Source organism: Lampetra planeri, chromosome 32 (assembly GCF_965212315.1).
Source record: "Lampetra planeri chromosome 32, kcLamPlan1.2.h2, whole genome shotgun sequence".
In the NCBI taxonomy this organism is placed as follows: domain Eukaryota; kingdom Metazoa; phylum Chordata; class Hyperoartia; order Petromyzontiformes; family Petromyzontidae; genus Lampetra; species Lampetra planeri.
In genome coordinates this window covers 11799367-11869509 of record NC_136138.1, presented here as the reverse complement: position 1 = coordinate 11869509, position 70143 = coordinate 11799367, and the positions used below count along the sequence as shown (strand labels likewise).

Below are 70143 nucleotides of genomic sequence, written 5' to 3'. Positions count from 1 at the left end.
CCAAGAAGACGAATCCCTGCAGTCACGAAAGCTTTAAATCGAAAAATAACATTTATCTCAAAGTTAACAAATTGTCTCAGGCCACACAGCAACATCGCCCCTCCCTCCCCGGCTGTGCGGCTACTGACAAGACGCTGCTGCTCCACGTCAAACGCAGCGCCCTTCGCGACGGCCTTGCGCCGATAGCATGGCGCGGATACCAAGTGCACTAATTATTTTATTCGATAGATTGATTGTGTCGTCTGCCGCGATGTGAATCATTGCAGTCACGAAAGCTTCAAATCTAGAATGAAGGAGGTTCTGCTGTAATACAACACAAGGCCGCCCATTAATGTTGCCAATGCTAGATAATTTCAGTCCTGCAGTACACAATGCGTAACACCAAAGGGAGATCATGTTATGTATGCTATTTAAATTAAGATACTGGCTTTAATGTTCGGAGTTCTTTGAAGCTGTAGCTTACAATGGCTCATGGTACCCGCTAATACTGTAGAGTGCCGGCACTTGACAACTAAAATTCAAAACACACGTAGGGAGAAACTACCTCCAGCAGGTCATATACTGGCTGACTTTGAAATCCTTTGTGAAACCAAACAAAAGCTAAAGATTGCTCCCACCGTCTGCATGGGCAGTATTCATTGAGACTTCCAGAATATGGTCGAGGCTCTTCGAAGCTCACCGGACGTTGTCAAGGTAAAAATGGTGCTCGCTGACAGCTTGGCCCCAAAATGTGTGAAGTCTATATGGGGGATCTTTGTCTTCGTTGCACTGCAAGGACATCGACTAAAACAAAACTCAGGAGTGACTTCTGCTCACGTGAGCATTGAGGCATTGGTGCTCACCTCCCGTTGGCAGCCCTGAGCCAGTTGGTGGAAATTCCACATTCCTTTCGCGGAGGACGAGTCCCACCATGTGACAACAGCAAAGCGGTGCTTATTATTTTATTATTAATTTATCAACCCCCCCCCCCCCCCCAAAGGGACGATGGGCTGAGTCAACTTCCAACCAGGAATTGAACTCGTAAGCCTTCCACTCGCTCCACCGCTGAGCCTCCTGACTGGTAAAAAACAATGACATTACAGAGCAATTGGCTTCATATGATGGGTCAGTAGAATGACATAGAAAGAAGGCATCACGCACTGTGTCACTTCAGTAGTTAAACTGAAATTCCACATTGATGAAGGGGTGAGTGTTTCCTGCGTGGACTCCGTGGCATTGGCCACTTCCGCGGCAAGGCACCAAGCGCCGTGGAGGCGACTATACGGGCAAGCGCAAGCCTCAGAGTGACCGCGCTCCTCTCCACGTGCTCGCGCCTGTCTCTGCGACGATGAAAGAGCTCCCCACCCCCCGTAGCTCCGTTGCGAGTCACGAGTGTCGATTACTCCCGGCCGCCCCGTTTTGGAAGTCGCGGCTCCCTATTTAGCCGTCCCCTCGGGGCCTGGCAGTGTAGGGTTTGTGTAACACGACGACCGAGAGAAGATGATGAGCGCAGCGTGGAGCGGTGACGGGCTGCGCTCGCTCTGCCGTCTTGCAGCCCCCCCCCCCCACCTGCCCCCCACCCCCCCTAGCCATGGCTGCCCCCCCCCCCCCACCTGCCCCCCACCCCAGCCATGGCTGCCCTCCCCGACAAGGAAGCAGGCGGCCGGAGAGGAACAGTCTCTCGCAGGCCTCATCCTGCCCACTTCCCGTGCACACCGAGAGGAAGGGGCAGCTGTGATGGTGGCGACAGGGCGCAGCGGTATCACTGCAGAGGTTCGAATCCGGCAGGCCGCCGTGGTTATCACTGTGGTGTATTGACCGGAAGAATTTGCACCGTCTGCTTTTGCAGTGGAGCTTAAGCATCCCCTGGCATCATTTCGTTGCGAGAAGGCTATTGTGGGCCAGTGTCACGGTCCAAATTTACGTGGACTCCATAGCATTTAAATAAAACAAATTCCGAGAGTGAATCATTTGGCATTGCGCATAACAATCATGGCAATTACAGCAATTACAGCAATCGCAGCAATCACAGCCTGACTAATGCCCGTTGTCAGGCCAGGTGCTGAGTCACCATGTGCTGCACAGGGACAGCTGCCATTGGCGGTGCCCCTTTCGCACGTTTGAGATGAGCAGTAAGTCAGTCATCGCGTGTAAAGCTCTCTTGAGATGGCGCGGTAGGAAGGACGCTCGGACAAAAACATAAAAAAGCAAATCATTCTTGTTTAGATTTGCACTTCCGCTATATTTAATTAAGCGTATGGAGGGAAGGAGCAATGGCGCAGTGGTTAAACCGTTGCATTGTGGACCTTGTGACATAAATTAAATTCCCCACGTATGGTTAACATCAGTGGCGGGCTATGCCTAATCGGGTTCTGCGTGCCTTTCCCTCCACCAACCAGCACTTACCGGCATGGTGAAGTATGGTCAGACGGCCCCCATGACTGATGCAGCATGAACAGGCGTTCATCCAGTTGTGGATTCACAAAGGCCTCTGATGTTGTAGTATTTTTAATCATTGGGCTATTTCACGGTAGTAGAATTACAAAAAAATTGGAGGAATATTTAGCACAGCGATTAATTGGGTGTTGCATCAGCCTGGTGTGTATGAATAGTGAGAATAAATTAAAGCCTCGGTGATGCTGTTAAATGTTTATGATGCTGTAATACCCTTACCGTGGACTTGCGCACATGCACAATACTAACGCCATGCAACTCAGCTAAGAGGGGTTACATCCTGTGACGAACAATAATACCATCATGGGTGATTCATTAACATAGTCTCTGTTTTACGTTTTTACTTGGCATGTAACGATTCACCTCGGCAGCGATGCAAAAATATCGTCGCAATTCAGGATCACAATGAAATTGACGAAATTAATTCTATGTTATGTCTTGTTTATTTATACTGTCTTGTTCGTGTTGTTTTTCAATAAAACATTTAGACTGCTTTTTATAATTCTAGTCACTGCAATCGCACCAATGTTGACATCAGGATATTATTTTCACGCGGTCAATCGTATCACAACCTTTCTCAATTAATGGAACTCTTTGGCCATTCCACCTTAAAGAACACTGTCGCTTGAAGCCTGTCACTCGGCATCTCGGGCAACTCTAATTCTTGTTTAATGCCCCGGGTCTTAGAAGAGGAGGAGAGACTGCATGCTTGCAGAAGGAACGGCTTCAAGCAGTGGCTCTTCTTATCCTGGGGGGCACCCTGCACCCCCTGGGGGGGCGAGATGCCCTTGCTGGGGGTAAGAGACATGGCCAAAATATTTTTAGAAGGTAAATCATCGAAACACAAATTAAGCACGGGCATGTAAGCACAACTACTTTGTTTCACATAACATATTAACATTATGTACACCTTTTTTACGATTGAGAGCCAAAGGGGTGCAAGGCTGCAGTAAAGGTTGCGAATCCCTGGCTTAAAGGGTTGAGGATTGATGGAGGCCATTATTGTCAACATCCGAGTCGGGTTAACAAGGTTGACCTAAAAACCCACGCACATTTCGTCCCAACCCGGTCACCATTGCCGACTAAAAAAAACATTTTTTTTAGTATTTGCCTGCTGCTGCTGCTGCTAATAGTCTCCACGTGACGATGATAAGCCACTCTGTGGTAGCCCAAGTCGCTTCTGAAAACGAGCTATGTAGCTCAGTGGGGCCTTACCTGGTAAAAAAATAAAATAGATGATAGTTTGTAATCGTTTGTTCCCTTTAGTTAATAAATCCCAGCTCGTGGAAGTAAAGAGTGGTTTTCTGGCCGTGTGTGACGAACACTCGCAGAGCGAAGACAAATTGTGCCCCAAGTGTGGATGCAGAGGCCCTACTACTGAAGTTCTTCTTTGGCTCTTTAGTGCACCGAGTTCCAAACAGAAATGTCTTTGTCAAATCGGCACGACCATCCACAAAGCAGACGCAATCGGCGGCTGCGAGGCGACATTGTGGGCAGCAGAGAGCAGCACAGTAGTACACTGTTGGACTGCACTTCTGTGCTCCCACGTCCATATCCCCCCACTTTTAACCTGCGCTCGCCAGCGTGGTGAAGTATGGTCGAATAACCCCCGCTAGCTACCCGCACGGTGTGGGGAGGCCTTTGTCCGTCAGTGGATTGACAATGTGCTGCCCTGCCCACGTTGGAGGAGGCGGCTCAACTGGTGCCGTGTGTTAAAACGTTGCTGAATAAAATACATATATACATTGAATAAAAATGGTAGGGTTGGGGGTGGGGGCTGGAATTGAATGTTTTAAAGGCAGCACCCATCTGATCACTTGATATGAACACATTCTCAATGATCGTCTCGTATTCAGCAGCTCGTGAACGGCACGCTGAGCTACCAAGCAGTGGAAGTTGCAATGACAACAACAACAACAAGGATAGATTGGACCACGTTCTTGAAAGACACGGAGCTTGTCATAGGTAACGGTTACCCTTGCTGGTGCCAATGTTGTGAGCTTGGACCCTTCCCGATAGGGATCCTCGATTAAATGTGATGAAGCGGTGTGTCTCTCCCTCACTCTTTCATCATTTTAATCATTGTGCAGTTGTAAGTATCAGTGTGTGCGTATGTGTTATGGCCTCAGGCTGGGCTCTGTACGGCAGGGCTACTAACAGTGGAAGCCGTTGAAGAACCATTGCCAAACACCGTAGCTCTCATTCGTAATTACTTTCTTTGGGGTTAAATAGTAATAATGTTTCTTATTAACATTTCTAACGCGCATTTCATACGCCATGTATGGAAAGCAGGAAGGAAATAGAACCTGCAGGGTCAGTGACCAGAACGAGTGTGGTGTATAGGGTGGTTTAAAGAGGTGAGTTGTCTGGAAGGACTTAAATCGTGTCGCTATGTCACTTGGTTAACGATAACCACCCAGCACCCGACAGAGCCAATCAATTCGAGTTGTCACATGGGCAGTAGTGCCAACTGGTTTGGTTTATGGGTACAATCTGGAATCTTGCAAAGCAGGCATTAGTGACACTCGGTCAAAAATGGGATGTTAGTCGGCCATGACCGATCCACTGCTGGATGAAGGCGTCACCCCGAGGTGCCGCTGCCTCTCGCGAGGCTGCAATGAGGCCCTGCCGGGAGAGGTGTGGGAGAGGTGTGGGAGAGGTGTGGGAGAGGTGTGGGAGAGCTGTGGGAGAGGTGTGGGAGAGGTGTGGGAGAGGTGCCGGGAGAGGTGTGGGAGAGGTGTGGGAGAGGTGTGGGAGAGGTGTGGGAGAGGTGTGGGAGAGGTGTGGGAGAGGTGCCGGGAGAGGTGTGGGAGAGGTGTGGGAGAGGTGTGGGAGAGGTGTGGGAGAGGTGCCGGGAGAGGTGCCGGGAGAGGTGCCGGGAGAGGTGTGGGAGAGGTGTGGGAGAGGTGTGGGAGAGGTGTGGGAGAGGTGCCGGGAGAGGTGTGGGAGAGGTGTGGGAGAGGTGTGGGAGAGGTGTGGGAGAGCTGTGGGAGAGGGGTGGGAGAGGTGTGGGAGAGGTGTGGGAGAGGTGTGGGAGAGGTGTGGGAAAGCTGTGGGAGAGCTGTGGGAGAGGTGTTGGAGAGGTGTGGGAGAGGTGGGGGAGAGGTGTGGGAAAGCTGTGGGAGAGCTGTGGGAGAGGTGTTGGAGAGGTGTGGGAGAGGTGGGGGAGAGGTGTGGGAGAGGTGTGGGAGAGGTGTTGGAGAGGTGTGGGAGAGGTGTGGGAGAGGTGGGGGAGAGGTGTGGGAGAGGTGTGGGAGAGGTGTGGGAGAGGTGTGGGAGAGGTGTGGGAGAGGTGTGGGAGAGCTGTGGGAGAGGTGTGGGAGAGGTGTGGGAGAGGTGTGGGAGAGGTGTGGGAGAGCTGTGGGAGAGGTGTGGGAGAGGTGTGGGAGAGGTGTGGGAGAGGTGTGGGAGAGGTGTGGGAAAGCTGTGGGAGAGCTGTGGGAGAGGTGTTGGAGAGGTGTGGGAGAGGTGGGGGAGAGGTGTGGGAGAGGTGTGGGAGAGGTGTTGGAGAGGTGTGGGAGAGGTGTGGGAGAGGTGGGGGAGAGGTGTGGGAGAGGTGTGGGAGAGGTGTGGGAGAGGTGTGGGAGAGGTGTGGGAGAGGTGTGGGAGAGGTGTGGGAGAGGTGTGGGAGAGGTGTGGGAGAGCTGTGGGAGAGGTGTGGGAGAGGTGGGGGAGAGGTGTGGGAGAGGTGTGGGAGAGGTGTGGGAGAGGTGTGGGAGAGGTGTGGGAGAGGTGTGGGAGAGGTGTGGGAGAGGTGTTGGAGAGGTGTGGGAGAGGTGTGGGAGAGGTGTGGGAGAGGTGGGGGAGAGGTGGGGGAGAGCTGTGGGAGAGGGAAGGTGCTGACTCATTTCAGTGACATGGCAGCAACAAAAACCTACGACATACGAATGCGTCGTCATCATCAGAGCGAAGAACATAATGCAGTTTTGTTTGAAACTCCCTGCTCTTTTCGTTGAACAATGTGCTCCTGCCTTCGGCAGTTCTACAATTTGGGCAACCTCACAAGTCAAAATACCAAAGAAAAACTCTAAATTATCCTAATAATGATGGGGTGTTATTTTTAAAGGTAATTATGTATCTCGCGTTTTCGAAAATAGTGATATTCACAGTATGAAGTCAATGGTATGGCAACATGCACATCGTTGAATTCGCCACCTTAATCTCGGCACGGAGGAAGAAGTAATGTCGAGTGCGTCCAACGCGAGGGTATTCCCTGCACCTTTGTCCATCATCCAGAAAGGTGGTCATTATTTCCATCTTAATTACAGTGCAATTTGGTTGACGTATTCCCAAGTATAAAAAAGCCACTTCACGATTACACGAACGATTACCCACATCTTTAAAGCATCTGAAACGTGCATTGTAAATCGTGGAAATGCCCCCAACTGCAGCTATGGAATGTGGAGGTTTCTGGTTGCACGGTGGACGCGGCGTCTCCGAGTCCTCCGCACCGAGTCTGCGAGCCCCATTCCGTAGACTTCGTCCGGTGCTCGCTGAGCTGCATTCGATTATTGTTTGCTGGACGAATACGTTATCAGGTCGCACTCATCACACTTATAGTGCTTGCCACAAATGAACCACAACACCTTGCTGATCTTGTCAAGGAGCATAAACCATCACGAATTTGGGTCATCCTTGCAGCAGCGGCTTCTGGCAAACCACGCTTTCAGATGCACCTTCTGCAGCCATCTGGAACGCTCTTCCTTCCGGTACTATGGATCCACTGGAGCTATGCACTTTTAAAGAATCGAGATTTAAAACGCATTTCTTTGGAACTGCTTTTTGTGTTTAGTTTCTTGCCCTTCCCCACGCACCTCCGATTTGCACGGTTGGCCACGTATGGCGAGAAAGAAGTTCGATGCACATACGTACTCAGCTCGGTTGGAAGAGGGAGCGTTTGCCCTTGGCAAGCATTCATAAAGTGGGACAATAATCGAGTCGCTTGGTAATTGGGGGCAAGTCTTTCCATTTGGCCGGAGTGTCAGCACACAGAGGCTTACTGCTGCTGCTACTGTGAGCGAGGAGGCCACGTGGCCTCTCACGGACACGGAGGAGAGGTCACGGTGCCAGCACACAGACACCGAGAGAGGAGGGGGACGGGCAGGAGGAGGTCCGGGTTGGACGTGGACCAGAAAAACCCTGCACTGGTGGGGGGGGGGGTGGGGCGAGTGAACCAAGTTCATGGCCAGCCAAATAGATTAAGTTATTATTTTTTAAAGAAGCTTAACAAAGCTTATGTTCATGTTGTGTCTGCAAGGTTTCTAGATGAAATAACATTGACTAAATTCAGCCCCTTTCGTCAATTCATTGCTGGATAAAGCTCCCCCCCCCCAGTCCATATTGGTCAGGTGAGATTGGCCATACTTCTTCCTGCTGGTCAGCGTAGCTTTCTGTGATTGGTTAGTACCCACGCCAAGACATCTGTGCACCGTGGAAGAGTCGGACAAAACAAACTCTCGAGGGGAGAACTATAGAGCTCCCCGACTGGACATCTCTGTATAAATAAATATTTCTGATTCTATAGTTGGAGGGCCCTTCCATGAGGAGCAGCGGCGTGAGCGGGAAATTGCAGGGCCCGCACCATTGCCGCTTACGCGAGGAGTGCGCCGCTGCAGCGCTCGTGGGGGTCGCGAGTTGCGGTTGAGTGGCGAAGCGCTCCCACCCTCCCGGCCTCCCACCCCTGGATGTTCGCGTCTGGACAGATGGGAAATTCGCCAATTCACACGGAAGTGTCAGCCGTGCTGTGCGGTATTCCTGCGGAGCTACAAAATCTGCGCGGATTTTTGCTGGGGATTTTAAATAACGCTTCCCGCCCCCCACACTCGACCATGTCATTTCAAAGCGCTTCATACTTCTGCAAGAGCATATGATTTGATGTGCGGCTTAAGGAACAAAGTGTGCTTACATGTTGGCAACCATTGCGATTAATGATTTAACATCCCCCAAGTCTTTTTTCCAAGAATTGTGTGGGAAAGTCCTGTCCGTTTTTACAAAAATTCGTGGGCATAATCTTGTAAGTTTTAATTGTATTATATATTTATATTTTTTTATAAGCAGTCTGATAGTTGGTAGCTATTATTTTAAGATAATATTTGACAGTCGTGTGCTTTATTGTCCATAAACTGATGGGCAATACAGGTTTTTTTTTCATTCCACCACGGAGGACTGCATGTTTTAAAATGGAGGGTGGAACATTGGTCATCGTCGGTCGTGGTGTGTCGCCAGGTCGCTTGATGCACTCCGCTTCCTGCCCACGGTAGCCTCTCCCTCCCGTCTCTCTCCTCTTCCTCATCTTCAGCCTTCACCTCGCCTCTCTCTTCCATGTGCTTCCTGAAGATGCCACTCTGCGTGTTTCTGGAAGGCCCCTGCAGCTGTCTTGACGTGTTTCTTCTCAATTCGCTTTTGGGCCTCTCCGTTTTTCATCCTTTTTGGGCGTCCACACCATTTCAATCTTACTCTTATATTTTTTTAGGATTTCATCAACTTCCAAACTCTTCCCTTAAGTCAATGGATTTTTTTTACTCAGTCTTATGAGGGTTTTTTCCACAATAATTCTTAAAAGCCTAATTTATATTTATGCTAGCCTACAGGTTGATCCCCCCCCTCCCCATGTTTAACAGTCCAGTCTCAACTTCTATGGCCTCTCAAGAAGGAGGGTCGTTGCCCGAAACGTCACCTATCATAGAGTTCGTGTTAAGTTTTAGTTGTTATTCGGCTTATGCACCACTGCCATCGCAGCAGCCTCACCAAAATCTGAGGACGTTCATCTTCTTTAACTTAAATATTGCGAGTCTTATTTTATGTTCAACTTGTGCGCTTTACACATTCACCGTTCATTGGAATTAACGTCTCGATGGACATTGGCGTAGAACGTCGTCCGTAACGTCGAGCACTCTCCCGGCACCTCGTTCCACACGGGGCCTGTTACACCGTGGGCGGTGTCACCGCCGCACTATATATATTGTATCCACTTGCGTATTTTGCCGTCCTGTTTAAAGCAGTTTTCACCTCACACCCGAGGTTAAATGAAGCTCTCAGACCTCTTAAGTTTTACACTTGTGTTGGTTTTAACTTATCTTTCTGTTTACAATTGTCTCTAGCTCGCCTTCACTAATTGTCATTGCATCATAATCAATGTATTTGACATATCCAGTTGTGTCGACATTTATCCATCTCGGCCCACGTCATGGGCAACGCCCATGAACCTCCCCCTCTCCCCCTTTACCAAACCACACGAACCAGCGTGGTGAAGTATGGTCAAACAGCCCTCGGGATTCGCACGACATGAGCGGTCTTCACCCTGCAGTAAATTGCTGAGCGACCGTTATATATGTGTCACGAATTGCCTAAAAAGTTTTTTTAAACACATTCCTGCGGAGGGAGCTGGTAGGAACGTTGGGTTGCTCGGTCAATGGCCAGGGTCAACGGCGGCGTGGTGTATTCGGCAAATATGGCCGACTGTGAGGGCGGGCACAAGCCGGCGTGAGTAGGTTAAACGTTGAGTTTTATAAGGGCACCACGGGGTGACCAGCCCCTCCCCACCCTCCCCACCCAGCCCCTCCCCACCCTCCCCTCTCCACCCAGCCCCACCCCTCCCATTTTCGGATGCACGACGGACGGACGGACACAATAATCCCCTGTGGGCTGATGTAACCAGGAGGCTCCTACCAGTAACACATCTTACTGTGCTCCAGTCAGATTGGCGATGCTTTGCGTTGCACCGCACGGGCGTGTTCTGTTTTGTGCTCGTCCCTGCTTGAGTGGCCCGGACTCGCGCGTGATCACATTTGAATGTTTTGAAAAGGTGCGAGGCAGCGCGGTGGGCTTAGAGCTTTCGTCGTGTGCCGTTGAGGCTTTCTCAAATGCCCTTTCCGCTTCGGAGAATGTCAGCCGTGTGTGTCCGAACCCCCCGAGAGCCTTGAGGAGAGTTGACTTTAGTTTTTATGTAACCCATAAAACCACAAGGTCACGATGACCGCACGCCTTCGTGTTTGCACTTCGTTCCTGCAACGTGCATTGCCGTTGCAATTGCCGAATTGCTCCAGAATGAAAAGGCTCGCGTTGCGCGCGCGTGTTCCCCGCACAAAGCGGCCACAGTTCTCCGCCTTGAGTTCACGTTCCCTTTCCCATCTCCCTGCAGCGTCCCGAAGGGAGAGCATCACCCCAAGTGACGCGGCCTTGGGCCCCGCGCTCTGATCAGGTACGCTGCCGTGAATCGGCCGTCTGTCTCCTCGCGGGTGGGGGCACATATTCGTGCTTATTCATCAAAATTGCACAAATAGCAGGAAAAAAATCAACACATTCGTCATTAACACTGGCCTGAAGGGACGAAATATGAATATATATAAATACACTACTGTAAGCAAGAGCACAGCAATGAGTTTGAGTTTTTTTCATTTCTTACACGTGTAGAGAAGCTCCTACGGACACACTCGGAGACGAAGGTAAGTTCAGGGCTTTCGCCAGGGTTTATTAAAGACTTCACAAACACACACAAGGGTACACAACTCCCAGGGGCTAGGGCTCCTACTCTGAGTCCGGGTCCCTGCCGGCTAGCTCCGGTCTGTCTCTCTCTCGTGTCGGATCGTGGACTCTGCCGACTCCACCGAGCGGAGAGAGAAGCACCTCTACGGCTACCACCGGCTTCTCCCCAGACTCACCACTCGATCCCTCTCTCTACCCCTGGTTCCCTCTTCACCCTTCTCACTCTACCCCTTCCCACAGTCACCCCGCTTACGTCACGGGGTCTCCCTTAAGTACCCTAGGAGACGTGACGTCATCGCACTGAACGGCACACATGACGTCACGTCCCCATTTTACTCCTCTACACACGGATGATCCCACTTAGCCAGTTGCCTGGCGACACGTCTTTCGCAAGGGAGCTCCGTGGTGCGTGAGCGTGGCAGCAACAACTGAAGGAAGGCGTCAACGTCGGCGACATTGCAGCGAACGAGTACACGGCCACTAAGGAATATTGGACAACTGACAGACGAGGTGTTTAAATGTCATAAACGAAACACAACGCAAATTAAACAAACTCATTTAAGAGCAAGATGTACCGGTAAATCGCTCGTTGCAGGTGCAAGTAAGCTCCTCGATATGTATTTAGCCCTTCCTCGTCGCTCTCTTTCTGGTGACAATGTGGCCAGTGGTCCTTCTCTATCGCACAAAAGCTCTTGGCTGAAACGTCGTCATTATATATTTATTTACTTCCCTTTTCGGGACGTATGATTGACAGAGTTTTTGCCACGTGTGTGTGTGCTTGCACTCCACTGCACTATACAACCCGAAGTCGAAGTTTCAGAACAGAAACCTGCCTAATTTGTTTTAAACAAATATGAAGCTGGGGTTGGTTAGGGATAAAGTTTGGTTCTGCCGCCAGAAACCTCCTCCTCCTCCCCCTTTGCCTCAACCTCCTCCTCCCCCTCCTCCTCTCCCTCCTCCTCCCCCCTCCTCACGTCTCAGACCGCAGCGAGGGTCGTTACTGTCACAGTCGGAGCTCATCGCCTGCTCTCCAGAATCGCGTTTTGCACCTTTTCCACGCCCATTGTTGTTGCTTCAGAATGGTGACTAAGAACGCTCACTCTACTCTACGGACCGCAACGACGTATACATGTAAAATTGAGTTTAGTGCTTTCAAGAATTCTGCACAATCTTTTCAGCAGACGGGATTTGATACACAGAGGCGGTACAGAGCGGGACTGAACGTAATGCCTCTATTCAGGCGCTGTCGGATAAAACATTCAGCAGATGTCTCAACGATCCAAACATAGCCGCATTTATTCGTAGAAGGTATACTTGGAGAGCTGGTCACGATTATATGAAGTTTATATTTAAATTTACGTAACAGCGTTGCCTTGCGATTCTTGGCAACATACCCAGGGTCTGGCCACGGTGTGCTTGGAGTGGAAGTGTTGTTGTTGTTGTGGTTGTTGTGGTTGTTGTTGTTGTTGCTGTGGTTGTTGTGGTTGTTGTTGTGGTTGTTGTGGTTGTTGGGATTCTCGTCCACCGCTGCAAGATCCCCCCCCCCCACCGCCCCGATGTGTTTTCTGGCCGTGGCCACGTGGTGCCGAGCACGACGCCCTTCGACGACGTTGCGCTCCGCGTGCCGGGGAGCTTCGAACGACGCGCGTCGCAGCTCACGAGCCCTTCGCAGGGCTAATGCGGCAGAACCGTGAAGCCCTGCGCGGTGGCGGCGGTGGGCATTAGCGCCGCGGGTGATTTATAACCGTCGGCTTCGTGCGTTTTTCCTGCGCCGCCATTGATCTCCCGGCTCCGCGGGTCTTGCTCCCACAGCGCGATTACCCTCCCACAACGGGGAGTCACGCGCCGCGCGCCGCCGTCTGACCCACCTCGACGCTCGCTCAGCAATCGGAACAAAAGCGTGGGGACGGCAGAAGAGCGGAGGGGGGGTAGCCACCGTAATGTGCTGTCCTCTGGCCACCCGCCTCTAAATCCGTGCGGAGCGGTGCAACAAGCCCAGCTGCTCCAGAATTCCGGACCGTCTGGGTTAAAAAACACTCCAGATATGATTGGCGCAACATCAAAAACCGCCCGTTTTTTGCGCTTAATCCCACTAATTCTTACCCTTTCATAGCAATATCCAGACATGGAGCTCAGAGTTGTCCGGCTCTCGTCTAGACTATTGTTAGTTTAGAGTTGTATTGTAGTGGGTGGAACTTGAATAAACTGTTTACTGGCTCCGTGAGCTTATTCGAAATGATCAAACAATATTTTTTCAGCGCCAATCCCTTGTTTGGAATCTAAATGTGTCTCAGCGAGGCGTGTATTGTGAGCCACTTCCGAAATGCGGTGTATCAAACGTCGATGTTTGGTTGTCCTTCTGCCAAAATCCTAGAAACCCAGACTCCCTTTCTTTCCCCCCCTGCGTACAAAAGAATTGGACGGCATTCCCCCGCTACAGCAATTAATCGATTGCGTCTGCTGTATTCATCAAATCTTGCAGATGTTCAGCACGAATGAAAGCTCAAATTGACCCCATATTTAGCAGAGGTGTGGACTCGAGTCATGCGACTTGGACTCGAGTCAGACTCGAGTCATGATTTTGATGACTTCAGACTCGACTTGGACTTGCCTCATCTTTGACTCGACTTGACTCGGGACTCGAGAGCAAAGACTTGAGACTTACTTGTGACTTGCACAACAATGACTTTGTCCCACCTCAGAGGTGTGGACTCGAGTCATGCGACTTGGACTCGAGTCAGACTCGAGTCATGATTTTGATGACTTCAGACTCGACTTGGACTTGCCTCATCTTTGACTCGACTTGACTCGGGACTCGAGAGCAAAGACTTGAGACTTACTTGTGACTTGCATAACAATGACTTTGTCCCACCTCTGATATTTAGTATTCTGCATCCTACCTTTTTTTGCAATTGGCACTTATTACAGACATATACATATATAATTTTTTATTGTGTACGAAGATATATTCGTGTGAAATGTGTGCGTACTTTGTTTAATGTTTTTTAATGAAGAAAAAACGGTTGTGTGTGGCCATGGCCACAAGAGCATCGTGTTGCTGCTCAACTCCATAGGCGGGAAAACATTTTTGCTGAAGTTGATTCTAGAAAAGACGCTCACGTGCATGCATGCAGACAGACACGTGCACGGGCATTGTCAACAGACAGGTGGGAGATCAAGAGGATGCAGACAGATGACACACCCAGACGGAGACAGGACAGAGGCAAGGCCGTGCAGGCAGCCATGCAGACACACGCACAGACACGCACAGAGGGACATAGAACATGCGCACATTCATATAGCCAGGTACACACGCACAGAGAAGCACATTGGGTGGAGAGAGATTGTGCGTGCACTCTTACAGCCAGACCGTTACAAAGACAAAGATTCCCTTGTAGCCTTTAACAGGCTGTTGGGGCAAGTGCTGTTAGAGAGCGGCACCTATGAAGGGGGGGGGGACCGGCACACAAGAGGCTGGGGTGGCCAACGTCACCCACAGACGCACACGCAACGGAGGAAGACGACGCACGCACCACGTAGTCGGATGCAGGCAGACAGGAGGGAGAGGAGGGATCGTGCGTATGGCCAGACGAGACGGGCAGATTTGCAGGCTACAGAGTTGCAGAGGTACAGCCCGAGTGGAATGCGCAGTCGTGGCTCAAAGCCAGAGTGTTGGTGCACTGGCGACGGGTCGACGTGCCCCGCCACCCAGCCGCGGTGCCTCTGCTCGGTCCCTTCCGCCTGCTCGCTTCCCGCCGTTCTCACCGTTCTCACCGTTTCCACCTTTCCCATCGTTCCCGCTGTTCCCGCTGGCCTGGCTCCATCGTCATAAACTAAAACCTCGCGCCAGTCACGCGAGTTGAGAAACCCCAGTGAGGACAAGCACACCGAGACAGTTTGTGAATTATGAAAGAAAAGAGGAACACACTTCATTAAGTATTTTTGGGGAGTTATTTCAATGGTGGAGGTTTATTTTTTTACGAAACGCATTTAAAAACAAGCTTGGCGATGCGGTATCAGTGACGGGCCGTTATGCGGAATAGAAATGGTATCGGCAAAACGAAGCGTCCATTCCGCACCGTTGAACAGCTTTAATTCTAAGGCTTGTTTTTGCTTCTGTGCTTAATTTTATTGCAGTAAATGTGCATTTACACACACACTATTTACATGTGTGTGTGTGTCATTGCGGTTAGCGTAATGGTTAGCGCACTACCCTATGACCCCAGCGAGTCCATTGCTAACACAACGACTGGAACTGGTACCGACCCTAGGTCGACTCAGCCTTAAACGAGTACCTGGGGCAATGTGTGGAAACATCAGCACTGGGGAGGTATCGGCCGTGGTGCTGGCCACCCACCCCTTCGTGTGCCGTGCCGGCCTTCATAGCAGCACGCTAACAGCACTTGCCCCAACAGCTTGTTATGGCTATACGGGGGATCTTTGTATACGGGGTAATCGCTGCGTCGACTGTTCAAGTGCTGTGAGCGAGCGCCTCTGAAGGCCGCCACGCTGCTTTGGCTGCATAGCGATGGTCTTCGTCTCTGTGAAGGGAGGCACGCGGTGCAGGAACAATGGTGACCTGAGGTGGATTCCTGGTCATGGATAACAACATTACTCGAGTAGCAAGTGATATCCGAACCTGCCCGGGGCCTCACCTCGGTAAACGTATTTGTTTTGATGAGTACCAGGTGCAGTGTGTAAACATCAGCGCCGGACAAACGTCACCGTGGGAGAACCCAAGGTGGGCGCACGGCGTGCCTGGCAGCGGTGCGCGATGACCAGCGGTTGTCACGGCAGCGCCACGCGGCGCTCGCGGAGCCGTGCGAGGAGCCGCGGACACCGGCACGGCTCGTCCGCGACGCCGCGTCTCCGGCGAGCGCGTCACAAAGCCGCCAACTCGGAGCGCCGAGCACGCAGAGGGACACAGAGGGCCGCCTGTCGAGCTTGCCGTGGCCGTGAACTGTGTGCAGTGTGTGCAAGTCCTGCAACAAACGTCCGCGAGTTTTACAAAACAGAGAGAAAATTGTGGCACGGGGGGGTGGGGGGGGGGTGTTTTTTTTCTGGCAGCGAGAGAGAGAGAGGGGGGGGGTGCCGTACAAGTTGTGCCCCAGCGTCTGGCTCCATCCCAGCAGAGCGCAACCTGAACTGACACCGCAGTTAGCGCCGTTTCACCCCCCCCCCCCCATCGGTCTGTGTGTGCCACTTTGTGGCACTTTGTGCTTGGGCCACGGCAGGGGCCAAGTTGTCCCTTGGAAAAGAAAAAACAGAGGCCCCATTTAAAGCCGGTGACAAAATCTCCCAACGTGACGCACGCGCGTTGCTTGTGAGTCGCCAGCCGCCATGGATTGACGGGCCTCTGGAATGCTGATAACGCGATGCACGTGAAGCAAAAAGTAAATAAGCAAGCGTGGCCTTTGCCTGGCGACAGCTCTGGCTTTGTAAACACAAACGCAAAGGGGGCTGTGGACCACGTGCCGCTGCGTGTGTTGTCGTCACCGCTGCGAGATGTTCCCGTAAAGCAGCTAATTTTACAGCCGTGTCCTCCGCATTAACTGACCCTGCACTGACCTTTTGACTCGCGTCGAGCTTTAAAAACCGCAGTTGAGTGTGGAACCTAATCCGCACGATCGAGAACGGATGACGGATTTGGCATCGACCTTCATCACTTTATACCTCGGTACGTTTCCGTTTATCTAGATTATCTTTAATTGCGGCACTTTTCTCACTCTAGCTCGATAGATATCACGAGGCATCTACGGTCCCCTGTGCCGCCCTCCCAACCTACCCCCAGCCGCGTCCTCTTTGCCCTCTGAGGGCTCCCACCCCACCTCCCGGTACTTTTCCGACAGAAGAAGGAGGAGGAGGATCGCTTACAAAAAAAACCCCACTGCCTGCACGTTCCATTCATTCGTAGCGGAGGAGGGGGGCGGAGAGGGAGCTTGGTGATCGGGTGTCCCCGTCAACGCAGGCCGTTGTTACGCGGAGGCCCGCGGAGGGCTTGCGGGTCCACGTGACACGCGCCCGCAGCCCACTGAACCCTCCCGACCTCTCCACATCGACGCGTGGGCGGTGGTCACAGAGGGCCCTTAACCCGCATTCCCGCGCCCCATTTATCTCTCGCCTCCTCGCTTATCGAACTCGGCACGCGCCGCCGTCTCGTCCGCCCCGGCTCTTGGCCCCCCGCGGCGCCGCCGCCGCCGCCGCAGCCGCGGCCCCCTGGGCCGCCTCGCACGTCCCAGGAGGAAGGCCGCCGCGGCTCCGCTCGCTCGCCCGGCGTGCGTGCCGCTCTCGCCGGGGTCGTTCGCATCGCCGGGGGCGGCTCGAGGCGTCGTCCCGGGGTTGGCCAGGAGCGTGCCCGTGAGAGCCGGAGCTCGCCGTGTCGAGGGCTGCTCTGATGAGCCCCGACTGCGTCGCCGCTCGGCCGGGAAGGGGGGGGGGGTCATCATTAGAGCGGAGGTCTAATGACGCAACCGCGAGGCGGCCAACGCTCACCGCTGTGCACCGTCGGTCTGCGTTTTAACCGCGGTCGATTTAAAACACACCTGTGTGTACATATATACACTACGTATATTAACACACGTGTGTAGCGCTCTCTGTGTCCATGCTGCGTCTTTATTTATGCGACAACCGCATTTCGTATGCGTGCGATTATTCCGAAATCAGGTTTATGTACCACTGTCAGAATTCCTGAAGTGCAAATTTTCTACCAATATACATGAAAGTTTCTCTAATGTACCCAAATGCACAGGTTGGTTTATTGCTGTGTTCAGAAAATCACCGAATGGTGGAGGCGACGCGTATCGATGTGGGTCCGGGCAGGGCAGGGTGGCGGTGCGGCGGTTAGCGCACTCTGCTCTGAACCCGGTGACCCGAGTTCGATTCCCGGCCGCGTCTAAGATCAGTGGCGAGTGATATCTGAATCGATTGGTCGCGCCCTCCCTCCACCAGCCCGCCCTGAACAGCCTGGTGAAGTATGGTCAAACATCCACCATGGCCCACAAGGCGCCAGGAGGCTTGCATCCAGCAGCGGATTGAAAATGGGCCGATAAATATAATTTCAGGTACAACCATTAGTTTAGCGGGAACAGATTGGGGATTTTAACTGACACTTGGCTTTGTGATAGACGTGGCTTAGTTTAAAATATATATGTTCTTGGGTTATTGATTTTACCATGTATGTCATGAAAAAAAGGCAAAGACTCCCCGTATAGCCTGTAGCAGACTGTTGGGGCAAGTGCTCTTAGCGAGCACCTTGAAAGGCCAGAACAGCACCACCACGCCCGGCCGCCTTTGTCTCCCCAGTGGCGATGTTTACACACCGCACCAGGTACTCATTTGAGGCGGAGTCGTCCTAGGGGAGGCCCAGGACCGGTTCAGATAATCGTCACTGGTGTTGACCGTGAGCAGGAATTGAACTCGCGCAGCGCGCTGACCGTTATGCTACCGCTCCCCATGTATATAGCCCACACGCACGCACACACATACGCGCGGACACACACAGATCCAGACGAAGGCGTCCTCACAACACAAGCGTGCGAGATTGTAATAGCACAGGACACAAAACGTAAATGAAAATTGCCACACGCCATGTACGCACATCGTAAACGATGGAGCTCTTTCTGGCTATGTATTTCTCTCTTCACTTGACCCTGCAACCTGCAGGTTTTTGGCGATATCGACGCTACATTTATGCCCCCCTCCGTGTTGATTATGTTTGTGTGCTCTCCGTCGTCGGTGTGACTGCACCGCGCTGCCAGGCAGCGGGACTCGTAGCGAGCTCCCGCTTCACCCCGCGTCGCTGGGCTTACGCTCGCGTCCTCGTCATCTTCTCCGTGATATTTCACGACGGTGACGCCGATGCGTGTGTATTTGTCTTACGATGTATACCGGTCGTTAACATTTACATTAGTCACTGAACCGTTCGTAAAGGGTGGCAAATTTGACTAATTAAAGATCCGTTCACTTTTTATACCAATTTGGTAAAAATGGAAAGTACTCAATCGGTTCGTATTAGCTGCTATGACATTTGGTAAAGTAACACGGACTCACAAAGAACGTCGAACAAACGCTGAAAAGTGCCACGAAGATGCATGCTCAGAGTTCCATTGAGAGACACAGAGGAACACTTTGATCGGAGAGCAAACACAATTTTGCACGCTCGCGAGAGGATGACCACTGTGGAGATGGAGGGACAATATCAGCTCGTGTGCAGGAGCAAGATGGATTGTGAGATTTGGTGGCGACGTGGGAGGGCGTCATCCAGCTGTGGATAGAGAATGGCCTATAATAACGGTGTGTGTTCAAAGCCTGCATAAATGTAAGGAAAAACTGATAAATTAGACATATACCCCCACGAGTATGCGCACTGCGGAGATGAAGATATTGAGATGGGCCTCTGTGTAAAAAGATTAAATGGACTGTGGCATCGGGGGTCTGAGAGAGATGGCAATTGATTCTGGGAAGTCTTCATCCAGCGGTGGATAGATCATGGCTGCTGATAATCATGACGCTGATTCTTCGCCACGAGAGTTTCCGTAAGCCAATCGATCGATGCCGTGAGATGAAGCCCCGACAATGCGTTTGATTAGTTTACAAGGCCCATTTGGTGGAGGTCTGTGACTGCTGATCGACGCACTCTTCCCACCAGAGATCTTCACGGCTGGGTCTCAAGTGGCAGCAATGGCGCACGGTGTTGAGCACTGCCTCCTCCCGTGTCGACCGAGGTTCTCTTTCAGACGTCCATGCTGACGAGCAGCAGATCAACAATTGCGTCGCTTCAAAATGAAAATCCGTGTCTTGACATCTTCTACTCCTCTTCGTCATCCACTTCTTCTTCTCCCTGGAATGCGCCCCGCTCACCCGGGGGTCTGCCTGGTCCCTGTCGCCACTCCGTCGCTGTCATGAGCCGTTCTCTCCACGGCGACTGCACCGTGCGTCGTGACCGATGTCACCGTGAGGTAGCTGCTGTGGTCACTGCTGTGGTCACAACAGCAAGGTAGCTGCTGCGGTCACTGAACTGTGCTTGGCGTTGAATAGACAATGCCTCAATCGTTTTGGCACATATTCTACAATAACAAGATGGCGATTATCAGGACACTATTACATTAACTAATCGCCATCCTAAATACTCAGTGGGTGAAAATGTTTAAAAACGGGGAGGCTTTTTAGTTACTGTAAGTCTTCTTAAAAAGTGTGATGTCCATGAATTCACTTCCCTAAAATTGAGCACAGCATTGAATGTGGCTGCACATATTGCAGCATTTCCTTCAAATAAATCATCATCATCATCTGCTTGTCATGATCCGCTGATCCTTGCACCGTCTGCGGTGAGACATAAATTCTCAAACATCGTGCAGAATGATCTGATGATTGCAATCTGCTTTGAGCGTTCAACATTTGTAAACAATAACTGTATCCATGGATTCTTATGATGTGGCCAAGTGTATGTCAAGATAAAAACCAGTTGAGTAAAGGAAGGTTTTGGCAGAATGTAGGCGTTTCAGAATATTAGACGTGATCGGAATCGTACGAATTACAACAAATCTTGCAAATTACCGAAAATGTTTTTGCTCACGTTACGTTCGGGCCCATGGAGCAAACAAAATTGTGCAAACAAAACATATCCCAACAGAGAGGGTAGCAACGGGGACGAAATGTAATTGAAGCTCGAATCGCAAATCCGAATCGTGACTATTCATGAAATCGCAGCGGGGGAGGAGAGTGGGGTGGAGAACAGTTCGAGGCGCGTGGCATTTTCGTCGATCGGTGCGAGAAGAAGGAACTCTTCGTTGTCGTTATTAGATTGGGTACGTGCGCGTTCACAGAAGTGAGATAAGAGTCTCTTATCTCCGACGGTTCCATTTTAGTAACATGCACCATAATCCAGGGGTTAAAGGGGCTACAACCTCGTGGTATCTGTCACAACAGATTGAATTACCCACCACTCTTCAATTACCCAGGTTGCCTTGCAAGCGCAATATAGCTTCATTATCTTCACCGGCCAAACGAACGTCCACATTTATGACCATTCGCATGGCATGTCAACGTTGTCATTGGTTAATGCTGCGATTGTTACGGGTTTATTTTACATTGTGGTAATAAGTAATTTTCGTGATAGTGGTGTTTTACTACTTTGTTCTTGGCATGATTGATAAGTAATTTTACATTGCCTTTATTTTATGATTACTGTTATATGGCGGCAGACAGGCTTAGTGGCCTTGGCAGAGTTACAGGACTTTTTTATTGTTGCATCGGAACTTCCTGTTCACACAATAACATTAAAGGAATCAAATTGATACTAAGTGGGTCTCCGTCCGTGAATTACGGTCACGCGTCTAGGGGCGCTTTAGTCCTGCGCACGTGTGACGAATGTTGACCCACGGTCACTCACGACAAGCTTTCACGCACGTGACTCAAGCCGTGTCCGATGCTTTGGACATTCAATGTGGACAAAGTGTGTGTCATTGTCGTGATTACTGGCACGGGGGACCTGGCGTGACACCGAACTACTTGGACACGTTGCAAATTAATACATTTAACTGCCAAGGGAAACCCTCCTGTTCATGTAGATGTGTCAAATTGAGTCAAATATAAGGGAAAGAGAATAATTTATTTGGGTTTATTTTTTATTTTGCAGTGTTCGGTTTGTTTCCTGATCATTTCAAGATGTGCAATTCTTGTTGCATAAACCACAGATGAGAAGTTGTAGTTATTGCTTTGAATTTTTGTTGACGTAGAGATTTCACGCAAGCTTCGTACAAATGATTACAACGGTTTCCCATTCATTGTGTAAATCATAAAATACTCAACAGTATACATCTACACACAACCGTTCCCCCCATGACAAACTCGACTCGAGAAAATAAATGCGAGTACTGCCGTGGATGTAGGCATAAATCTCGCCAAAGTGACACCCACCATACCCTCCACAAATACCAACCCATTTTTATCATCATCTCTACGTACATTGTTCCTCTGTACCGTCAGTCTGAGGCCGGCTCACATTCGTGTCTAAATCCAGTCTGGACTGCTGGATTGTATCGCACAGCTGGGGCAGACCTGGACACTTTTTTATTGTTGTTCCTGAAATGAGGGATTCATGTCGGACACGTGGTCTATACTTGCAGGTCATTTTGGGTCACCAACTTAATCCCGAGCGACAAGACGATCTTAGCGAGTAGCGTCCAGCGTTGGAGGGGAGACGGCGCTGTCCGCACGGTTAGCGTTACCACCCACAGCACGAGGTGGCCGCTCCAGGTAGCTTTGTGACAACACCGCCGCGTTCACCTGGACTCCGCGAGTGACGCTTTACGAGGTGGGCGGTGATACAATAACAGAGCGGACCGCACGCGCGAGTTTTTCCACTCGCCCTGACTCCACTCACCTTTGACGTTGATAATGGGCTGAAATCCTCACGTGTGAATTAACCATTTAACTATGACCCCACTCCACCCCGCCGCCCCCTCCACCACGTGTTTCGATGAATTGCCACGAATCAATGTCACGATTTGATTAAGTAATCTATTCTACGTCAAGGTCACGGTGAATGCAGCAGCCTTTGGTGGCAACAGGGGTCAGCGTCAACACATCGGGATCGGCAGTCACTGATGCTCGCTCACGATTCCACCTGTTTTCGTGATCATAAGACTCGCTTTGAACCGAAGAATCGGCGCATGATCGTAATATTAGCGGACATCCTCGCCACCTTCTTGCATGTCGAGCGTGAGTTTTGATGCCACCCTCGTTTTTCTGACTCTGGTTCGAAATGGCGACCAAGTCACATTGACCAAATCTGTGGAAACGCAGCAGCGCTGTGCTGGCAACCCGAGTTCGCCCTCGGATTATTATTATTATGATGTGGCTCATGGAACACGCGACGAGATTATTCACGACAACGATCCCCTCCAAGTGGTCAATTCAATATTTTCGTGAGATCTTGCAGGCGATTTGTTTTTTCCAAATGACACAAATACAATAAACCTCAGCGACCAGGAAACATGTCAAAGAGACATCTTCCAGTCCCCACGTCAACACACACAAGATGCTCCTGTCATGGGAACGGTGCGTGAACCTGATAATGCGCCTTGCGTTCGATTAACATCAAGGGGGCGCTGGAGCAGGAGGCAAGCACCATCGCTGTAACTGGAGCTCTCCCCCCCCACCTCACTCCAACACGGGATCATCAGTCCGTGACGGGGCATGGAACGTTACAGCGGAGCCCCGTAAGCCAGCCCCACCGCACGGCGTCCGCCCTCCACGTTGCCGAGAGGCGCGGCGAGCGCACACCCCGCCGCGTCTCGTGACTTCACGGCCACCCGACCCGCTTCGTGCGTACGGCCTCATCCTGTGGCCCCCGTCACGTGGCGTCTATAAATAGCCCGCCGGGCTTGGCGCTGGCGAGGATCGCGGCGCGGCGTCTGTTTGACGCAGCGTCGCCAGCGATGGGCTACGGGCGGCGAGGCCGTTGTTATTAAAGCTGCACCGGCGTAAGTTGCGAGGGGTTGAACGGGACGGCCGGACCAGTGGGGTTGCGGGAGATACGCACCAGATGCCGTGGGTCACCGTGCAGCCGCTCCTCCGTGGCTGGGCCTTCGCCCCCTTCCCCCCCATCTGTGTCCTCACCACTTACGTGGATGTCCCGCCCCAGTCTACGCCACCCCGTGCAAGAGCCTAAAATGAAAGTGGTGCATTCACCCTTTCTGGTTTGAACCTCGGGTGACAGCTCCTTCGCTTTATTATAGCCTCCTGTTCCGCAGAAGAGACCCATGATTTAATTGCAATGCGCATTGTATTAGCACCTTTGTACGAACACAACTTAATACACTAATGCGATTTTAATGATACATGACTACCTCGTGATTAATTTGGGTTTTTTAAAAATAATGTAATTGAGTTTTAATTGGAAGCTGTTTACATTTGTAGTGATTTTGGCAAAAATGTTGGCCATGATGTGGCCAGGTGGCTGCCTCCCAGGCGGTCCGATCGCTTGAGTCGGCACTGCTGAGATCCAGGGTTCACTTCCAGGGTTCACTTCCAGGGTTCACTTCCAGGGTTCACTGCCAGGGTTCACTTGCAGAGTTCACTTCCAGGGTTCACTTACTTGCAGGGTTCACTGCCAGGGTTCACTGCCAGGGTTCACTGCCAGGGGTCACTGCCAGGGTTCACTTACTTGCAGGGTTCACTGCCAGGGGTCACTGCCAGGGTTCACTTACTTGCAGGGTTCACTGCCAGGGTTCACATCCAGGGTTCACTTACTTGCAGGGTTCACTTACTTCCAGGGTTCACTTACTTGCAGGGTTCACTTACCTGCAGGGTTCACTTACTTGCAGGGTTCACTTACCTGCAGGGTTCACTTACTTGCAGGGTTCACTGCCAGGGTTCACTTACTTGCAGGGTTCACTTACTTGCAGGGTTCACTTACTTGCAGGGTTCACTTACTTCCAGGGTTCACTTACTTGCAGGGTTCACTACCAGATTCCAGCCATCCATGATTAATCCGGATTCTTAATTGTAGCAAGTGAATGGTATTAAGATCGGAATGCCCCCCCACCCCTAGCAGTCATTCATATTTTGGTTGTTAACTTAATGAGGAAAAATTGTCACTGAAAATTACGAGTCTCGGTTTGATAGCCACGGGGTCAACATCTCTATAGCAAGGTATAGGAGACATTGCAGCTCTCCACCCCTCTCCCAGTGTGGATGATAAGAGGTCACTTGAAGAGATCTCAAACGTAGTTCTGTGTTATCTCCTTCTGCAGACCACGGGAATTGGCCCACAGATCAATGATCTGTGCAGTCAGAGTAAAGGCATTTGATAGTACAATTTTATTAAAATTGGTAAAAATATTTTTCTTTACTTTAAAATATTTACAAAAAATGGCAATTTTACACAGCGCCACACACATTGCATGCTCAACGCAATGGCTACGTATGACCAAATCATCGTGAATGTGTCCCATCTCCTCAGAGTTTGAAAGCTAAGCAGATCTGAACCTGGTTAGTACTTGGGTGGAAGACTACCTAGTGCCAGGTGTTGTAGGCTTTTGCTGCCAAGGTGGCAAAAACAAGGACGTACAGCTATAGATTCTTGAATCCATCTGTGCAGAGCTTTGACTGTTATCCCCTCGTATGCGTGCGGTTTTTTGTGAGTACTCCGACTTCTTTCCATGAGCCAAACAAAAATCAACGACATAGGCCAAACATCCCAATGCAGAATCCTCCTGAATAAAGCCTTGAGACTCATGACGGAATGCCAGGGTAAATAAACAGCATTCTTACAGTTGTTTAACTCGAGCCTGAACGAGATATCTGGCTTTATTTATTATTTTGATATAAAATAAAAATGTGAATGTTTAAAAATGTTTCCACGTTAGTATTGGCCTTCTCTCAAAATCCTTTCTCTAACACGCTTAATTTATCTAAGCTCGGCTCCAGTAATAGCTATTTAGAGCTCTTCAATCCTTAAACATGATATCTATTGCATAGAGTGAGACCAGAGAACGACAGAGATGCCTAGCCACGCGGAGGCTCACCATTGGCAAATAAATTACTCTTACGGTGATTAAATCTGACAATAAAATTGCGTGTTCCATAAAGGGCTTCACACCGACACCACGACGCCCTTCGGTGTTGTTTGCTTTAACAATTGCATACTTTTGTCGGTCATGAATCTGGTTGAGGATAACGTGTTGTTCGATCGTGGTTTGTTTTTCAACTCGGCCAAGAACATTATATTCGTAGCCCATCTGGCTCACTCTTTCTCGTTATTAATGCCTCATTGCGTGCTTCTTTTTTTAGCAGCAATTGCAGCCGTGAAGGTGTTGAACATCTCGCACTGACTAACTGCCACCTTCCCACACGCGCTTTCCTCTGCTCTCAACATCTCCAAGCATGCCCCACTCTTCAATTCACAGTCTCGCGCTGGAATAGCGTGTACAGCGTTAGAATTGCACGTGTGAATTCTGACGCTGGACACGCTTAGCTGTGTACATGCGCTTGGGCGCCTCTGTAATCCATGTGCTCTGATTGTGCTCCATCCCGTTTGTGACATTTGCACGGAGAGTTGACAGACCTGTGGGGGTACGCGGACAGGTGATAGCCCGATCGGGGTACACGCAGAGGTGATGTGATAGGTCTGATAGCAGTGTACGGACAGTCGATAGCGCTGGTAGCAGTAAGCACGACAAGGAAAGTGTTGGGCATCACTACTCTGCGATGATTTTGCAGCAAAAGAAAAGCAGTTTTCCGCCAGTAAAAAATAATGTGTACCTTGCAGGGCTGTTTATTTCACAACGCACAAAGAGGTGCATGGCGCGCAGGGAAGCTCTCGGCCTCAATCAGACCACTGACTCCGAAGAAGTGCTGCGTGTGGCCGCGTCGCGGACGAGGCCACGTTGCTGTGTGCAGGGTTCAGCTGCTGCAGAACAGTTTTGGAAATCCAAACTTTTACTTTCCCTGCAGGGCTTCAGCCTCGTCAGTGATTACTCAAAAACACATTGGACCCTCTTACATCAAGGCCCGTTTGATCACAACTATCCGTGCTATAATTACTGTGCAGATCTAGTTTTCCTTCAACTCTGACCAATGACAATACATTATTTGGTAAATGGAGGGTTTTTGTTTTCATTCATTAAATACTCTAGAGTGTGTGTGTGTGTGTTTCACGGTGCCACTACGCAGTTCTTTCGCTGTTTGGAACACTGGAGCACAATTCAATTTGGGTTTGGGCAGAGGCACACGAGAAGGTCTTACGCCTGTATCTGAAGAGGCGGGGGGAATCTGCAATGCTTATTTAGAAAACAGGCAAGTTGCTTAGCTTGCAGCTGGTCTCCGTGCCAGCAAGCTGTCCACACGGCTCCGTGCTTTCTTTGGGTTTATGCAAACACTCACCCGCCGCGGTGACCGTCAGGCCGAATTTGCAGGCCCATTTCTTTCCCAGTTTGATAAAAAGAAAAACACGAAAAAATAACTCATAAACGTATTTTCGGGATGTGCCACGTGCTGCGGTCTTCAGGAACTGGCTCTAGTTCCTGAAGGAGCTCCCGGCACGAAGAGCGAAACGTCGGACGCCGTGCCGAACAACGAGCGGTGTGACCCAAGGGCGCGCCGGGGAGCCGTGCGGCGCGACCGTGGCCACGGACACCCACATTTACAATTCGGTCCCCGTTTAGAATTGCACGCTTCTGCCGTAATGCTACGAGGCGAAGACGTTTCTGTTCAAAAGTCTGCAGCTAGCAGTGCATCACGCTGCGTCGAAGAACAATCTCGGAAGATGGTGTCGCCAAACTGCATCTGGAGTCGCCTTCAATCGACGTCTTCTTTGCCCATTTTTTGGTGGCCACACTTTTCATAATGCCCTGAACAAGAGCGACTGTTGCACGTCAATCGAACTGAAATGGTTTCATTCTCAGAGTTGGGATAAGCCAAATTAAGTGCAGAAGCCAAATTGAATACGACACGATGGCTTCGTCTGCAGTCATCGGTGACCGGGTGAGACCACAAAATCGCTATGCTTGACAATCTGGTTTCATCATAGGCGGCTGGAAGCCAGAATCCAACCCAGTGCCCCAGCAGTGGCGGCTCAGCCCTCTGACCCCAGAGCCAGGCGGCCACTGATTGCCGGCTGCCAGAGTGACGACACCACCAGGCTCGTGTCACCTCTCTCCCCGCGCTCCCCGCTCGCTCACCTCTCTCTCACCTCTCTCACCTCTCTCCTCCCTCTCTCACCTCTCTCCCCTCTCTCCCTCTCTCTCACCTCTCTCACCTCTCTCCCCTCTCTCACCTCTCCCCCCTCTCTCCCCTCTCTCTCCCCTCTCTCACCTCTCTCACCTATCTCCCCTCTCTCACCTCTCCGTTCTGCTGTTTTTACCCCCATTTACTGCCTCCCACGAGACCCAGGCCCCCACCCCTCACCGCTCCTACCTACATCTCCTTACCAAAAGCCGGCTGAGTGCTTGCGTAAGAACAAACTGGAAACCTGACGTGAGCGAATGTGCTACTCTTGCCGGGTGATTAATTGTGAAATTAAAAGGCCGTGAATGCTTCACTCGAGCGGACGGTGGAAAACTACAGCTGTCGAGTCGAGCGCGTCCAGTTGGTCACCGCTGATCCAATCGCAAATACACTTTGCCATCGTTATTTTATTTATTCGCGTATTTATCTCACCGATCGTAACCTACTTTCTTCAGAGCTAGCCCACATTACATTTATTGCTTAGATCATTGCAGTTGAAATTTTCCACGGATTTTGAGGTCAAATCGGCTGGAGGGGTCTGCAGTTGTTTGGGGAAATGTGCTTAGGAGTGATAGCTTGTGGCGTCCGTAAGGGTACAATGTTGCATTCAAAAGTGCGACATGGACAATTGTAAAAAGGATACAAAATATGCAATATCACCCTCACCTAACTTCCGTGTCATGGATAGAGAGATAAATTGTATTTATCCATGGCATGCTACCAAAGTCAATCTTCGACTAGAGCCCACACAGTTTTGTAATAATATTTTGTAATAACAAGCCGCTTGAAATCTCGAAATGTATTTCGCGTTGTGTCAGCATTCTTGTGTTTGTAAAAGCGAGTGCAGATTAAACATAAGCTGGGGAAGAGAGAGAGATTATGGCTGTCGTGTCTTCGTTGTTGAAACCTTTGCGTGTCTTGTAGTACAGCGCTGCTGTTTTGATTTGTTGGTGTGTGCGTGTGTGTGCAAATCGCTTCTGCCGGCATGAATGATAGAACAAAGTTGTATTCCACCATCACAAGACCCCCCCCCCCCCCCACACTACCAACAGTGGCAGAGCACAGAACATCCTGGGCAGCATCACTCATATTCTGTAGCACGAGACAGCAGACGATGTGTGCCCATGTCTCCTTCGATGTATGTAACTGGGTACAACTGAAGCAAGTCTGAATTCACATTTCGGATAAAATAAATAAACAAAACGTATACTAGTTTCGGTGATTGTGTTGAGATCAACACAAGCGCTCCAGTTATATTTATTTATTTACTTCCTTGCGAAACCTATGCCTTGAAGGTCAAGTCGTTGCCCCCACGATTATAATCGGGACGTTGGTGACGGACTGTGGAGGGCTTTTTCCAGCAGTGGATTAGTCCTGGCTGACGACGATGACGACGATGATGACGATGATGATCACCATTGGCGATTATACGAGCGGTCTGTGAACGTGTATTGCGTCTCATTTTGAAGTGCACCGTCATGCGTGAGATGTCGTGTAATCTAAAAGAGATTGCCGTTGTTAAGGGCACGCTTGTGGTCTAGTTTGTGATTTCAGATTACTTTGTCTGCTTTGTGTCACATTCTCGGGCAGCGATCGATCCGGTTAGTCGTGATGAATACTTTGTGAAAATCACATTTTTTTAAGCAAAAATCTAATCACATTCAAACAACAAAGTCGTAACATAAAAAATGGAAACAAAAATGCAATTAGTTTAATTTTAAACATTCAAACCGAGCTGGATGTCTCGTCTCTGGCCCGAAGCTACAAAGCAAAGCTACTTTTTTACAGAAAACAACGAACGCTGCTTTGAGCTGTTGAATATTAAATTGCAGTGTGTCGCATCTCGCGGTACGCGTGTTAGCAATTTTCAACATGTGCGTTTTATTTTGAAACCAAGACCACCCAGTATCACATGATGTGGGACACCATCTTTCCAAAAACATATTTTTACTGAATGGCTGTTTGCTGGATTTCGTGTTTTTTGCTGAATTGCTACTCAAACAACAACAATGTTTAGCAACTCTGTAATCTGTTTAAATTGCGTGGTAAATATCGGTGTTATTGTAACGGGTCTCGTTTCTTGTCTCTGGGTTTGTGCGCGTGTGTGTTTTTGTCATATGTACAGGACAAACAACCCTGGGTTTGAGAAAGGACAAACATTGTTGCAATACATGTTTGTGGACAGAGGGTCAGAGTAGGCTTTTCATGTGAGGGACACACCGTGTACCGTATGCTCTGGATTATAAGACGCTTTGAAAAGTAAGGCGCACCCAAAACGTGCGTCCGATGCTAATGCAATTGCAGAACTTTTATCAAACACACGCACACGCACCACATTCTAGATCGCACCCGCAATACAGGGGGGGAGGGTGGTGGTGGTGGCGGAAAGTGCCTCTTGTAGGGTGATTACGGTTGCAATTATTGTGGCTGCCATAATTTTCAGGAGGTGCAGTTCCCCCCCCTGCGGTCGGAACTGCTGTGAACAGGTGCATTGCCCGTCGGGCGAACTTTTTTCGTGCCATACAATTAGTGCTCGTTGTTTACGTGCGAAGTTGCACTAATTACAAAGGCATCTGAACATTCCGTTAAGCCCTGGTGAATTGAAAAGGCTGGCATGGATTCCCTTGCCAAATGGAGTGGTGCCAGATGGAATAGAAGGCGAACGTCAATTAAAACTTGTATTAGGTGTAAACAGTTGTGTGTGTGTTTTTAATGCAATATTCAGAGGAGGTCTTTCTGTGAAATTGTCATGGCCCAAAGGTTTTATACTGAATTAGAATAATTATTTTACTCAGAATGGTCTCTCGCTGAGGTGTCACGGCTCCCTATGGGGGCAGTGAAATGTTGGACGACATTCTTTAGGTTTGTTTTAAAGTTTGTGAGGAAACCGGAGTTGCTGGAAGAAAAACAACCCCACGCAAATGACGAGGCAGCACTCAGCGGCCACACAAATTGGCCAGCAACCCGCTTTCTGCACTGCACCGCTTGCTGTTGGGCGCCAGGCGAATGAGACAAGATGGCTCATTTATTATTTCGATTTCCATCAAAGCAGAGCTCGAGGCATGTCACCGAATGCAACACATTTGAAAGTTTGGTTGCAAATAATGTTGTACATGAATGTACGAAAATGAACATTGAATGCTTGCGGAAGTAATTCGTGCCTGTCGCAAGATGAATATACTTGGCCAAACTTTTGCAAAGGTAATACCTGGCGATGGAATACGTATTGTTTGTCAGCATGTACATGATATTGGAAAATATAACGTCGGTTTGCAGAGGGCAGCTGGTGATGGCGCATATTGACATTGTGTGAAAAACAAGACCCTGGGGCTTTATATATTTATTAATATTTGGGACGCTTTGACAAAAAGGAGATAACGTGGGGCGTTGTTATTCTGCTCCTTGGCAGCGCGTGACACGGCGGGCTAACCCAGCGGTCATCGCTGACCCACCTTTAGTGGTCGACCTGAGATCACGGCCCTCCACGTGCGGGAATACCACAAGGGTAGCCGCCGCCGTTGTCACGAGGAGACCAATCCACGTGTGAAACGAGCAGACCTCTCACCTGCCGATTGGCCCAGCGTTGTGACGAACGGTGACGAACGGTGACGAATGGCGTTGTGATGAGCGCCCCAGCGGAGCGCTGTGCAAATTGGCGTGACGAAGCATCGGCTATAGTTGGCGTGTCACAGTGCATCTCTCCGTCGATCAAAATAGATTCTTGGGCTAATGACACAATACATTGATTCAAGCGGGGTGTGGAGGGGACATTGGGAAAGAGGCTGTTGTTGGTGTGAGAGCGAGTGGGTGGATATCTGGTTTAAGTCGAGTAACTGACAAGTACATGTGCAGCAGCAATGTATAGCAATGTGCAGCAGTAGTGTCTAACAATATGCAGCAGCAGTGTCTAACTGTGCAGCAGGCAAGTGGCCAAGGCCGCTGCTGTGCCCCTTCATTGCCCCGACAAAAGAACGCAGTGCAAGTGGGAGCATCCGCTCTAAATCGGTGCTGTTGCTTCACAGGAGGTGGTGGTTTGTGGGCTCCGTGCCTACCAAGCAAGGGGCTAGTCCGTCGCCTTACTTGCAGTCACGATCCTGTAATACTGTGCACTTTGTAACATCTACAATTCGTAGTTTGGCGCTGTTTCATTTGTCCGTGTTACCTTTCCTCCATTGGAGGAAGCCTCATGAATGGCCGCCACTGTTCACATTCGCCAGTTTGTAATCCTATCGTGTGCACTGAAGATAAACTAAACGCTGTCAAATTTTATAATCCCTACGCTCACCAAGGGAAGCTTCGTCACCGATTGGCATAACACTTTTTCAGGAGGGTCCTGCAAAGTTTCCATTGAGGAACCTTGCCAAACGTGATGTAAACACTTCCCATCGAATGTAGCTGTACTTGCATTCGACTTAAAAAAAATAACAACTGACAGAAAAAACAGAACTACAAAGATTGGCAAATATACAATTGAAATTGCAATGAAGGTAACGTGCAAATACGTGGTTTTGTGTGTGAAATGTAATCTAGATTTGAAGTTTTCGTGACTGCCAGGGATCCATACTCTTTGGTTATTTCGGTAAAGTCACGTGGGTATAAAATAACATAAATTAAATCACGACGTTTCGGGCGCAACACAAGCGTCCGTCATCAAGTGGGACAACCACAGCAAGAAACAATTGCTGAGCCAAAGAGTGTGTGAAATCTGTTCTTAAAACTGCAAGTGGTTTGCTACTGAAATGAGCGGTCATGTTGCATTTGCGCACCAAGTTTGAGTCGTGTTGTGTCTACAATCTGCTGCCTCGGAGTGAGGCTGCCCCAAGGCACGACCGTGTGGCTGGTCCTGGCCACCAGGGCAGTCGAGTGAAGTCTGACCTCTGTCGGGCAGCGTGGGCACACGGCACTCCCTAAGCGGGTGATCATGCAACCTCTTAGTGTGTTTGCGTTTCTCTTAGTATGGGGGTGTGTGTGTGTGCTTCTGGAGAAGCTTGTTTAGCTTATTAAATCGTGAAGGACACAAATCACCTCTAAGTTTATATCGTGATAGTTGTCCACTTGATGTATTTTGAGATGCTGGCGTTTTTTAAAAATATTTTTCCTCATTGCATGTTATTGTATTTGTATAGGTGATGATGATCGATAAGACATTCCACCCTTATTATCAGCTGTACGAGTGTGCTATTCTGCAAGATTTTTTTGTGACCAAAGAACTATATTTATAGAAGTAAAATACAGGAGATATACTTGTACATGGGAGGTGGAAACATGATAGGATATGGGATGCAGGGCCTGCATATGTATTTAGTGCAAAACCAATGGATACATTTGCATAATAAATATATAAATTATCGTTTCAAATTTTCACTCATCATGTGAGTCATTGTTCAACCAGCGTGCGGAATGAATTCGACATTTTACTGCAGAATCTTTAGTAAATGAATGCACTTCTCGTTGATAAGGGATGTGTTTATTATACTGCATATACAGGTCTGAAGTGCTGTGCCCAACCAATGTTTGTTTATCTGGCATGCATCTGGGGTGCAACGACGAACGGTGTCTAGAGGTATGTACATATTTCCAACCATTTTAGCAACTCAAATGAGAGCCACGAAAGTATGCAAAGCATCTTTCCTTTGTTGTCGTTTCTTGCGCACTGAGCTATGTAACTTCCCGTCGTGCCCGCTTGTGTCAGACCGAACCCAGCATGACCGTGGTGCATTCACCCGCCATGGGAATCAAGGGTGCACATCAAGAACCGCCAACGCGTTTCGCTGTTACATGCAACATATATACCCATTAAGATAGAATGTATTATGATAAAGTGTGCAGTATCATGTAGTAGTACACATTCATGATTTTGAATTCTGAGAAGAGTTTACAGTCCCGTTTTCAATACACTGCTGTTTTTGAATCAAGTTCAGGTTACGTTTTTTTACCAAAGCCACTGCACCACTGCACGACCCCCCCCGGAGGGAGTGATTGAATCGTGTCGCTGGGTGATGTAAATTCTGTATTTTGTGGCACGGACATGATTTTAAATATGTAGATAAATGACTCGATCCACATACTTCAATGCTACGAATGCCAACACACCCCCAGGGTATTGTAGTGGGTAGGGTAGGCATGTAAATACTCAATAAACAAGTTGAATAAATTAGAGTATGTATATTCTTTGTGTCTTTCGGTAAAGTCACGTAGTAACTTTACCGAAAGACCCAAAGAATATGAATTCCTGCAGTCACGAAAGCTTTAAGTACGTAGCCAAACGTAATAATCGGAGGTGCTAATTGTTGGAGAGTAGTCCAATAGGACGCCTTTCAATGAGACGGAGCGACTAAATGAGCGCGTAAGGTGCTAGGTGTGGATCTATGGCAGCATAGTGAGAGATGGTGATGGATTGGGGAGGCCTTCATCTGGCTGTCTTGGCCGTGGCTGATGATGGCTTGGTGGGAGAGCGTGGGAGATAGTTTGTTGGGTGTGAATATATCTCTACTTGACGACCTCGTGCCGACAGACCAATCTTACATTGCCTGTAACGTCTGGCAGGTCACCAACATTAACGAAAGCAAGGGTGACACTGCTGATGCAAATAATCCTGACTTGCGTGTCAAACAAAAGTGGATGTTTGTTGTTGTTTCTCGTTCGGAATGAATGCTGCTGAACTCGTGTACACTCCCCAGCAGGCCATTGGGCCAACGAGGTTATGTAAGAAGTACTTTGAGCGTGCGTGTGGAGAGACAGGCACACACAGACACTGCGCTTGTGCATGAAGGACATTAGACACACTGTGTGTGTGTGCCTTTTCGCGTTTTGGCAAGGGGGCGGGGCAAACAAGCTCGTTAATAATATTAACCTGTTAAATAACGTAATATTATTAATAACGTGTTAAAATACGTAATAATAGTATTAACGTGTTAATAACGTAATAATATTAATACTATTTACGTGTTGAAGCAAACAGACAGTTCACCGCCGGACGATCTAACTCAGTTGAACAGGCCGCTGTAGACACATTATTGTCGAGGCTTCACCCCCCCCCCCCGTTTCCTCTGCGTACATTGTCAGTAGCCCCCCACTCCCCCCATAAAAGCGGTCCGCGTTTGGTTTAACCCCTCCCCTCCCTAAGAGTATTAACCCCTCCCCCCTTCCATGCGTATGTACTGAATGGATGGCCCCAAAGCGGGGCTGGGCGTGTTGGGGGCGGGGCGAGATGAAGGCGGGGCTTGTCGTGTTGGGGGCGGGGCTTGGTGTGTAAGGGCGGGGCTGGGCGTGTTGAGGGCGGGGCTTGGGCGTGTTGGGGGCGGGGCTGGGCTGTTGGGGGCAGGGCTTGGTGTTTGGGGGCGGGGCTTGGGCGTGTTGGGGGCGGGGCTGGGCGTGTTGGGGGCGGGGCTTGGGCGTGTTGGGGGCGGGGCTTGGGCGTGTTGGGGCGGGGCTTGGGCGTGTTGGGGCGGGGCTTGGGCGTGTTGGGGGCGGGGCTTGGGCGTGTTGGTGGGCGGGGCTTGGGCGTGTTGGGGGCGGGGCTTGGGCGTGTTGGGGGCGGGGCTTGGGCGTGTTGGGGGCGGGGCTGAGTGTGGGGGCGGGGCTGCCTCGCTATATAAATACCAGTCGCCGTGTTCATTCTCTGTTGTTCGCCCGTGCGTTGCAAAAGTTTGCACAGAACGCAAAGGCGTAAAATTGAACATCTGCAAATATCTGCTGCGGCACAAAATAATAAAGCAACGTTTGTTCGGTTTCAGTTATAGTGAGGTTTGATTTATATATATTGTTTGGTTTCCACTTAAGTACGAAGCTGTTTATTCATTTATTTGATTCTTTTATATCCATCGGACTTACGTAATAACTGCTGTTCTCTGGTTTACTACATTTGGCGAACAGCTCCAGAACTAACGAGGTAAGGTGATATCCCTTAGCTCTGGACCATTCGTGCCTGCAATGGCACAACTATGTAAACCTGCTGTGTGTGTGTCGGTAGAGAACAAAGCGCTGTGTGTGTAGACTTGTATCTGATGTGTTTCATTCACCACAGGCGCTGTGTGTGTGTAGACTTGCATCTGATGTGTTTCATTCACCACAGGCGCTGTGTGTGTGTAGACTTGCATCTGATGTGTTTCATTCACCACAGGCGCTGTGTTCATAGCGCACGATCGAGGTTATCGCGAGGAATTGTCATGTACTTCACTTTACGAAATTAAGTTTCTAACCTCTTGTTTAATGTCTTTTAATAACTGTAGTTGGGTGTAGTTTGGTTGTAGGCAGTGCTGTACATGCTGTTTTAAACGTTACTTGTGTTGGGGTGTGATCTTGGTATATAGTATTGCACATTGTACAGCTACAACACGTTTTGAATGTTGTTTGATCAATGGGATTAACGCAAGCTCCTACACTATCATCGTTATTAAGTTCTACAGTACTCTTATTAGCCTAACTTTGTTTGTCATGCAAAGGGCTAAATGCTAAGTTCAGCCACAGGGAGACGTCCCCCCCCCAGCTCCTTGCTTGAACCTTTCCACCGCTGAGGTTGGATCCCAGCACATCGTCAACGTCAGTCGTGCCACACGCACACAGCGGTGCAGTCGGGACTCTTGCCGACGACTTGTGTTCGTCATGCTGCATTGCATCTGTCCATGGAGAAGGGTCATTGCCCGAAACGTCGCCGGTTATATATATTTATTTTAAGGCCACGGTGTTATTGACACATGTGTTTGAGGTTGGTAGTGTTGTTAAATCTGCAGTGGATTGGTACTGTGAGGAGCACTTCAGTTGGCTACCTGCTAAGACTGGCACGACTGCCTATGTGCTGCTATAGAGCTACATTAACGTGATAATTTATACTTTTTATAATGATCCTGACTTTTTGAAGTCACAGCGGCCACCAACTGTTAATAATGCCACTTGTGTGCTGTTTTTTGTGTGTGTTAACAGGTCACGCGATCTTCGAGGAGGAGGACGAGGACATTTACTATATGCTCTGTGTAGCAGGCAAAACGTTGACATTCAAATAACAAAACATTTCTTAACTCAATTGGAAAATTTCGTCTTCTCTCCAAAACATATAAAACGATAACGTTTTGAAAGCACAAACGCCAAATTCGCCCGCAGCCTGTTTCCAACATCGAGCTCCCATCACCATGGCAAAGGACCAGCTGGAACTTCGCTCGGACATCTTCGTCAATGACAATGACAGCAGGGACAGCGGAGAGGATGGCTACCCGGTGCCCTCCGAGGCAGACAAAGTGACCATCAGGTAGATGGAGAGAGAGAGAGATGCACCAACACCGCTCCACTGCCACTCACTCCAACTAAGGCTCTGTCGGTCTCTATCTGTTCTATTCTTGCGTACGGCAGCAATGCGTTCGGGAGCTCGAATGCCAATGTCGAGGTCCGCTAACCACGGGTAGGGCTTCAGGAGAGAGTTTGTGGCGTTTTGGTTTTTCTCCGTTAAAAGGGGCGCAGACTACAGCGGGTTACTACAGTGTATGTGTGTGTGTGTTTTATCTCTGAAATGTGGGGTCACGATAACCTCTTGTCGAGACGATTACGTTTACATGGAATTTTTATTTAAACTTGTGGTGCTGTTAGGCACTTTGCTTTATAGAAAGCCAGCCACAATTGATGGAAAGGTGTGAATAAGATTGCGAGGCAAATATGACAACTGGTTGTGCCCTAACAGCTACCCATCCGCTTCCATGGTGCTTCTAAACACTTGTGAGAGGCAGACACGCGTTGGACATTGCTACAGAGTTCATGCGTCTGCATGATTTTTATTCCTTGTCAAAAGTAATGGCACTGGAAAGGTGAGAGCCTGGTTTCGATTTTCACACCGTCAGCCAACTGTGATTTAGACGAATTCCGTTCCGGTCACTAATAATTGCATTAAAAAACAGCATGTCATCGTAGATTTGGTTTTTACACTTAATCTGGCCGAATTCCAGCTCTGAGAGTTAAAACGAATACATGGGCTCGACTCTTGTGACTGGCGTTCCTCTGTTCGGCAGTGCGCGTGGGGGAGTGTGACGCCGAGTGCGGCTAGGAGGGTCACTCGATGAGATTTCAGAAACTAAAAGTTGAGCGACGTCTCCTCCCGTGGACTCTTCTTGAGCATGCTGTGCTGCGCGGCGAGAGTTCTGGAGGATTCTGAGACTTACGACACCGCCGATGTCGTAATTGGGATGAAACCTTGTGGGGATGCTGGCGACAAGATTGGACCCGTCGTTCTCGTGTCTAAAATTGCACCCAGCCGGCAATGATCTCTGAGTGAAGTCAATGCAATTCTCGGTGATTAAAGATGATTAAATTATTTAGATATTGAGGAAAGATTTCATTTATAAGTGTGCAGCGCTTGACAGAAGAGAATATTCATCATGATCAGACAGCCAATATACAACATTAAATGATGTATGGAATCAGAATCAGAAACGGTTTTAATCGCCATGTGAGTTTGCACAAACAAGAATCGGTTGGCTGTGGAGAGCGGTTACCGTGCTAATGGAGTTATCACGAAGCGAGTGGCTTGATTTGTCTGCTGCTGGGAATGCCGTTAGCAAAATTAACAACATCGTGTTTAAGTTCAGGACAGAGTCACAACTTTCATAAAATGTCAGTGTTTGTTCAAACACCTGTGCAACAATTGAAGGATGCTTTTCAATGTAAATTACCCAAGTTTCAAGCTATATATTAAAACAATTTGGTACTGAAAGAAAGGCAATGGCTTGCCGCTAGGAGAAGAGTTAAATAAGTAATTGAAATGTTGAGCAGGTGTGTACATTCAGTTTCCATGAATCACGATGTGTGTGCGTGACGGTGCTAATAGCCGTAATTTACCCCTGGTGGCCACGCACAGTGCACACCCGTTTAATTATTAACACTCGGGAAGCGTACACAGCAGCGTGCCTTTTATTATACAACCTCTCATCTGGTACACACCACACGTAAATGTTATCGATGCTGTATTGTTGTTTAATTTTCTGTGTTTACACAGCTCTGAGATTGCGTTTTATTGCTGGATGTGTCATTGCCGTGGGGTTGGGGATGTTTGCTTAATCCTTGAGTTGCACCGCCCATCCTTGTATGAGAGGAAAGTTCATTGCCACCTTTGCTGTCCGTTCTTTTCGCAGTCAATACGATGAACAGTTTGAAACTGAAAGTGCCAACTTTCTCAATGGTGGAGTAAAGAAATATGATGTAAGTCTTTTGTTTCCAACATTCTTACCCACATTTACCTGTTTAGACAATACACACCGTCAATTTAAAAGTCGTATAAACTGTGTTACAGTAAACAGACATGTGTTGATTATCAATCATGGGTTAAGTGCGCGCCTGTCGGGCGTTGTAACTTGTAAGAGTCTCACTGAAATCGGGTGCGCTTGACCTCACCACTCGCGTTTCTGAACCCGCCCGACGTTTCGTCTTTCCGAGATCCTCTTCTCTGACCCGCCCGCCATCGTCGCCGTGGCCGTCATCGTTAAGGGGATGTCGAGCATGGTCACGCATTCCAACTTGAGAGAGAAAACAAATACAGTTGTGTGTGTGTGTGCTGCTGTTTATCGTGGCCTCCGTAGTCGTGGTGTCGAGTTTCTATGTTTGCGTACGAGCAAACGTGGGGTTTTTGGCAGTTGCAAAATGTTGTTTTTGCATCGTGAAGCCGTGTGTTTGTTCGGCTGTTCTGCAATGAAACGTGAAAATGGAATGTGTCGGGCCTCCCATTCTGCTATATTTCTGTACTGCCCTTTATTTTAAATTATGCATGTTTGATAAAACAACTATTTCATGTCCATAATGTGGAACTGTACTCCATATCGTTCCAACTTTGATTCATGGAGATGCCATAAAGTTATAGTTGACATTACGCTTCACAGAAAGTAAAATTGGCACTCTTCAGTGCATGCACATTGGTCACGAATCTCTCTGTAGACCATCAAAGTTCTGTTCCTCCACCATCATTTGATCGATGTCAAGACTTTGATCGTCATTATCTGCTGTAAACGGAAAAGGCTGTCTATAAATATAATTGTATTTGAAAATGTAGTAAACAAACCCATATTTAAATAAAGCCTTGTGACAGCTCAAATGCAGAGAACAGCATTTACAACTCTGTATACTCTACATTACGAGTCATTTATTAGGCATATAAATTCGACCACCTATCAAACCTCTACGGAAGTTGTTGCTTTCAGTTTAATATGCGTACACTTCTGGCCAAGTGCGATTGGCGTTTGTAAGCCAGCACAACAAGTGAGCAGTGCGCCCGCTCTCTCTGGATACCTGTGCGACGACTCCCACGGCACTCGCCAGTGTGCAAGGTTCAGGCACGTCTGGCGAGACGCAAGATCATCCGGCTGCTGTCCCATTGCAAACGTTGAGCTTTTCTCTTCTTTGTGTTTTCAGCAACATGAGGGCAGAGAGTCCTTTGGGATGTCTGTGTTCAACCTCAGCAACGCCATCATGGGCAGCGGGATCCTGGGCCTCTCGTTTGCCATGGCCAACACGGGCATCCTGCTCTTCATGTGAGTACTGCCGCGGTAGAACGTCGCTCGCGGCGCCCCATGCGCTTCAAAGCCACACGGCGGACGACGTGTGTGTGCGTGCGTGTGTGTGTGTGTGTGTGCGTGCGTGCGTGCGTGTGTGTGTGCGTGCGTGTGTGTGTGTGCATGTGTGTGTGTGCGTGCGTGTCCGTGCCTGCGTGTGTGTGCGTGCGTGTGTGTGTGTGTGTGTGCGTGTGTGCATGTGTGTGTGCGTGTGTGTGTGTGTGTGCGTGCGTGTGCGTGCGTGTGTGTGTGTGTGCGTTTGTGGGAGCGGGAGCTGCGCTATGAATCCGGCGACTCGAGTTCGGTTCCCTCTCATGGCCAACACGAATATCTGAGCCTCCCCTAGGTCAACTTGGCCTCAAATGAGTACCTGATGTGGTGTGTAAACATCGCCACTGGGGAGACAAAGGCGGTCGGGCATGTTGCTGGCCACCCACCCCCTCGTGTGCCGTGCTGACCTTCATAGGCACTCGCGAACAGCTTGCTAAGGCTACATGGTGGATCTTTGTCTTATTGTTTGTGTATTTAATGCTGGACGTTTAGAGGTTGTATGTAGTTTTGAACGTAGATACGTAAGTATTCGGCATAAAGCGAGAGCTTTAGTTAAAATCGGTCCTGGATTGAAACGCAATGGCACGAGACTAACATACCAACATACCAGGTTGACTGACGTGGATATATCGTACTTGTACCTGCACAAACATAACTTTGGATTTGCATAGGTTTATTCACCAGTTAGCCTTCAAGTGTCTGTCTCAACACAACCACGCACGCCCACAGCTGCGCAGTCCTTCTTGTGAAAATGTTTTCACGGTGTGTATATGTTTCGTTGAGCAGCAGTCATAGATAATTGTACAAATACCACCAGGTAGGGAGGGGAGGATGGAAATTGAACCCAATGCTGACTCGGTATGATTTGTCACGGGCATTGACATCTGAGAAGCCGCCAGGTCACCTTTGATTATGACACATTCGTAATTTTCCGCCCCGCCACAACAATGCAGAGTTCTCGCGTGAAATCTTTATGCTTCCGGCCACCACGAGACGGAGAGAGACGCGCCGCTTGCACTGGCGTGCAGCGATGTTGGCGTGTGACGCTGCACATCTTCTCTCTCGGTGTGGCGAGTGAGCCGGGGGGGAATCAAGACAGGCACATGTCGTTTTGCCACGGAGGCATCACCTCAAAGTGTGTGATTTGTTTAATTGAAACAGCCGGTTCACCAGTGCATTTGACATGTGCAAAGAAAAAAAAGAAACATCCGAAAAAGGAATGCAATCCTACAGAGATTTTAACGTTAATGCTCTGTCTTAACGTTTTGCAGCCAATGTCTTAACGCTTTAAGCTCTCCACCGTATGGAATGTTTTGCCATGATAGCGGTTTTTACTGTCAATGAAACAACTTGTAAGGTGGGCATGTCCGGTTTGAAGGACAGCGCTCTTCGCTTGCATCTCAGCAGAATAAAATTTATAATCGCGGTTCAGAGCCCTTTGTCAATCCACTGCAGGATAAGTCTTCCCCCCCCCCGCATGCCGTGTCGTCGTGGGGGTTTGACCATACTTCAACACGATGGCCAGTGCGTTGTCAGTGTAGTGGGTTGGCTAGGGCTGGTTCAGATATCACTCGGCGTTGGTTTTTGGCTCTGGCTACCGCAGTAACCACCACTCAACTCCCAACCTGGTGTCAGTGTCATTAATGCAACGAGCACATTTTCTGTGCAGTGCTATGCATTAAAAGCCAGCAACTTTTTTTATGTAACTCAAGAGGGCCTGAAAGTCGGCACAATCAATATGGCTCCTCGCCACCGAGTCTGAGCGATAATTTGTTACCCGGCTAGCCGCTGTCATGCGGCATTGGCACAGCTCTCTGTGGGGAAAGAGATAAGATATCACAGATATGGGATGGTGTGCTCTCTCTGCGGAGCAGGAGCATGTTCCTGTGGCTCGCTGCTTCATACAGGGCCAAACTCTGAATCCAGGGCTCATCGGTTGCGCTCAAAAGTCATCCTAAATTTTGTGAGAATGGTCAAACAGGCAAGGAATCGGCGTGGACGTAAAATATCCCATCAGTGATTTTATCAAAATATAGTCATCGCCTCTCTTGTGTCACGAACATATTTATAAATTTAGTTACAGATCTCTTCTAAAGTCCAATTTGTTCTCTATATGTACCCTCTGCTGCCGAGTAAAAAGTGCCAAAACTCCCACAAGTCCACACTTGACTCGTCCCGTACATGGACAACACCGATTTGCTAAAATATACAAAGAGTGGCTTTGTAGCATTACATCGAAGGCCGGTCCGTCATCTTTTGCGCAAACATGCGCCGCGTCCGTGTTATCGCGCACGTGCTCTCGGCTCGGATTAAAAGTTTTACTTACGCGAGCGGACTGTGCGTTCATTTGTAGATACAGTCCACGTCTGTGGCACCTGTGTACAGTGTGCGGAAATGGGTGGGGGGAAGCGATTGACCAAGAGGCTGCGAATGAAGAGAAGCAGCCCGGAGAGGGTGACAGCGATCCGACTTGCCTCGTCCGTCGCTGACGCACGTCCCACGCGTGCGTCAGCGAACCTTGCGGAAGACTTATTGCCCAGCGTGTTGTATCTCATTGACGAAGTTCGAGCAACCCGACACCGCAGTTTTATTTGTTTTGCTCCGTCCCACGACTAGTGAGATACAGAGGGGCCTCCGCACTGGCGCTTGAGATGAAAACGGAACTCGCCCGCCCACCGCCGTTTTCTCTCGTGTGTGGCACGAGAGAAAAGTAAAAAGTCTTGAGACGTGTTATCAGTCGAATTCCCAAGTCTCTTCCACCGATCCAAGGAGGCGGTTAGATGCTCTATGGATCGCAGCGACGCCGCCACGGTGTTGCACGGACGGTCAATTCGTCCGGTGACGTTCGACTGTTTGGTCTTCACCGCAGTCGCAGTTTGGCGATTCTTTGATCTTCCGCTCGTGGTAGGTGGGCACGTCTCCCACGCAGCCATTGGGGCACGGTTTAGCGAGGTCCACAGTTGTCGTACTCCTCGCCCACCGCCACCTCCTTCCACCCCCCACCCCGACTTATGAACAGTCGCTGTGATTCGACAGCTTGTGGACATTGGCGCTCCTCCACGGATGAAGAAATTGCGTGTAAATTGGCGTAGCAGCTTTTGGGAAAACAAGCGGCGTGTCAGATTCTGCGTAATGCGATAATGTACCCACTGTAGCAAGCGCAGCCTCTCTGCCAGGAGCCTCGCGTGGGGGTCATCGCGAGCCGCAGCCTGTGAAGAGGTCCTGAGAACGGATCGTTAAAAACGCCCGCAGGTTTATGTTGCCTGCCGAGGCAGCCGCTTTTCACTACGTCCACGGTGAATAACGTCGACACGGCGTAGACCGCCACGGCTGGGACGTAGCTGGGTTGGTCAGAACGGCAGGAAAAATCATCGCCCTTGAGATCGCAAATCTCGCACATTGGCAGTGGCCGAGTGGGTCTCACCGCCAGGGTGTGTTGTCTTCTGTGGAGAGGCTGTCTCACACACGACGTGCGTAGCCATTTGTGAACCCACTGCTGGATAAGAGCCCCCCCCCCCACACCGTGGGGGGGGTTGTTTGAGCATGCTTCACCACATTGGTTAGCGTGGTGTGGGGGGGGGGAGTCATCACGGATATGTGGAAAATGTCCCGGGTGGCTGAGGATCCTCAGTACAAACAAACAACCCATTTGCTTGTAGGAGCATGGGGGCAGTCAACGGTTGTTGTCGGTTGTTTGCACGCAGGGCGCGGGGCGAGTTGCGAGTTGCGTTCACGTCGCCGTTCGGCATCCTTTGTTCACGTACATCGCAGCTGCCTCCTAGCGCAGCCCGGCGGTGCGCGTCGACGACATTCACGTGACCAGACCTTCATCCTTTCCCGAGTTAGATGGGCCCCCCTCAACAGCCCACAGTCGGGCACCGTTATGTCACGGGGGGGTGGGGGGGGCATGCCTGTGACGACGTGGGGCCACGGGAGGGAACGTGGCGCGCGACCGCAGAGTCGTCCGCTGTCGTAAACCCGTGCGAGTGTTGCATCAGAAGGCGGTCGGGGAGCAAAGTGGGCTGTGCGGCATTTGCCTAGAAAGAATGTCGACGCGGTGGGCTTCGTGGTCATCGTTAATTATTTACGGTGTGTTGCCACCCGAGTGTCGGGTTGTGGTAAGCACAATCGTGTTGACGCAATGTATGCGGAAAGATTATTTTGCTTTGGAGGGGCAGGCATTGTGGTCAAGGAATTCAGGGAAATGGAATGGTTCACTAGGTACAGGTCCGATTATGCTGTCAATGTCCTATGTACTAGAATTGTTGAAATGTGGATATTCGATCCGGCATTCAGAGTTCAACTTTCATGCAATATTTGCACATTCCTGCTTTCCCTGTCCTCGCGATACACCCGTGCACTTTTAGTTTGTCGGTAACCAATAAAATCACCTGAATGACTATTTGCTTAAGTGAAATATCTGTCGAGTCATTTTGCCGTTCAGTGCTTCGAAGATCGTTGTTTGATCTTGTGCCTTACGAGTATGCGGCCGCTTCGTTGCAGAGTTCTGCTCTTCGGCGTGGCTGTCCTGTCGCTGTACTCGGTGCATCTCTTGCTGGTCACGTCGGACACTGCCGGTAAGCCGGCGCTCGTGGCAAACACCAGACGCCAGACTCTTTGTCGACGTTGCAACAGTACTTGAGTTTCGAACAACACGCAGAAATGTGGAAAAAACACTCGGCCTTTGTGCACTTTTCAAGGAGGCGTCATCATTTCCTGAAGAAGTGCATTGTGGTCCTCTTGCTTAGCACGGTTGGCTACGTACGGTGTGGAAGAAGTTCAACATACATACATACGTACAAGGCCACCATCAAAATAAATACAGGTTCCCCTTGCTAGATGCGGCAGTCGTGGATGCGTTAAAAAAGTGGCTCGCAAAGAAAAACTGCACGAGACAGCTGCCTGCCGAGTCGCGCACACTGTACACACAGTACACACACACAGTACACACACGGTACACACACACAGTACACACACACCGTACACACCACACACAGCACACACACAGGACACACCGTACACACACATGGTACACACAGTACACACCACACACAGTACACACGCACACAGCACACACACAGGACACACAGTACGCACACACAGTACAACGTTGTGCCACGTCCGACCACAAATCCGCATGTTGAGTGAATTCAAACCGCATAGAGCAAATTTTAGGTAGAAATTGGTTGGCCGCATTTACAGCGCGACATTGCACAAACAGAACCGACATGGAGCGAGGGAGGCCTGAATGGGTAAATGTGACCGACCTGACAGCAGCAGTGGTACAGGCTGCTTTCGGCCTCATAAGGATTCATCAGTACAGTACAGCCACGAATGCGACGCTGATGCAAAGTGTGCGTCGAGCAGCCATATACGTGGAGTCCACACTCCCGCACTAAGGGACCCATTAGCTTGGCTAATGGCAGCAACAGTGACATCTGTTATTGTATGTGGCTGCACCGTGGTGACCGTGACACTGCGTTGGAACTAGTCGTTCTGTTTGTATGAATGCACATGTTTGATTGTGGGCGCGAACTTTGTCGAAGGATACGCACACGTGACGTTTGTGTGTGTGTGTGGAGTGGTACCGATGTTCTACTCAGTGTTGTAACATATGGCTGGATTGCTAGATCTCTGTCAAGGGCTGAATTTTAATGAAGTCAGCTGTACTTGGGTGCTTGTGAAACTCTGAACACAGACGGGGGAGGGGGGGGGCGCCCTGTCTAATGAGTTCATTTTGTCCTGTGCTCATTGGTAACAGCCGTTCTCGCTGGTGATACCCACACTGCACCTCACCACAAGCGTTTGCCTATTGACTTACAACAATTTACATTAAGCACTGCTCAGTGATCAAGCAAGAGGTAATTTAGATGTATATTTTTTACATTGTTGTTACTTTTGAAAATTTACAGTCCTTTTGTAATTGGCACGGTTTGCTACATATGGTGCGAAAGAAGTTGAACGTACCTGGTGGTCATGGCAGTTGTTTGACGATCCTTCATCATGGTGGACCGTGTTGGTTGGTCAAGGGGTGGTCCAGAACCAGTTGAGATACCAGCTTCTCGGTGCAATTCACTCGCCACCATTCTACGTTGCTTTGTCCTTTTCAGAAAATAAAATGTCTTAATCTACAGAAATACAAAATAAATAAATATCAACATCTAAAAAATGCATTCCTTCAAAACAATGTTCAGATACAGTCATTAGGAAGTTTGTTTTGGTGGTGACAAATCTTTTCGCAAAAACGTCACCCACTGCTCCGTTTATTTTGTTGTTTTAGGCACAAAGTCGTACGAGCAGCTCGGCTTCCTTGCTTTCAAACTTCCTGGAAAGCTGTCTGCAGCCGGCGCTATCACCTTGCAGAATGTCGGAGGTGAGCTCATTGTCATTTCCGCTCTTTTTACCGCCTTCCGTTCAGGGAAATATTCGTGTTTTTCCTAAAGCCCACCCCACTCGAGCATTGCTGAGAGCGCAGCAAGGTTTGTTGCTGAACCCCTGTGATCGCTACACCCCCCTTGTGGGCGGGGTGGGGGGGCCCTGGTTGTTGTGAAGGGGCCCTTCGGAGCCACGCTGGGTGTTTCAGGTTCAACTCGGCACCGCCGCTGTTGCACGGCGTGTGCGCGTGTGTGTGTGCGCGTGTGTGCGTGCGTGTGTGTGTGTGCGTGTGTGTGTGTGTGCGTGCGTGTGCGTGCGTGCGTGCGTGTGTGTGCTTGCGTGTGCGTGCGTGTGCGTGCGTGCGCATGTGCGTGCGCGTGTGCGTGCGTGTGTGAGGCTGCTGTTCAAATAAGTGGTGCTTTGTTGCCGGATTTGCAGTTCTCTGCTCGTGATGGTAATTCCATGTTCCTATGGCGAGGGCAAGTACAATTTATGGGACGGCTACAAATGCAATGCAAATGTTTATAAATATAATCCGCCTAATGTCCTTTTTTAATCCCCAAACGTAGATTGGGGTTAAATTTGTTGTTCTTTTTTAAGCACCAAAGTGGGTTGCCTTCAAACTTACTTCAGCCAACCTTGCAACGTGCAGTGAATTATAAAATCTCGTGTTTGGCATCCCTTGTTCTGCTGTCGTATTATACATTTGAAATAAATGTTATATATTTTTATAATTACTATTTTGCAAAGCCTCCAGAAATCCTCAAATTTCCCCGAACAGGCCACTGGTAATCTCCACGGTGCATCAACAGCCCCCGCGTCTGTCGGAGCCCCACGCTTTAAAGATGCAAATTAGAGCTCCTTTGCAGCGTGCTATTTCATTATTGATGCGCCCTTTTCCAGCAACGTGATGGAATTATTTCTTCCGCCACACGATATCATTTATCTTTGCCATTTTCTTTGTTCGTATTTTGTGAAGGCCTTTTGCCTACGGGCAATGCTGCTGTTATTTTTATTATTCCGCTATAGTTTGTTTTGTTACGTATGTTAATGCGCGCATTTATAATCGGGTACGTTAAACGGCAAATGCGGTGCCTCGCGCCCCAACTCGATGGCTGAGTTTCATTCCCTGGCGCTTGCGCCCTCCTCTCGCGCGTTGTGTGGGAGGCAAGGCAAAGTTGTGCACCTGTGGAGATCCCCGCCTGCGTTGAAGCGGCTCGAGAGATGTTACGCTCAAAGCCCCACTTGTGCGCCGTGTGACGCATTCGTTGAATTGTCGCTGTGCCCCCCCCCCCCGCCCCGACTTGTTTCCGTGCAGCCATGTCCAGCTACCTCTTCATCGTGAAGTACGAGCTCCCGGCGGTGATCCGCGCGCTGTGCGACCAGTCCGTCCTGGACGCCAAGTGAGTACGAGCGAGTAGCGGCAAGCCTCGCTGCCGCGGGCCCGCGGCCCATTCGCTCACACGTCCACCTTGTATGCGCGTATGTACGTACGTTGAACTTCTATCGTACCGCACGTAGCTACTAACCGTGCTGATCGGAGGTGCGGGGGAAGGACAACAAACTAAACACAAAAAGCAGTTGTAGCGAAATGAGTTTTAAATCTAGGTGATTTATAAGTGCATAATAGCTCCAGTGGCTTCCTCGTGTCGGAAGGAAGAGCGTTCCGGACGTCTCCAGAAGTGCATCTGAGAGCGCCGCGCGATGCGGTGACCGTCTTTGAGTTCCGTCTTGAGTTCCGTCTTGTTGCTATGACGACATTCGGAAGCAATTCATCATGATCATCATCGTGAGTCGTGGTCCGTCCACTGCTGCATGAAGGCCTCCCCAAGCCCATGTCATCTCTCTCGATGCTGCGATGAAACGACCCACCTGATGTCATCATGCAAGCTGATTTCATCGCTCCGTTTCCCCGGTTGACTGCCACTGCGTCATTAATCTTGACCATTGGCATCTAATAAATGTGTACAGTAGATTAAGCATGCGTATACTCAATGAGGGTTTGCCGCAAAGGACTTGCCTTGTTAAACAAATAGCATTTGTGATGTGATGAGTTAAAATTCAGAGTTATAGACTGGCTCTTGCTGTGGGAATGTGGAATGTTCCACATTCCCACGGCAAGTATAGGGGCGCCAATGAAACAGATTGCCCCCACCGTGTGACGCTCCTTTAAACGGAGAGTCACGTTGACATATTTCCCTTCTAAATGCTTTCTGGGTAAATGGCAATCTGCTAACTACATAGCGAGTTTACCCGTGGTTCGTCGACGGTGTAATAAATGGGCACACTTTTTGTACTTTCAATAATCCAGAAACAAATTGGCCACTCGAATATAAACCTTGTGTGAGTGTGCGCGCGTAATGAGAGTGTCAGGGAGCTAATCAGCCGAGGACACTACACCGTGAGGTCTGCACCTTGGGCATGCTATTAATTCACAACCCAGTGACTTGCTGGGCAAGTGTGATGGATAGCACTTGCCCGAGACTTGGCTTTCGGTGGCTTGGAAAGTGAGTCCCCCAGTCTTGGATGGTGCTGCCAATGTCACGGAACCCAAATGGGTTTACAGAAAATTAAATTGAATTCCGGTTTCTGCCCGATTGCTATTTACAGAGAATGATCGCCATGTCACGCACAATGGTGTTATCTTAAGAGGTGCACGTTTATAAGTATGGCATTCCTGACACCAGATGCGGAATTTATTGCTGGTAGTTTAATGTCATCTTGCAGATGGGCAACATTTACTTGCATATGCGTTATTGTTATAATTGTCTTGTGATAATTCCACTGTGTGTCTTTTCCTTTACCAACTGTCCATAGTTTAGCTGCTGTTGCTGCTGCCAAAACACTAACCAACCACTTGCATTCCTGGTTATTACGAGATAGATGGGTAGATTGCCTAGCTTAGTTGGTATATTGACTAGGTTTATGGGTATATTGAGTAGGTTAGTGGGTCAATGGATGAGTTGATTTGGCGTCAGTTTATGAACACCGACTTTCAAGATTGGTTGGTACAACAAAGCTGCGCCGTCCTGAGCGGTGTTTTATTTTCATCTGGGTGTTAATATATTTTGGTTTGGTTTAGACGACGTATAATTTGCGGCAATGAACATTCACTTGGCATTCAACCGGTTGTTGTCTCCTCCTCGAATGGAGGCGACTGCGCAGGCACGAGAAGGCAATGATGTCACGGCGCCGCTGGTGGCAGCGGTGGCCATTCGTTGGGAGAGAGAGAATCGCCGCTTTTGTTTATCGTAGCCCAGACGCCAGGTGCCGTTTGGCGACACGGCCGAGCGCCGCTGCTGAACAAGTCCCAACGCGGGAGATGCCGGCAGCCCGGACGTCCCGATGAGACGCTCGTCTCGCGAATGTTTGTTGAGACAATAATTGAGAATTTCCATTCAATGGTTGAACGCCGATAACTTCTACTAAGCACGGCCATCACATTTGAAATGTTCCCTGGATGGATCTTATTGTTGGCGCAGCTTCTATCTCGTGTGTAATGTACAGCCATGAAACGTTGTTTTAATTGGAGCGTTGTATCATTCTAGTGCCATTGTGCACGACATCACAGTGATGAGTCCGCTTAGAATGCATATAATTATTTACCAACTTGCTCTTCACATTTGGGTTTTCCACATTTATAGCGTCGGCTGTCACCTGGCCCTTCTCACTCTCCCCAGGTAGCTTTGCCAAGCCGTAGAAAACATCTCTTCTTGCTGGCGCGACGATTGAGCTCCCTTTAGTGCAACACGATCCACGGGCAGCAGCAGCAGCAGATGCAGCAGCAGCAGAAACGCTAGCCTGGCTTTGGCATTCCGTTTTATCCCGCAGGCTTAACACTTCCAGCCACGGGCGATTAGCGAGGTGGAGAGGCTAACTCTGTCTGAGCATCGCAAGTATAGGGCGGCCAGAAACCCGTTCCTTGCTCTCTGGCATTGCAGTATTAAGTTGTAACAATAATGTCTGACCTTGTAGTGCCACAGAGAGAGTGCTCAACTTGTAAGAGCAGAGGGCATGAGTTCAATACCCGGTCGGGAGTCGGCCCAACCCCACACCTCTCTATGCTCAGGTCGAAGAAATTAGTTCCACTTTGGGGAAATCAATATTGGAAATTAATAATAATAGTAGTACAGATAGTCCCCGAGTTACGATGGTCCGACTTACGATATTTAGATCTTACGATGGCGATAGCCATACGACAAAATTGTAAAATATTTTACATTTCGCGCGGCAGCCAAACGCAGCAGCGTACGAGGTACGATACTGTACGTTGGGACGCTGCCAGGATGTACCGTACGCATCTCCCGCCTTGTGTGGTGATACCTCTCACCAGCGGTCGACGGAGTTAAGTTGTCTCGGTGTTAGCGCGTGTTAAAAGTTCATATAGGTAGGCTAAGAATTTACCTTGGTTTTTTTTACTTTACATTTTACTGTGCAATACAGTATTGTAATTAATAAATACATACAGTATATAGTTTATACAGTACGGTCCTGTAAATTGCTCTGTTTTGCTAAATTATCACCGTTCTTTAAGACTCGTGGGTAGGCTAGGCCATCTTCGACTTACGATGGGGTCGTCGTAACGCCTCTCCATCGTAAGTATAGGACTACCCTGTAATTTATTTTACCAATGCAGGGTCTTGCATTGAGATATTTGGCATGGTTAGTTTCAAGTGACGATGTTTTATTGCTGGTACAAACTAAGATACACAAAGAGAAAGGGAACAGCACTCAAAGATCCACAGACGTATTTTGTGACACCCACTTGCTGCGCTGCCATCTCCCGGCCTCCTGTGGGCAGCCCCAGCAAGCTCTTTGAGTTTGAGAGACGGACACGATCCGCCAACCTTCACCCACACGGGGACCACACAAACCGCGACAGTCTGTGCTCCGCGCTAGCGAAGCCCTGTGACTTCTTGGTGGGTTGCTATGGGAAGGTGCAAGTTGAAGTAAACCAACTTCGCCGGGCTCACCCCACCACGTGCTGGCAGCCCCGGTGGGTTTTTTTAGTTTCGCAAACGTACGCGATCCTCCAACCTGTTGGATCGCAGGCGTGGGACCGCGCAAGCCTTGACAGTTTGTCCGCACTGCTGGCCTCAAGTCCCTTCGACTTCTATCCAGGATGGTGCCCTGTCGCTTAGGGAAGGGAGAGTGGTGGAAGGAAAATATAAATTTGTAAAAAGCACCGGGCTCGTCCCCACCATGCCCTGGCAGCCGCGTGCGTCGGTGAGCCGTGCGCTATGCGGGGAATCTGTAACTGAGACGCGGTGGTGGGGGGGGGGCGATTGAATTCTGCTTGCGATCGCTCGCTCGCGACGCGACGTGACCCCGCCTTGGCCCCCTGGCCACCGGAGGACGCAAGGCGGTGCTGCCACCGCGGGGTAAATGTCCCGGAGCGGTAGCGGTGATGGCCGAGACTCTGCAAGTGCACTTGGGTTTGGTAACGGTGTAATGGGGGACTCGTGGTGGCTAGATTTACACGTGATTTGTGACATGGTTTACCACCCCATGAAGGCGTCTAGACAAACTCCACTGCGGTCTGCTCTGTTTTGAAACGTTAGTTGACTTTGTTCATACCGTGTTGATTGTTTTCCCCATATGGAGCATGATTGAACGTCTCATTTGCGTTTGGTCTGGGTGCGTTTCTGTGTGGATGTGCGTGCGAGCACCTCGCTGTCGTGGTGGCTTAGTGGGTAGCACACGCCCAGTTAGATCCCAGATTACACGGCTTCAACTCTGGCCAAGCAGACCACGACTGACAATTGGATTCTGAATCTGACCTTGCCCTGCCCCGTAAGGTTAATAGAGGCTAAAAAATTAATTGGTGGTGTGGCAACCTCGGGTAGTGGAGAGAGACAACAGCAGCCATGCCTGGCGCTGGAGACTGCCCCACCCCCTCTCCCGCCTGCTGTATCAACTTTAACAGCCACTTTAATTAATAATTTTGCGTGAGCGAAGCTACGAGGATGCCGTTTGTCTTTGTGCGTGTCGAATACACGGCACTCGCAGCCCTCGGTGTTATATAATAATCACCATCTGAAATAATGTTTTAAGTATAAATAAATTGCATTCACATGTGCATTTGCTTATAGTGTCCACCCTCATCGCGCCTTCCGTTGAGAGCTGTCGTGATGATTAACGGTGCTCTTGATATTGACCTGGCCGCGGTCACGCGCTCGCTCCGCAATCGTCACGCAGGGGACAGGCACTCGCGTTATGAGCTATTTCTTGCACCGGCCGGATCTGCTGCCTGCCTGGCTGCCTTGTTTGTATATGGTATGAGGGTTAGCCCCAACACACGGGGGTGACGGGGGGGGGGGCTCTGTAACGAGAGCCCAACCCATACCCCCACCGCACCCAAACTCCAATCGCTGCTCCTCCGCCTCCTCCTCTCGCAAAAGTAGCGTTTCTCTCGTGCATTTACCGATCGGTCTCTCGTTCTAACGCAATTTAAATCTTGTGTTCTCAGTCCCTGGTATCTGAATGGAAACTACTTGGTCATCCTCGTGAGCATCGCGATCATCCTCCCCCTCTCGCTCATGAAGAATATCGGTGAGTCCAGGATTTTTGCGTTGCCGTTTTTTCTTTTCGTCGGTCGGTGGGCCTGCCCGGCGCATCGGCACCCTTCTAAAGGTGACCCGGTAACGGTGCGGAGCCGGGGGGTGGGGGGGGGTAACGGGGACCACCGCACGTGGCAGGTCGGGGCACGAACCCTGGCTTTGGCAAAGCGGTGATGACGACGCCCCACCGCTCCCGTGTGATTTGGCTTCCGCAGTCGGTTCGTGTTGAGCCAGGAAATGTGAAAGCCACATTTATATTTGGCACCGTACTGGGGAAAATCCAGCAAGGGGCTGATGCGGTGAGCCGCTGCTGCTGCTGCTGCTGTGTTTAGCCAGAGTTCAAAGCTATGAATCTCAACAAAATCGTGCATGAACACATCTTTGAGGGTTTACGTAACCGGCACATGAACATGCATGAAACTGAACTGTCAAATGAGCATTGATGCCATGTTTTAGTGAAGTAATTATGTTTTTTTTTTCTCATTCACAGGTTACTTGGGATACACAAGCACCTTCTCCTTGGCCTGCATGGTGTTCTTCCAAATAGTGGTATGCATGCCTTTCTTATTTTAGTAATAAAATAAATAAATGACAAGTCCGTTCATTTGTGGTAGAAAATGCTTTGAAAACAAAACAAACGTAGAGATCTCATAGTGCCTTCTGTTATTGGCCCCAATCACTCCGTCATTCACTGCACACGATAGCAACTTAAAAACGCACTCTCATCCGGCATCTAAACTCGCACGGCACGTTGCCGCATTGGTCAAGAGCGCCTCTGGCTTCATTTGTCATCGGTTAGTCCGGCCTCGCAGCTATCTACACCGGATTCACGTATATATATATATTTAATATCCTCTCTCTTTACACACGCAAGACAATTTCGGTACGCGGATATCCTTTTGGTGACTCGGCTGAGACGGATATAGTCGCTCGCCGGCTGGCTGCGACGGCCCCGTCACAGAAAACCATGACCCTTGGGGGCTTTGACCCAAGATGCCGAGCTCGCGCTCGCTCCTGTGGACGTGAGCCACCGCAGAGCCGGTTGCCCCGGGACCCGTGAATTTTAACGCGGCAAAGTGGCGGGCAACAGCGGCAGCTGCGACTGGAAGGCGTCGCCCGGCGTGCTCCACCGGGTTTGACGCTCGTAATTCCACGCCCGACGACGATGTGCAAATCGCCCAAATGCACTCGATCTCATCGTAAGCTAAGCGGGGTTGAGGCTGAACAGTACTCGCATGCGTGGACTGCCCCTGGATATACCGAAGTGTTGCAGGCGCTGGCTGTGAGTTTGCCAAGATGTTGCGTTACAGCGGTGTATTCTCGAATACGCCTGTGCGTAGCCTTGAGTGTTATTCCCTTGTTATCTATATTTAACTCTCGTTTCCTTCCACATCTCACAACACTCCTTATTAGGAATTGGTCAGCCAACCCATTGCAGACACCGCATGGAAAAAAAAAACCTCTGAATACTTCTCTTCTCAGTGAGACTTTTCCGCAATAAACTTAGTGAATTATTATTATTTTCTATTCGAGCTCCGCACCTCCGACGACCACGGTCGGCTACGTATGGTGCAAAAGAACCTCACCGTTCACAGAGAGAGAGAGAGTCTGTATAGTTCAGCTGTTCCTCCTCCGTTGAAGGAACGCAGACTACGATGATTTACTGCCCGGTCCGCAGTTTGGGTCGCACGGCCGCAATCGCGCCAACCGTGACCAAACGTAAGAATGTTTCCCCGCCCCCTTCCGCGTGCTCCGTCAGATCATCTACAAGAAATTCACGCTGCCGTGCCCGTTTGAGGACGAGGCGGAGAACGTGACCTTCAACGGCACGCTGCACGGCCCGGCGCACGGCGTGGAGAAGCTGTACACCAATGGCGAGGTTCACGGCAGCGGCGACCTCAACGGCACGCTCGATGACTCCTGCACAGCCAAGTACTTTGTGTTCAACTCGCAGGTGAGTCCAACACGCCGTGGTGGTGGTGGTGGTAGTAGCGGGCTTCACGCGAACGATGCTATTCTCACAGTAAGGGTTTTATGGGTTAGATCATGTAAATGTCGTACGCGATTTGTGCTGAACTAGTTATTGATTGGCACATTCTGTTTACGTGATAAACCTCACTAGTTGGCTGTGTCGGGTGGTGGCGGTTTAACGACACATATTTACGCGATTTCACCCAAAAAACCTCTGATGTATAATATTAGTTGCAATTTAGTTACTAGTTCAGCACTAACCTGTTGTGTGTTGGAGAGTAAACGCACTACAACATTTACAATTTGCATTCCACTATGAGAGCTGTGCGGCTGGGGCCATGGCCTTGTGTGTGCGTGCGTATGCATGTATGCGTGTGCATGTATGCGTGTGTGTGTGTGTACGTGTGCGTGTGGTGTGTGCGTGTATGTCTACTGCTGTGTCGCGCCATGGGAATGTGGAGTTTCCACCACTGGCTAACTCAGTGACGCCATCGGAAATGAGAGCCGCCCCGTGTTTGTTTTGAACATTGAGAAGCTTTGACTTGGCCGTATTATATTTATTTATGTATTTATTTATTTATTTCCATCAGGCTTACTGCTTTAAGCTTGCTGACTTTTAGAAGGAGAGCTGACATTTTCGGTTTGTTTTATTACAGATAAAATGTCACGCAATGCGTTAGCATTGTAATAGAAACGTGAACATAAAAACAACATCCTTGTCTTTAATAACGAATATTGCCTTTTTCTAAGTAAAAATATATCAACAGTATTCTGTGCAGTGGCTCTTCTTCAGATCTGTAGGTGGCAGAAGACTGGGCTTGCCGTCTTACAAGGGAACCAATTTATTAATTTTCTTCATTTCATTGTCAACCTTTACCAATACCAGGTTCCCCTCGCTTAATGCGGGGTTGGGTTGTGCGATTTCGCGTACATATGCGGATAACTTAATTCCAAACAATATCCTCTGTATGCGATTTGAATTCCCCCACATGCAGTGGGACGTTGTTTATGTACTCTGTGTGTGTACTGTGTGTGTTGTGTGTGTACTGTGTGTGTACTGTGTGTGCGACTAGGCAGGCAGCTGCCTCCTCGTGCGGTTTCGCTTTATGCGCCCTTTTGTTTTAACCCCTCTCCTCCTCCTACCGCACACAGCGAGAGAAACCTGTATTTATCCAAGTAGTCCGTTGACTTTTACAACGTACGTGTGCGAACTGTTTAACTGCTCTGTCAAGCCGACAGGATGCCGAGCTGCGTGTTTAAAACCGCCAACGTTATTGCGCCGGTGTTTCGTGCGTCTTTTTTTTTTATAGACGGCGTACGCAGTGCCCATCCTGGCGTTTGCGTTCGTGTGCCACCCCGAGGTCCTGCCCATCTACACCGAGCTCAAGAGGTGCGTCGTCGCGCGCATAATGCCCCCGCCGTTGCCCATCGCTGCGAATGAAACTCCACGCGGCTCGACCCCGTTGGCGGAATGAGAACGGCGGTCCCGCGTGTATATTCTTCCTTGGAATGGCTTTCAGATTTGACGTAAAACTACGTGGCGTATACGAGCTTTGGTTTCTGTTTATGCCGGCGACGTTGGTTAAACGTGTGTTTGTTCATTATAAATTTGCCTTTATCTTGACACTGCTTTGGTTTACATAAAGAATGGGACGGTGGACTTAATGTGGTTTTGACAACGGGGCCGTAAGGCATCATTGCCCATTGCACAGCTGTCTGTCTTAGCCTCATTATTGACCGATGAACAGGTGGGTGGTTGATTGATGGCATTTGTCGGCGTCAATGTGCACACGTCCGCCACACCCCGTCCCTCCTGGCTGTCCGCTCCTCACCTGGGCAGCGTCTCATCCGCCGCTATCGTCGCGGGGGTTGGTTGACTGGAGGGGGCTCACCCCCCCCCCCTCTCATGGCTCAGCCTCCCTTCTAAATTATTCGAACCGAGTGATTGGCCGTCTCACGCCCCGCTGAGTTGGTGGACGTTCCCCCACCGCCACCTTTAAACGAGGTCACGTGACACGGGGGGTTTCTGGGAGTGCCCACGTGATAAGCCACTTTGTAGCTCATCGGATTCTTCCAGTATAAGCGTGTCTCACCCCCCGTGTCTCACCCCCCGTGTCTCACCCCCCGTGTCTCACCCCCCGTGTCTCACCCCCCGTGTCTCACCCCGCGTGGCTCACCCCGCGTGGCTCACCCCGCGTGCGTGTCTTCTCCGCCTCAGGCCAACACGTGCGCGCATGCAGCAAGTATCCAACATCTCCATCTTCTTCATGTTCATCATGTACCTGCTCACCGCCGTCTTTGGATACCTCACTTTCTACGGTGAGTGCCGAAGCGAACAAACCCTGCGGGGCGCTCTGCGTTTGTCTGTGTCTGTGGGGGTGGGGTAGCCGAGTTCCGAACCCGGTGACCCGAGTTCGATTTCCGCTCACGGCCAACACCGGCGACGGATATCCGAACCGGTCGTGGGCCCCTTCCCCCTGGGTCGACTGGGCCTCGTGAGCGCACGTTGGTGCGGCGTGTTAAACACCGGTCGTCGGGGAGACAAAGACGGCCGGGCATGACGCCGACCACACCCCGCCCCCTCGTGTGGCGTACCGGCCTTCGTAGGCGCTACTCGCTACCAGCACTTGCCCCGGCAGTCTTTTGAAGGCTACCGGGGGGATCTTTGTCCTGTGTTGCTCTGGTGGAGCAGGAGGAGGAGTCGGTTGACGAGTAGCAACTGGGTCTATCCTGTGACCTCCTGCCAGCGAGCCTTCGACACTTCGCAAGAGAACCTCAAAGTGCACCTAGCCTGGCACAAGCGATGTAGTGACGTCACCTCCACTTTGTTGTAAATGGCCGCTGTTGTTGTGGGGGTGGATGTCTGACTACATATTGGTGCTTTATGGAACGTGTTTGCATGAATGGCCGGATAAAAACACAGACTTAATATGTTTTATTGGTATTATTGTCCACCAATACTATCTTGTAAATGTAAAATTAAGCGACCATGCTCAACATTTTGAATACAAAATGCTACTTCCCAAAATCAGATATTCTTTACCGCAAAAGGATGTCACGGGGACCAGTTTGTCCCGCCGACTTGCAAGAGTTTGGCACGTCGTTAATCAGCGATGCGCATCCTTCATCATTACTCCCACAAACCGTCAAGGATGCTCATCACTTAACGGCGTTATAATCGCGCGTCCGATTAGCACGGTTTGCTTCTTGGGGTGCGGAAGAAGTTCAACGTGCGTGCGTCGCTCTCCCCTGCGGGTGTCGCGAGTCTCACGACGGCGGCGACGATGTTGGCGGCGGCGGCGGTGTTGACCGTTGTGCTCCGCTGTGATCGTCGTGCAGAGAACGTGGAGCCCGAGCTGCTGCACACCTTCCTGCACAGCGACCCCTACAACCTGCTCATCATGCTCGTGCGCCTCGCCGTGCTCGTGGCCGTCACCCTCACTGTGCCCATCGTGCTCTTCCCGGTGAGGCCCGGCACCTCTCCCTCGCCACGGCTCCTCCTGCCTTCTCTCTCTCTCTCCGCCTCTCGCTACAGCCTCCTCGTCCGCGCCCCTTGAACGCCCCTCGTGGTGCACAGCGCGCCTGCGAATGCCGGGCGGCTGACCGAGCGGTGTTGCGCTGGAGCTCGGTGGTTTTCTCATGCATCGGGGTCTTTCTCGAGCTGGGAAATGGTTGCCGATGCAGCAGTGTGTCGAGGCAAGTGCGAGGCGTTGTTTGTCCGTCTTGTTACCTGCTGATGCAAACCCCTGTAATTGAGTTGCGTACCACATTGCGCTGCGTTTTTTTTATGTGTACGTTTCTCCAATTGTCTGCGTTAACACCGGTTGAAAGGTAAATAAACGCTCGTGCCGGTCACTGGAGCTAAATCTTGATCCCGCATTCGGCCCGGATTCCTAATGAGCATTCTCGGCTTCCGGTGACCACTCCACAGATTCGATTTCAAAATAACGACACCTTGGGCAGTGCGCCGCTTGTTACTGGCCGCTTGGCGTCTCGGCAAAGCGTGAGTTTAAAACCCCGCGCTCCTCCGTCAAACGGGGGGACGCGATGGTGGCAGTGGCTGGCAGCCCAGGGCCCCCCCCCCCTTTCTGCCCTCATCTCGGTAAACAAAAACCCCCACCACCAGCTGCGCCGGTCTTCTTCTGATTGCGCCAAGCGAGAGTGAAACCCCCTCGCTTTCAAGTTTCACCGATTTTTTTTTTTTTGCCAGCGCCCCTTCCACGCCGCCCGTTTTGGTAACACAAAGCAGACGGCGGTCGCCGGGGCGCCGTGCTGCGGGCGGTGTCAAATGAAGCGTGCTCGCTCGCTCGTTTGCCTTAGCCGTTTGGGTACGCGGTGCCGAAACTAAAACTAAACTATTTTGTATTTTACCAGGTAAGGCCCACTGAGCTATGTAGCTCTTTTTCAGAAGCGACCTGGCTGTCCCAAATAATAGCTCAACAAAGCGGCTTGTCGTCGTATGGACATTTATAGCAGCCAAATACTCGTAAAACTCATGGTGTCGATTCTAAATGTGGAGAAAAAAACCGGAGGACCCGGAGCAAAATTTACGCGACCACGGGGAGAGAGACACGCAAACTGCAAATACACAGCAGGCGTTAGGGTCAGGATCGAACCCCCACCACGACCTTCTGTAGACCAGGCGAGGTAGTGAACATCTCCTAGCCACCGTGGTGCCCATACGGTCTGGGAGTAGAGGAGGACGCGAGTGTCACGTGACACCATGAAGAGCAGGCCACGAGTCGAGCTGTTTGTTTACTCGCAGAGTGCTGGAACAACGGATGTTGTTTGTTTTGCGACCGCCTGGGCCTGCGCCCCCCCCACCCCCCCCCCCCGGCCATGCTGTGCCGCGTTGGGGCTGTTGGTTTGTCGGTGTGGGTCACGGAGAAGTTGACGTCAAGGGGAGGAGGGGGGGGGCAGCTGCAGCCCTGCTCCTCTCGTAAACAACCAGCAGGGAAGAGCTTGTGAAATAAAGCGGCACGTTTTCATCTTCAGAAGATTGGCGATTTTGTTTAAAGTTTTTTTTTTCTCTTTCATTAAACGTCAGAAGGGTGTTGTCATCTGAAAGAGTATTCGTGTGGAAAAAAAAACCTAAAAATCGTTGAAGAAGGTAAAGATGGATCCGGTCGAGAAATACCCAAGGTAATTACGTAGGCGTTGGGTCAAGGTGCGGTTGGATTTACAGCACTCGCCAAACCCGAAGCGGCTGTTGCCACAGGAAGACGCTTGGCGTGAATAATAAATGGGTTGTGTCAAATGGCACGCTGCTCTATCTGGAATCTCGTTTTCACGGTGGTCCCAGTGGTAAATGTCGTGTCGTGTAGAATATGTTGTTGCTCTACAGTTTACTACGCACACTCAACGCAGCGCAACACCCCCGCCCATTTGTTGGACGGGTCAACACATTTTTTATATCTTCATTGCCACGATCAATTCACTGCTGGACGAGGACCCCCCCAAAGCCTTTGCCATTATCTCACGATCCTGGGCTGCAGTAATCTGCCCAAGGCCTTGTGCTCGACTTGATTTCATCACTCCATCTCCTCGGCGGACGTCACCCTCGGAACGCGTTCTGTTCATTGGCTGCCAGTTTGATTAACGCATTCATTAAAATAAATAAACTGGCACAATGACATAATACATTTTCAATCCTTGAAGAAACTTTCCACGAAAAGAGAGCGAACGGTGCCATTGGCGCATACAAACGTCAGGTCATTTCCTTGCAAATTGGCCCCGCAGGCAATTTTGCAATCCCGTGGGGTCGTGCGCAGCGGTCGGGAATCCTCCACCGAGATGACCTCGCTAGAAAGGCAGCAGCAGCGGCAGCAGCGGCGTTGTTGTTGTGCCATCGCAGACGGCGGGCGTTCTATTTTGAGAACAAAGTAGCAGAAACGTGCGTTGATGCGATCGTTTAAACCTGCACAAAGCTTTTGGGGAGGCGAATGCAGTTCTGCGTTAATAAATTGGCAGCGCTGGGTGCGGCGATGGCAAGAACGGCGATTTGAGGTTATCACGTGGCATGCCCGAGCTATTTTAATTGCTTGCAGCTGGATACTCTGGTAAAGAATTGAGTTGTGATGTACGTACTTTAAAGTTTTCGTCGCGTAGCCTTTGACAGGAGTGTGCACTCCTAACATATGAACTTTCGAATGTATAATTCGTTTTAAAAAAATTACGCCAAATATCCGTTTCGAAGCACAGTTGCTTCCATTGGTGAAACAAATGTATCGCGTTGAGTCGGCAACGCGTGCGAGCGATTTGAGCCACGTCCTTCCAGATTCTAAGCGAAATGTGAATCTACAGAAACACCTGGAGCCACTGTGAGTGGAGACAAAGCAAATTCTTTTCAGTTGTATCCTTTTGGACCATTCACAATCGTGCTCCGTTTCAGATTTAGAAATGAGTACTAACCCATTATCGTTCTTGGTATTTGTTGTTGTGTCTGTATATATTCATGTTGAAACAAGAGTATTCCTTTAATCTCAGGAATTGCATGTTGCTTGCTCACTTTACGTTGCACGGATTGAACCGGCATGCGGCCCTTTATGCAACGCAGTTGAGCACGGCGTTGATGAGTGGAAGCGGTCTGAGTGGGGGTCAACCCGAGTGACCCGAGGGGGGGTCTGCACGAGTGGTGGGGGGTCGCCCCGAGTGACCCGAATCTGCCACATGGGGGGAGGAATTGAGCGAAGTTCTTGAGAGCGGTGGCAGCAGTAGCAGCAGTAGCGACGACGGCGGAGTGACGGAACGCGTCTTTGTCATCGCCTCTCCCTCTAGATCCGCTCGTCCGTGGAGGAGTTGCTCTTCAAGAACAAGCAGTTCAACTGGATCCGCCACATGGCCATCGCTCTGTGCCTGCTTGTGTTCGTCAACATCCTGGTCATCTTCGTGCCGACGATTCGTGACATATTCGGCTTCATCGGTGAGTCGACGTTTTCATTTCGACGCGACCGTCTTGCCCATCTGCACGCGCAGCGCCTACCGCTGCGCACGCCGCCGCCGCCGTGTCTCCACAGTCGTGTGTCGCTAACCCTGAGACTCGCCCGATATTTCGGACAAATACTTGGCCGCAGATTAGGTTTTTTTCATGATCGACGTCCGTTTGAGACGGTTGAATGCATATTGGCTTGTGGGATCGCCGGGCGCACGAATCGGTTCTTAGAGGAGGTTGTAAAATTGATGGGAGAACGTTGACCGCCACCATGGACAACGGTGGAGGAAAGGGAGACTGCGATGGGTTGGGCACGCGACACGAAACGGGGGACTCTCCGACATCGTCTTACGGGCCCAGCGCTAGACGGCGGTGGAAAGGAGATGGTGTGACCCCAGGGCAATCGGGTGACAAATGCGAGAACGTGGACCGTTAAGCGGATACCAGGCCTGGCAAAGACAGCAGAGGGACCGGCAGAAGTGGAGAGAGGTGACAGCAGCAGCATCGGTGGTGCCCCCACAGGCGTGGCAGTGAAGGGAGAGATGATGGTGACGACGACGAGGATGACAATGATGACGATGCGTAAAGTTTTGAGTTGGCACCACTGAGAGTCTGTGTTCAAACCCCAGTTGCCTACTCAAGATTGAAAATACGTTCTAGTTTCTTTCAACATCACTGAATTTGCCAAAAAAAAACGCGTGGAAACTTGTTTCCAGATTGATCCGGTCCAGTACAGCTCGGCAGATGTAAAATTGCGAATGTAGCATTAGGGTAGGAACCAGTCGTCAGTCTCGTTGGGAAGTCCACTGTCGTCGTGCTGGTAACAGAGACCCATTGTAGGGATGTCGCACGAAAGCCAGTCAGTGGGTGTCATCATCACAGTGGCCCTGATGTAAGTGTTCCGAATTGCGTTGTCGCCACCATTGTCTGTGCCCTGATGCAGGTAACGCGCAATTGGGATATAATTTGTAACAAGAAAGGATGTCCTTGCGGTAAATGGGCGGAAGAGTCTACCGAACCCTGGCTATAATTTCCGCTCGTGTGCGTAACGGCTGTAGTTTTTGAGAGTACTCGCTCCGTGACTCATGCTGATGGTTGGGCTTTTCGGGGATTTTTTTTTCTCTTTACAGGGGCCTCTGCTGCTACAATGCTCATTTTCATCCTCCCGTCCGCCTTTTACATCAAGATAGTCAAGAAATACCCATTCAAGTCCAAGCAGAAGATCGGAGTAAGTTTTGCACCCAAAAAGAAACTAACAGTGTTTTATTCACGAATTCAACCGCAATGGCTCCACCGTCATGACATGAAGCTGTCTTGTTTATTGTGTCTCATTTAAGCAGAGCACGCACGCTCATATTCATTTAAATCCTTTTGACGCATGCAATGTATGTGGCAACTCCCTTCGGTAACGGTTTGCAAACGCCGGTTTATTAAACATTGCAAGTTGCTGGCAGAGCGGGTATTGATTAGTCGGCAGTGTTCTGTAATTGCGAGTCCCCAGTGTGATAAAGAGTACTTATGTTCCATACCGCCGGTGTGCTGCTACCTCTGCGGTAAAGTGAACACTCGGACCACCATGACCTGGTTTGCAATCAGTAGATAATTTGTATACTGAGGCCATAATAAAAATGTGCATTATTTGAAAATGAGCTATAGTTGCAGAGTTACAATAAGTGTTAATTGTAAATTAGTAACAAAAGAGAGTAGGGCCAATTATCACTGCATTATCGGATGAAGGCCTCCCCCCACTGTTTGGTCATGTTTGACCATACTTCACCACCCTGGTCAGTGGGGATGTTGCTCACCACTGATGTAGCTGCATGATCCAGTCCACCATCGCCTCACCTGCCGTAGTAGTAGCAATAGTAAATAATAATAGTTGGACATTGGCGAAGAGTGCATTGAGAAAAAAAAAAATTTAAGGCGAGGCCTGGGGTAGAATGCGTGGCCAAAATGTTGAGTGCAAGGACCGGTGCAAAAATACGACAAAATGTGAACGTTGTGAGCAGGAAAAAGCCCACCAATTATCTCCCAGTAAAGCCACATTTTCACTTCACGCACATTTGGAGTAGCCGCTTTATTTACCCGCGTTACCTTTTGCCGTTTGCATTCTCGCCGTCCGAAAATCTGTAAGCGAAGCCGATGACCGAGCGAACCGCGCGCAGATGACAACCCAAGGCGTGGTCACATCGCCCTCCGTGTTTGAACTCGCCGTTCGGCGGTGCGTGCGTGCGCGCGTTCCTAACAGCCCCGCTTTTGACTCGTCCCGCAGGCCTTCATATTCCTGGTGTCTGGCATCTTCTTCATGTTCGCCAGCATGGGGCTCATCATCTCCGACTGGGTGCAGCAGGCGAGGGGTGCCCACTGAGAAGGGGGCGGGGGGAAACTCCCGTTCCGCTCGCAGCAACAGAACTCCCGCCGCCTCCCCAGCCGCCCTGCCGTGCATCGCCATCCCAGAGCCATCCCAGAGCCATCCCAGAGCCATACCAGAGCCATCCCAGACCAAACCGACCGGGGACGGACCCCCCGAGCAAGACGTCGGCCGGAAAAATCTCCCTTCGCCAGCCGGGCAACCTCGGCGATCCCGCACCTCCCCCCCCCCCCACGCGGAGCGACCGCCACCGCGCCCGCGCCACGGCAACGGCCGTCTTGGTCAATGGCACACGCGGCGCCACCGCGCACTCTGCGAGCGATTTCTGCGCGAGTGTTTGGGGGCGTGACGCACGACCCCCACTACCCCCCCCCCCCACCCCGCACCGTTGGGACCGTTTCACTCGCCGCCGCCGCCGCCGTGATGGGGCAGGGCCTGAGCGACCCGCTTGCCCGTACGGCCCTTTCTGGACTCGGGCGATGCTTTTGAAAAGCGAGGAAGAGGCGAGGCTGCTGCAAGTGCGACCCTAGAGAGACTGGAAACCCGCAGAGAAGAAGAGCTCGACACGTGGCATCCTGAGCTACCCGTAGTAGTAACGGTGTTAGCGGTTATTCCCGTGACTTATTACCTTTTAGGATTTGAGTTATTTTCTTTTTTAGTTTTTTTCGTCATCGTGTCTCGTTTGAAGGTTTGTTCAGCTCACGACTCTCGTTTCGCCGGTATTCATTTCATCATGTGGTGCAGGTGGGTTGGTAAATGAAGGCAAACGTAGTGAACTGGCTTGCTTTGCCAGTTAATAAAGAAAACGATAGCCTTGTGTTATCGACTTTGATATTAGCAGGGCTTGCATTATCATACAGACACCAAGTCCTTTCTTTTTTTCGTTTCGTGAAAGGGGCTTACACGCCCCATGTTTTACAATTACAACAACAATAACAATTGTAACGATACTCTGTGGGGGCGTACAGGCACTTGTATCAACGTGCAGATGGAGGAGTATTTAACGCTAAATGTGCCGACCTCTGCATTACATGTTTTTGGTCCGTGCACTATCGTCTTCCAATTTTTCAAGGCTGTGGCCAGCGTCCGTGCCGACCTTTTGGCGCGGCTTCGGGAGTGGAAACCCCCTCGCCTGGGGGTGGGGGGGCGGGGGGGGCATTCACGAAGACATCCCGACCTGGGCCGCGTCAAGTCGAGTTTCCCCGCTGCGGAAAAAAACTTGAACAACTGTCGGCGGAAATGCGATTTAATGCTGCAGGTTATCAAACAGTTGGCCAGGATCTGTGACTTTACTGCTGCCATAGTTCCGTTTCACAATTGCAAGACTCAAGACGGCTTTTTTTTGTTTTTGTCTTCAATTACTGCTTTCGCGTCGTTCTCTTGTAGTGTTTCATTGTGCTTTGACTATTCTGGATAAACTCCGATCGCTATGCCTTAGACAGTATTTAACTAAGCTATTTCAAACAAAACCGTTTAGCTCTTTTTCTATATACACTTAAGACGTATCTTAACTCTAATCTTACGGACTATATCGCTTAACGATTTTGGTAATTAACTCGGTCTTTATTTTCTGATATACTGTAGCTCATTTTGTTTTTGTGCTTTAGTTGGTACTGTTTGAATGTCGGCTCACAACCTTCAGCAATCGTTAGTACATTGTAAAATAGCCACTGGTCGACGTGCATGTTGGTATCGTTTGTACATATTGTAAAATACGGTGCTGAATCATAAAATTAGGGTGTTTAAATGCAGACGCACATTCGTCTCTGCATTGTTCTACATCTGGAAAATAAAACCGGTTTTTTTTCATAGTATCTTTATACTACCTTAACAACTCGGTCTGTTCAAATTATAACTAGCGTAAGCGTCCATTTCACTGTGTTGTCCATCGATAACGCGCAAAAATCTACTTGCAACTACAGCATTGCCAAAGTTAGTGACTTCGCGTGGAGCTACGGATTACTATCGTACCTGGGCGATGGTTCCTTTGCAAACCGCATCATCCCATCCGTAGGATTATCCCTAGGCTAGTCGTAACCTCCTGCATCGTGGTGTTCCCAGAGTTCCTCCTGCCGTTGGACGTTCCTCTCGAGCCATCTACACAGGCCTAGCCGTAGTGGTGAAGTACTACACACCGACTTATTGGGCTGGGATCTCGTCGAGTCTCGGGCGCGGTGCGATTCGTCGGCGGCGGTGCGGCCACGCGCACCGCTTGGCGGCCTCGGCCGCGTGGGTGTGATCCCTGACCCTGCCCAAGTCCGTCGATCGATGTCCCCCGGCTTCGGTGCGAGGCGTGCGGCCTTCCGCGACGTCCTCTCTGCCGGCGATTGTCGACCGGACGCGGCGTCGCCGCTGGAGCCGGGGACTCGGCCCGAGTGGACGCGCGGCGTCGCTGGCCGCCGCGTGGCCTGCCGCTTGCCGACAGGGCCCACCTGAGATGACGATCAACGAGCTGGGACCAGGCGCATCACTCGTCGGTGCCACCCGAGGTGGCATAATTCCGTTTTTTTGTTTACGTGGACAACAACAGTGAATAACGTGATAACCATTTTTTGAATGCGTTGGTTATCAAGTAATTGACTCTTAATCGTTAGGACTAAACTGTTGCGACCTTTGGTGGTACCCAATCTGCTCTGGAACATGGACTCAAAGGCTGACCCAGTTAAAACATGTACATTATTTTTATTTCTTTGGGTGAATGCATGTCCTAATGAAACGCAGATATTGGTTGTCATTCCCTAGTATTAATGTAGTTTAAACACATTTGTTTTAATATAATACAAAAGGCTGCTTACCAAAACATCCCGTAACAAAAACCTGCATCAGAAGTGTGGGCCCATGAGGGAGTGGAGTTCTGTGTGATTACTGCTTTGTTAAGTACAAGCGATTGGCAGTTTGACAAACCTGTTTTGTAGAATAAGCTACCGGGATCTATAAGCAAACTTGGGAAAGTGCGGTCCGTTAACGTTTCGGCATGCTGTTCACACGATCACTACACAGGAACATTGACAAATTCACCATGTACCTCATGTATGTTGAACTTCTTTCGCACCGTTCGTAGCCGACAGTGCTAATCGGCCGTGCGAGGGACGGACAACAAACTAAACGCAAAAAGCAGTCGCAAAGAAAATAGTTTTAAATTTGAAAGTGCGTAGTGCCAGTCTCTTCCTAATACCGGAATGAAGAGCGTTCCAGACGGCCGCACGAGTGTTGTGACATCACTTTTCACTCCAACATTAGCCATCTCCCCCCCCCCCTCCGTCTCCACCCCCTTGCCAACATGCCCTATTTATGATCGGTTGAACTGCAGTGAACCCATTGGCCGTTATTTATTTCCCCTCTTGTACATATACGGTCCGTGTCGCTCTGTAAGTAACGTGTCTATGGACGCAAGTCGCTGGGCTTGTGTGTGAACTCGTGGACTTTTAGGACGTGTGGTGTTGCTGGGAAGCACGGCGTTTTCCCAAATTAACTACTTTATCTTTTTGTAAACAATTGCAATAGCAGGAATGAGTTTCTCCTTATTTGACTGTAGCCAAACTTTTTTTCAAACGTGTTTAGTCTTCGTTCAACAGCACGGCCTTGTCATTTCGAGGGAGTGAAAACATGCGCACCGATGTTTTTCAAACGTGTTGTCACTTAAAAGCAGACGTATCGGTGGGGTGCATCTGAACGGGCCATCATGTTTTGAGGTTCCTGTATCTAAAAAACAACGTCGCTCGCTGTATACAACTGCCTTGAACACGGCTACATAAATGTAGTTTCATGGACTAAAGGTCCTTCAACATTTTATTTAAACTCGGAATAATTTTACATCGCAACTGTAGCTGCAAAGGTTGGCATTTGAAAGGAAGGCGATATTTCGCAACGTAACATTTCTTCCGCTGAGAATTGAAAACTTCGTGGCACATTGAAGAGAACGTGGTTGGGTATATGTTCACGCACGTATTACGACTGAATGTATTTCCACGTTCTTGTTGCTGCACTTCAGGAGAATATGAACCTGTATTGGCCACCAACACCATTCTCTTGCCAAATCGTGGACAGAAAGTGTCTCCAGATGTATTTGTGTGTGCGCGCTAAACATCTTTAAAATTCAAATCATTGACAGGCCTCTGAGTTTGCCGAGTCTCCTTTTGAGTTGAAGGAAACATTTCCCCAATGCGAGCACTTTTGTCAACCTAAACAGATTCGCGTGAGAGCACGTTTGTCCAGTTATAAAAATGTCACATTGTGGAGAATACTCAACCGCGATTGGCTGTGTTGGTGACCCTCATTTACACCGCCACCCTTTTGGTGTTCAGAAGCGCCTCGTGTACTGGTCCTTGACATTTGGAAATGTAAGCAAACAGAAAAAACCTCGCGGTCATGGGTTTAAAGTGCTTCTGTTAAAGCCCCCTAATACCGATAGCAGCTGAATCTCCCAGTGGCATCACCACGTGAGAAAGAAAGTGAGGCTCTGCTGGGTTGTGCGGTTGTGAATAAACAACTTTAGACTGTGACGCCACCACCTCGGACGTGTAGATGGGTGTTTTTGGGTGTTTTTGTATCGAAAGAAGCGTTTGTGAAAACAGTACATAAACAATAAAAAAAACCCTTAAAAGATGCAACTGAATGCTGAAGTGGATTTGTTTTTGTCTTGGTGAATGTGACCAGTGTGTGTGGTGGTGTACTGGACATCTGTCAAAAAGCGCTTCATACTTCATCGGATTTCTCCAGGATAAATAAATATGCTGATTCGAAATCTTGACTTTAAGCTTTCGTGACTGCAGGAATTCATATTCTTTGGGTTTTTCGGTGAAGCCACGTACATAGGCCCAAAAACAATGAAATGTTTTTTTTGGGCCCATGAATTATTATGTACAGTTCAGAGGATGAACGAGGGTTCCATTGCCCGTCGGCCTTGCTCGACCCCGCTCATCGGCGGAGGCCTTTGGGGGCTCTCCGTGCGTTGATGGCCCAGACGAGGGGTGTCGGAGCGTGGTGTCCGTGGGTCCCACAGCCGCCACGCTCCAGCACGGAGGGCCGCGGTGGAGGGGGTGGAGGGGTCCATCTACCCCGGTGGGCTGCGCTGCTGCGGTCGATGCGACGTGCGGATGCGATGGAGAATTGGCATTGGCCTCCTCCTGCTGCTGCTGCGTCATCGGCTACGGGTCGAGCGACGCTCGCCATCCCCTTGCAGTTGTGCTCGACTCCTCACGAGGCCTGTGTTGGGACCTCTGTGGAAAATAGCCTCATAGCTTGTCGGGATTCCTCCAGGACAAATGAAGATGCTGATTCTGAGCCGGAGACTACGACTCGAGTCGTGATGCCAGGCGCTCCCGTGGTCTTCCATGAGCGCTGTTAACGGCGATGTAAACGACTTTCTCACGAATGCCACCGTGGCACTGCCAGTGGTGACCAAATAACGACACAACTCAACACACAGGTCATCAAGCGCGTTGCGGCATCCCTCCGCACCGCTCTCCCCCAAACACAGAATGGGGGGGGGGGGGCTCATCGCACACGACGTCTGGGCTTGTTCGGGTGCCGGAGCTCGCCTCCAACATAATAGAGGGTTTTATTGGTGAGATCGCATAAATGTGTCGTAAAACCCGCCACCACCCGACACAGCCAACTCGTAAGGGTTGTCTCGTCAACAGAACGTGGCCAATTCGTCACTAGTACAGCACTAACCGGTGTGTGGGAGAGCCAAGCCACAACATTTACAAT

General features: G+C 50.0%; 1 protein-coding gene across 1 annotated transcript; it reads left to right on the top strand.

Moving 5' to 3' along the window:
* Nucleotides 1–35271: 35271 nt before the first annotated feature.
* On the top strand, nucleotides 35272–64567 carry LOC144729476 (sodium-coupled neutral amino acid symporter 2-like). The gene is made up of 16 exons (XM_078609801.1): nucleotides 35272–35539; nucleotides 36571–36892; nucleotides 38763–38829; nucleotides 40033–40151; nucleotides 44727–44800; nucleotides 46504–46596; nucleotides 47917–48001; nucleotides 53068–53150; nucleotides 53649–53707; nucleotides 54918–55112; nucleotides 56440–56519; nucleotides 57348–57448; nucleotides 58469–58593; nucleotides 61907–62051; nucleotides 63191–63288; nucleotides 64333–64567. Exons 2-16 carry the CDS (start codon nucleotides 36777–36779, stop codon nucleotides 64426–64428), a joined length of 1536 nt encoding a protein of 511 aa, XP_078465927.1. The 5' UTR covers nucleotides 35272–35539; nucleotides 36571–36776; the 3' UTR covers nucleotides 64429–64567.
* The last annotated feature ends 5576 nt before the right edge of the window (nucleotides 64568–70143 follow it).

Bases quoted from the DNA above. Each gene is read 5' to 3' on its own strand.
- LOC144729476 (XM_078609801.1), top strand. From the start codon at position 36,777: ATGGCAAAGGACCAGCTGGAACTTCGCTCGGACATCTTCGTCAATGAC. The intron at 38,830-40,032 runs GTAAGTCTTTTG...TTGTGTTTTCAG, and splicing joins GTGGAGTAAAGAAATATGAT to CAACATGAGGGCAGAGAGTC. The intron at 53,708-54,917 runs GTATGCATGCCT...GTGCTCCGTCAG, and splicing joins TGGTGTTCTTCCAAATAGTG to ATCATCTACAAGAAATTCAC.